We start from the raw sequence: 62,869 nt of genomic DNA on the forward strand, positions 1-62,869 counted from the left end.
CTCTTCATCTTCTTTTCTAATGTAATTTTTATAGCAGTCCTCAATGTCTCTCCAAATGTACTCTGGTTCACTTTTATCTATCTTCAGCTTTGAGTATTTAAGAAAGGTCTCAAAAAAACTCAATTTCTCTTCAATTCTTTGCTTTAAACTTGTGAGGAGAGATTGGTGTTCTGTACTCTCTTCAGAGTGGATTAAACTGTGAGACTTTGTTTCTTGTCTGAGCACTTTGGACCATTCTTGGTTAACTTTGTTTAATTTGTAGAAAATAATGTTTGCTACCTGTATGTAGCCAAAAAGCCCTCTGTAATTAAAAACAGTTGAGATGTTAGTCACACCGTCCTCCTGCGTCCCTGGTTCTACTTCCTTTTCTGCGGTCTCTGCTTCTTCTTCAAAAGCTTTAAATGCTTGCTTTCCGATCTGTAAAATGGCTTTAGAACGTTTTGAAAGATTTGTGTTCTTCAGTTGGTTTTTGTAGACTTGGCCAAGTGTGTCTCTGATAAAAGAATTATTTGGTTCCCTCCGAATAGCAGTTTTCGCCCATGATGCAGCTCGTTCATAATCTGTTAGTTCAATGTAGTAAAACCGTGCAAGAGCTTGTGGAATAAATGGATCGTTTGGAAAGGTCATAGCCGCATGTCTGAACAGTCCCACACACATTGATTTGTTTTCTTTCTCCTTAATGTCTTGGATAAGGTTGGAGAATTTTTGAAGTTTTTCTTCTCTCTCACCTTCTGGCAGATGTGTCTCACGCTTTTTTAGCAGCTGTTTAATTATTTTCACCAAGTAGGGTTGGACTGTTTGAGGGCACAAGTGTGAGAGGAGATTTATGGCTGTATCGCTCAAGGTTACACCAGCATCGGTTAGTAACCATAGACACTTGTCAGCGATCATTGGATGTGCCATTCGTATACATCTGTCTTGAGATTTGGCTCCTCCAGAACATGTTGAATATATGACCAGAAGATCGGCAAAGGCCCCCATTTGTTTTTCTAAAGTGGGATGGCCAGAAATGTGATTCTTCTTATCCAAGAACTCTAGGCACCAAGTCTCAGTAAGGTATGAGCCTGGGGCATATGAGTTCATCAAAGCCAAAAAAGACAGTATTTGAGCGTTGCGAGGTCTCTTTTTTGTCTTTAAAGGTTTGAGATATTCGCAAGCCTCCGTAATGTAAGTTTGGCTGAAATTCCTCTGCATTATGTTAAAGCCATGAAATTCCTTGTGACTGTCGTGTCTCTGAGAAACCTCCATATGCTTGGCATGAAAATTTTCCTGCTCTTCTTTAGAAAGACTTGTACACAACATTAGTCTAGCCTTTTTTCGAAGGCAGTTCAAAATGATGACCACAGGAGCGTTTGCGTTGATGTTGCTTTGTTTTATATTTTGGATCAAAATTTCTCGCAGGGAGTTAAATTGCATGCCATCATTTTCTTCGGTCTGTTTGTTGTCCACAAATAGAAGGACTGTGTTCTGGTTTTTTGAATCTTCCAAATTAAACAGATGTATTACTTGTTGCGCAATTGCTTTCGAATCTGATGTTGAATCGATTACTCGTGCACATCTGAGCTTTTTCCTCAAGTCCCAGAGAACTTGCATTGCCAGTGTAGTACCTCCACTGCCCGGTTGATGAAAGAGATTTATGCTGGAAATGCTATGGTTTATTTCGCTTTTCTTTTGTATAAGCTCTGTTATTTTTGTGTATATGTCCCTCTTAACAAAAGGTGTATGGTTTTTCTCAGCACAGTAGAAATTCAGCCATTGTGGTGGGGCTCCTCTGTAGAACTCTGCTTCCTTCTCCAAGACGAGCTGAGGACCAATATCTTCACCTTCAAACATATTTCCCCAAACAACATCAAGACTTGAGAGTTTATCTCTTACTTCAGTCTTGAGTGGAATCTGAGCACCATATTTGTTTGGGACTGTATACAACTCCATTTGAATGACAGATAACAGATGATACCTTGACAAATTTTCCACACACGTGGAATTTTCCTAATTTTGTCTATGGAAAACAAGAAACAAATAAAAAAATAATCACTCTCAACATATCTTGTAGGTATAATTTCAGACGCTAAATGAAAAGTATTTAAAGTGCACCCAAAGTATATATTTTAACACAATCATTCAGTATATCTTCAATTGGACTAGTGTATAGCAGTTTAGTATGCCAAAGGCACAGTTGCAGTGTATTTTTGTGCTTCTTCGGAATGATATGAAACTTGATGACTTTTATGTCACTTGGAATGTGAACACAGAAAAAACAGGGCATGATTTGAACAGGCTAATTGAGCTTAACAAGAAGTAGTCACACTCATGGCCTTCGTTGACAAATGACCGACCATAGGAAATGAATAGGAAATGGGAAAATGGGAAAATTTTTATGTGTACAATGAAGGGGTGAAACTCAAACATGTATAGTGCAAAATCAACACACCCACTCACACATGTACAGACACACACACACACTACTGGTGAGACTGTAACACAGCACATATGTAAATAAAATCAATAATTCAACTACAATGCGGTAAGAAATGTGGACAGTGAGGAAGGGGTAACACTCTAAAACATCAGGAGTGTAAAACAGATACATACATTCACACACAATCACGGACACACACAAATACAGAGTTATACACACTCAAATTAATTGGTATGGCTTTAACCACATATAGCCAAACTGAGCCAGAAGACTGAAATAAGAGTTTAAAATCAGATCAGACCCACAAAGATAAAGCTCGGATAAAGCATTCCTGTTTTTTTGTTTTGTTTTATTACATTTGTTTAGAATTTTAATGTTTTGTGCAACAAAATGCATTCTGTGTTCAGGTTTGAATGTAGTAATAATAATGCAAAAACCTCCACAACCTAAGTAAACAACTATTTATAAAAAAAACAATAGGGAATTCATAAGCCTCTCCATACACTAACAGCCAAATTTCGACAGTAACATACTGTTTTTCATTAAAACAGTGCATTCTGGGTAATATTCATCATTTTCGAGAAAGAAGCCTGGTGCTATATATCGTAAATTAACAACGTTCAAAGTCGACACTCAGCGGCTGTGTTTCAAATCACACCCTACACCCTCATTCACTATTCCCTACATGAGTTTACTAATATAGTCCACATGACAGAGAAAATGAAAACTAATGAGTGAATTCAGACAATGATGAACAGCTGGTGTTAACGAGCAGAATCACTGAAGAAAAAAGAAACAAGACAGACACAAGAACTACAACTGACTTCAGCCACAGCCTTAGATGAAATCAACTGAAGATTTAAACAATCAACAGACAGCTTTACCAAATTCACCCATTACTATTCAGACTGACTTTATTTATGTCAGATCAGAACTCAGAGATCAAAAGATCTTATTGAGAATGACAGAGATTTAGATGATAATGTTACTGTTTCGTTTGTAGTCACCAATGTTGTGATCAGTGTTTGCTTTAGTTGGGCTCCTGACCCTTGACTTTTGTACTTTAAATTTTGATTAGTTGCTATATTTGTATCTTTATGATACATCTGTTACAGCAATATTAATTTTGATAGTCAAGTGATTATGGCTGTTTCTGTCAGGCATGATCTACTAGACTGACTTAAAGTGTTGCTGTAGTAATCAAATATTAATTTGGTGTTGAAATATGAGAGTGAATTACAAGTTTTTTTTTTTTTTTTTTTTGTTCCTTCAATTTTATAAGATTGAACAGTAATGTGATAACCAGAACATATGGATTTAATGACAGTTTGAGTTTTAAATATTTTGGGAAGCCGTGTCCGCAACACTCAAAGAGAGACCTCAACAATCAGCATATAAATCTCAACAATATTGACAATCAAAAGGTTCATGATGCAATGCATGCTGGGTACCAGCACAGGATAAAACTCATCCATGATTCCCAGCATGCATTGCGGCTTGAATAAATTATACCCCTGAATTGTTAACTTATTTTCTTGAATTCTTATGTCCTTATAATTTTGCTTTTGTCTTAAGTTTTAGTAGCATATTTTGTGATGGTCAGAACTGATCTGTTTATTTATTTTGTAGATTATCACCATTGTTGTGATTCATACGCTCATTATTGATGTTTCTGTCTAAATTGCAGAAAAGTTTTTTTCATGATTGAAATTTTCTTAACAGTCTTTCATAACTTATGGTTATAAAAATAATAGTGTTTGTTCTTGTCAATCTATAAACAACAATGTCAGATTTTTTTCTTCTGTTTACTTTTTTTTTTTTTTGCTATAACAAGTTCCAAAGATGCATTGTTTACAGATAATAAAAAACAACCTTAGTTGTTGAAAAGTCACAGTCAAGAGCCCAACTAAAGTAAACAATGATCTCCATCATGATAGTGAAAAAATAAATAAAAATAAAACACCTAAACCAATTTAACTCTCAATAAGATCTTCTTCAGAAATAAAGTCAGTCTGGTTACTAATGTGAATCTGGTGAAGCTGTTTTAGTAGCTGTTTAATCAGATCTTGAGAGATTTGATGATTTCTTTTATTTCAGTTGATTTCATCTAAGGCTGTGGCTGAAGTCATTTGTAGTTCTTGTGTTTCCCTTTCCTTTAGTGATTCTGTTTGTTAATAGCAGGTGTTCATCACTAATGCTCAGTCATCAATTAATCACAGAATTATCTCATTAACTTACTCAAACACTGTAGTGTGCACACATTACAAGTGTTCATTTAAAAAGGAGGATTTTGTTGTGGGGTTTAAAGGGTTAAAGATTTAAGATGAAGAAAAAACAGCATGAAACATAATTTAACAGTAATAAACTGTAATTAATTTACAGGAAACAAACTGTAGAAAAACAGTTATTTACTGGAACCCCTGCTGCCAGTAAATGACTGTTTTTTCTGAAGTTTGTTGCCATTAAGTCAATGAAAAACTGCAATATACTGTAAAATGTAAATGTCAGATTTACCAAATGAAAAAAAGTAAATTTAACTAAAATATTTGTGAACATCCAACGAATAAAAAGTATGCAAAGTCACATATTTCAAACACTGAACTCAACTGTATTAATGTGTGTTTGCACAAGAGAGATCTGTTAGTTTAATGTAGTTTTGGAGTCAATGATACAGTGGTGATCTCTGTGTTAAGTACTTCAGCACATACATGTGTGCTATAGCTGACAATGAGCTGCAGTGATATGAGTAAAAGTCATGTATTTAGTTACTTTACTACTACACATTAAGTGTTTGCATTTTTATATTAAAGGGGGGGGGGGGGGGTGAAATGCTCGTTTTCACTCAATATCCTGTTAATCTTGAGTACCTATAGAGTAGTAATGCATCCTTCATAACTCCAAAAAGTCTTTAGTTTTATTATATTTATAAGAGAAAGATAGTCTGGAAAAACACGAGTGGCTGGAGGCGTGACGTATGGGCGGAGCTAAAGAATCACGAGTGCCAGTAGGCTTTTGCGTTGAGAGCATGTGGAAACTGTGACATTACCGTGAGGAAAAAAACCATCATCCAAAACAAACCATGGCTTACAGTCAGATTCAGCGTATATTTATGATCCAGAATCAGATCCCAAGGCTGAAACTGAACGAAAGCAAACAGCATCAACGACTACAGCAGGACGTCTCTATGTGGTATGTATTGAAACTCTATATAATTAAAAGTCAGTTTGGCTTTCCATACCATTAACGGTTGCTAGGGTGTGCGTTGGTGTCAATGACTTGATTGTTAAGGAAACAAGGAAAGAATGTCCACCTTAGTACACCTCAAGGATTTTGATAAGTGATATTTAACAACTGCACATATATACATTTGCCAAATTAAATGTGTGGTAGATTAATTAAATTAAAATGAAAGCTTAACATTTTTGAATATTCCTCTTTTAGCGTAAGTAAAAAAATAAATAAAAAAACACTGAGTTATTGGAAATAGCATTAATAATTAATTAACCCTCAAAAATCCACGAAACACGCAAATAATCCTAGGCAGCAAAACATTCCTATGGTGGTTTCATTCATGTCTTGGTAATCACAATTAATACGTTGTTTAGAAAATTAACATTAGGAAGCAATGGTACCCGCTCTGGGTTGATTACAGTTTCATTTGATCATTACCATTGTTACTTCATGTTCTGCCTTACAATCTAAGGCAAATCTAATGAAAACAATGGTAACACTTTATTTTGATATAGCCTACTTTAGACATTCTACTAACAGTATGTAACTTTGCAGTCATTAGAGTATTAGTAGACTGTCTGCTTAATATCTTCTAACACTTTATGTTGATGGGACCACAACATACAACATACTGACAATGAGAAACTTTGCAAGTATATGTCAACTTATTTTTTCCCTTAACCTACCCTAACAGTCTACTCTGAGAGTTAGTAGACACATAGTTGGAAATGAATGAGAATTAGATGACAAGTAGTTACAAAGTTATTTATAGTTAGTAGAATGTCTAAAGTGGACTATTAAAATTAAATAACTTAATTAATATAAAGTGTAACCAAAATGGCATCTACTAGCATCTGTAAAAAAAGAAGAAGAAGAAAAAAAAAATTACAATTAAAATAAAACATATAGATGAATGAAATAAATGAAAGGTTTTTTTCTCTCTTGTGGCAAAACACTAATGTGTGCTCTGATTGTTTTACAGTCATGTAGTAGTATGTAAAATTACATGTTTGGTTACATTTCAAACAAAATTAGTGATATTCTTTGCACTATTTATTAAATATTGAATACATGCCATGTTAAATACACTTTCATAAGGCAACAAAAACAATTCATGAACAGTCTTACCTTTCCATTAAGAATCAAAATGTAGGCAACAGTTAAAGGAAGCACATGTGATTTTATAACCATGGAATGAAAAAAAGTCCGACCCCCATTCCATCATTAACTGGTTAAACCTGAAGTTATTGTTTGTTTAATGGTTGGGTGGGTGACAGTGCAATTAAAAGCATTAAATGAAACTTAAGCTTACAAAGACAAACTGAAACCCTGCAATCCTTTGCATTTCCAGAGAAATAGACACAGAGTAGTGAGAACGGGTGTTCACCAAGAACCAAGAAATAGGGTATATTTTTTGTATATAATGCTATAATGCATTTATATTGACAACTTAGGTTTTTTGTTGTTGTTGTTTATTTTTCCTTGGATAAGGTGTCCAGATACATTTTGGTGCCACTGTTTACATGGGTGAAATCATGTTGGTTAAAAAGAGGAACATGTTAACATTTGCATGTTTTTGACAGTCACTTTGTTAAAATTTGTATTGTTACCCAAACCTTAGGAGTCCAGGAGTCCTCCCAATGCTGTAACACCAAATCAGAATATTTTTTCTTCTTCTTTCCGAAGAACCAATTTTCCAGATTTGATCCAATCTGACAGCTGAAATCCAGTTGGATAATTTTGGAAGAGCAGGGCTCTGGTGATTGAGAATGAAGTGAGGGAGTGACACAGACAGATGAAAATTAAACTTTCTTTATGCCTAAATCTGCTGTGAAGTTAGTAATTATTAAAAAGACAGTGATTCATACACAAGCTTGGGATGCAGTTCTGACTTTTCCTGTAAAAGGAGTGTTTCACAATAAACACCTCTAAACGGTACATATGTCTCCATCCTTCTACATCATAGGAAGTTTATGAGGTTTGCTTTGGGGTACAATAGCTTATCAACACAGAGTTCACAGAGTGTTAACAGTGTGTGGGTGTGTTCACTGCTCTGTGTGTGTGCACTTTGGATGGGTTAAATGCAGAGCACAAATTCTGAGTATGGGTCACCATACTTGGCTGAATGTCACGTCACTGTGATCACAGGGCATCCACATACTCAACCACACCAACAAATTGGTTGATATTATCTCACAACCCAAAGTCACGGCCTAGTGGTGAGAGAGTTTGACTCCAAACCCTAGGGTTTGAATTTCCCTTGAAATTGTAATTGCGATAAGTAATTAGGGTTATCACAATTTACACTGAATGATGTTTAAAACATATAAAAATAAACGAAAACACTCTAACTAAAATAGTAATACTTTTTAGTATTACTAGTAGAAATAGTATTAAGCCTCAAATGTCAACTATACGTAGGATTGTTTTTTTCTTTAAATTATAAAAAAGTAAAAATATGAATGGTATTATTATAGCATACTAAAACTAAAATTAAAATAATGGGTAAAACCCTTAAGATAACACTTATAAATAAAAATAAAAAAACGCATATTAAGCACACAGAATAACATACAGTAAGTGGATTTGGTACGATTAATTTATGCTTTGAGCCATTACATAATTGTGGCATCTGTAATTTGTATCATAATTAGATGTTCCATTAATTGTGCAGCCCTCACTAAAGTACATTCCTGTGGTATATCATGCACTGCTTGTGGTAAACACACACACTTTATGTATAAATTAAATATTAGGAAACTTATAACAAATGTTTGATACTGTCTTAACAAAGAAATTCAGTGGGAAACAACCAGCAGTGAACATTAATATTAACCCTAATATAAGCACTGATATTAAAAAAGGCAATTGGATATTAAATAGTTAATACTAGTGGATTAATGATTTATTGAATGCTGAATTTATAAATCAGTTGGATGCATGGAGCAGGCAATAATATAAAGCAATAATAATAAAGGAAAATATCAATCTCCTTAATGAAACAGTCTATCTCTAACAGTAGCAAACTATGCATTGCATTTATTCTTTAAATAAATCCTAGACATTGACATTGGGGGCAGCTGTGGCCTGGTTAGAGAGTCAGATTTGTAACCCGAAGGTTGCAGGTTCGAGTCTCAGTGCTGGCAGGGGTTGTAGGTGTGGGAAGTGCATGAACAGCGCTCTCTTCCACCCACAAAACTCAGATGAAGTAACCTTGAGCAAGGCACTGAACCCCCAAACGCTCCCTGGTCAATGGAGAAAAATGGCCGCCCACTGCTCCGGGTGTGTGTTCACGGTGTGTGTGTGTGTGTGTGTTTCCTACTCACTGGTGTGTGTGGGTTAAATGCAGAGCACCAATTCGGATTATGGGTCAAATGTCATGACAAATAACCTGTCAGACAAAAACAGGATATGATCTTTAAAACATATGTGAGATCAAGAATAGTTATTGTTATAAATAACTCATGTTTCTCTTGCTTGAGCTGGAAATAACTCTCAAAACAAGCAGAGCTTGTCTACAAGGTCAAAGCACGAGTTCATAAGATCATATATTTATAGTAAGATGCATATGCCCTTGAACGTCAGTTTTATATTTCACAGACACAAGTACATGATTGTTAAAAAAAAAAACAACTGTTAAAATGTAAAATGGAAAACTGTAAAAAGAAATGGAAAAACGCCCTTCAACCACATGCTATAAACACAAACACACTTTTGACACCTTAGAAACAAACTCATGAACCGACATCAAACACAAACATGCAGCAGCAGACACATTCTCATGCAGATGTTTGTCTACCAAACCACATTTCACAGAATAATGCAGTTCACTTCGACTTGTTTTGATGGAACATGTCCTCAATTCATTTTTAGACCTACAAATGAAAATTCTGCCATTTACTCACCCTCATGTCATTCCAAACCCATAGAACTTTCATTCATTTTTGTCCATTTAATGAATAACATTAATACATTTGTTTTTTTGTGATTTTTACCGGTTCGAGAACTCAACCATAGACTCTGAATGAGGGTGTCTCAAGAGTTTCTTAATGCAAGTCGTCACATGAATGTATTTAGGACTGAAGAAAATGACTGAAGTTTGATCATCCTCACATGATGACATGTATATACTCCACATGTCCCTCCTCTTCGTGTTTCTATAAAAACATTAAACTTAAGTAGTGCTAAAATTGAAAGTTAACACATTTTCTTCAAAATACCTATCGTATCTCTTATGCTACCACTATGAACTCTTTTGGGGGTAAATAAGGAGTCATTTGGATATTTCTGCCCCAGTGACAAGCTATTGTAACCAAAAAAGATAATTTTGCTGTAACAACATACTGACCTACCAATTATTATTATTTTTTTTTTTTTTTTTGCCAAAATAAACACTGTTGACTGCTCAATACAAACACAGTGTACATTTAATTTGCTTAAACTTGTAAAATGGTTACATCAATAATTACACTGTTGACCCTACCTCTACTCCTTAAACCATACCACCAAACCTGTCCTGTACAAAAATTACAGGTTAAGTGCAGAGATTAAAGTTTCTTACCAATTTGCGTGTTTTTCTTCTGTAGAACATTGTCTCAACATAAGTTATTTCTTCATCACAAGTCTGATCTGTTAAAAGGACAATGACAGTAGATTAAAACACAAATAGATATTTTTGTAATGTCATTATTAAATTAGAAAATTACTAATAATTTAATTTAATCAATTTATCAATTTGGCATTAGAACAGTTCACACAAACAAACAACAACAACAACATCTTAGCAGAGTATGCAATAATTAGAATATTCATGACTTTTTTATTTTTATTGAAAGTTACAATCCCAGAAATGTTCATTTGAACACCAACAGAGGGCTAAATCTTTAAAACATATAAGATTTCTAGAGCTATCATTTGATTAAAATGCTTAGAGTGTTTTTATAATGCTTTTTTTTTTTTTAAATCAGTAGAAAACACTTGCCTTCTTGATCGGTTCTTTTACATTTCCTGTAGATGCAAAATATCCCAATTACAGCCACAATCAACAGAGATCCACCAGGAGCAGAAATCAGCACTATTAGAGGAGAGTCTTCTTGTAAAGGAGAATGTGAGTCCAGTGCTGTAGGAATAAAGTTAGAAGTGAATGTGTCGGTCTGATTTACAACAAAATACAGAGATCGTATTATAAAAGTGCTGCTGTACCTGAACATGGTTGACAGAGTTTACTGATGTTCAGATGTTGAGTTTGATTGCTGATGGGATTGTTGATCACACAGCTGTAGCTGTTTTTCTCCTGATATTCCACCTCCAGAGGTAGAGAGAGACTGATGCTGAGATCAGACACACTGATGCTGGACAATAAACTGTTTCCTTTGTACCAGGAGAGAGTCACATGATCCACATTCACCACTGAACACACCAGTGAACAATTCTGCTGTGATGATGAACATTGTGAAGAGTTACTGCTTATGACAGGAGCAGGCAGACGAGCTTAAAAATGGAGAATAAAGATAAATCTGAATAAATCATATCTTTCTGGTCACACTCAGTTCGAACAAATTAAAAACTTCAGATGTTACTGATGGTGTTCCCCAAAGCTCAGTCTTGGGGCATCTTTCTATTCATAATCTACAACAACAGTATACTAGTACCATGACAAATATCAGTTAGTCTAGCACAGTACACATAGCTAGGTTTTTTTTTTTTTTTTTTTTTTCACAAGTATAGAATAGAAAATAAAATAAAAGGTAAGTGCTAGTATTAGATGGTCAAGTGCTGGCGAAAAAGATGTGTCTTTTAGATGTTTTTTGAAAATGAGTAAAGACTCAGCTGTTTGAACTGAGATTGGGAGGTCATTCCACCAGCTGGACAAAGTCCAGGAAAAGGTCAGTGAGAGTGATATTGAATCTCTTTGGATGGCACCACAAGGCGCCATTCACTTGCTGAACATAAGCTTCTAGAGGGCACATACGATTGAACTAGTGAGTCTTGGTATATTGATTTAAATATATCAGTATTTACTGCCACATGGTCAAATATTTAGGAAGTATGGAATTTATTTCCAGTGCTATGCCAATGACAACCAGCTCTATATGTCTTCCAGCTTTATACAGTATGTCTTCCTAATATGGTATTTCCTCCTCCTTCTCCGTTAAGCTGTTTAGCTGAAATACAAAATTGGTATTCATCTAATTTCCTTCAACTTAAGAGCGATAAAATGGAAATTCTTCTTGTAGGTACAAAGTCTAATCTGGTAAAATCTGGTCGTTTTTCTGTAACCATTGACAAAGTCAACAGTTTTTCCATCCTCTCAGGTAAAGAATTGGTCTAGACACCAATAGTAATTTAGCTTTCAAAAATCTAGGAATTATAATATTTTTCATTTGGCCAACTTTCATTTACAAAGAATAAATCATATTCATCTATTTTTGACAACCAATAGCACTGCTATTCTTGAGCATGCTTTAGTTCATCACGTATTGATTTCTGCAACTCTATTCTATATCGTCTTCCTTCTAAAGCCTTACAGAAACTGCATCTGGTCTAGAGTTCAGCCGCACAAAATATTTCTGAAACTCCTTTCACAGAACATATTTCTATTCTCCATCACAAGCATTGGCTTCTGGTTAAATAAAAAATTGAATTCAAAATTATACTTCTTACGTATAAAGCCATTAATAATTTAGCTCCATTATATCTATTGGATCTTCTTAAAATGTACACTCCTGTACATACTCTTGGATCCGTATGGGATCCAGGGTTTTTGTTATGATACCCCTCACTTGTTGAATGCCATTCTCCAGGACATCCGTAACAGTGATAATCTTCATACTTTTTAACAACGACTTAATACTAATTTAAGCAGGCTTATCTATAATTGTATGCGTTGATTATTTTTAGCTGATTTAGTTTTATTTATTTTTTTGTATTTTTATCGTATGTCTGGTCTGCTGTTGCTGTTGACTGATGCAATGGGGAGATTTGTAAAGCGCCTATAAATAAAATTCAATCTAATCAATCTTATTTTTGTCCAATGTTTTGAGTGAATGTGTTTTTTATCTTAATATATAAAATTATTTAATATGTAAATTGTTCATAAAACAGGAATCTGTGAATTTTTGGATCGATGATCTCTACTCACCATAGATCGAAACACTGAATGTTTTCGATAGCAGTTTTGCTCCACTAATCTGTAGTTTATAAAGTCCAGCATGTTCAGTTGTGATGTTTGTGATGGTCAGAGATGCAGTCTGTTTGTCCAGTTTCAGTCTGTCTTTGAATGTCTCATTAGGACCATCATCATATGTGGAGAATATTTGCTTTTTCTTTTTTATTTGAGCTATCATAGAGTTGTTGGCTTCAAAATTCCACAGTACGTCATTGTCTTCATGTATTTCAGTAACATCAGTGTTTAGAGTGACACAATCTCCCTCAGTCAAAGACACTGATTGTATTCCATTTGTTTCAGCCCCAAACACACCTGAAGAAATGAACAAGAGTGAATTAAAGTCCTGGATGGTTTCTACAGCCTGAAATCAGTTCTAGAATGAATTGTTTAAATATGAACTGAATAACATCTAGAGCAGCAGCAAAGGGAAATGTGAGACATAAGCATGAATCAATATAGATATAAATTATTTAGAGTAAAAAACAATGGGTGAAGTTATATAATTAATTTAAAAATTACAATAAAATAACACAACAATTAACGATTGAAAGTTTAATTCTGTTCAAAAATGTGAAAACATTCTAATATATATATATTTTTTAAATAAACAAGATACTGTGATCGGTAGATGAAACAGACTAATTGAATCTCAGTTAGGTTCCCAAATCTTCTGTGCAAATAATTTCTATGAAATTCTCAATTATTTATGATTACCACAAGAGTATTTATTAAATTTTTCTTTTTGAGAAATTGCTAGGAAGAATTTGCATTCGTAATGATTTAAATAAAGGCATTTACAGTAACAAAAGACGCTTGGACTTTGAAATCGTTTCACTGGTTGGTTTTGGCTTTCTGAGGAAGAGAAATGTCCAGTCACAATAGAAGGCTTAGAAATTTCTAATTAAATTTACAATGAAAAGAGAACTGTATCAATGATATTGATTATGTGAAATCACACTGTTAAAATGCTTTTAAAACTTACCCATCAGACTAATCCAGCACAAACAGAACAAGCAGAACAAAAGAAACGTGTGAAGCATGTTGTTTAATTGTTCAGTGTAAAGTCTGATCTAATGTCCGCTGCTGTCTGCTGAAAACACTCAACCTGATGATCTGGTGATGAATCCTCCCCCAACAGAGGTTAACGCTCAGTTCAATATAATGTCCTGAATATATATATCTATCTATCTATCTATCTATCTATCTATCTATCTATCTATCTATCTATCTATCTATCTATCTATCTATCTATCTATCTATCTATCTATCTATCTATCTATCTATCTATCTATCTATCTCTGTCTTAATCTTCATCTTCATCTTCATAATGGCAGTCTGGCTGTGGTAAATATATAAAAGCACAAGGATATTACTCCAGTCATGAGAAGAATATTAATCTAGCCAACTCTCGTGTTTTACAAATGGTTGTATTTGCTCAGTTTAGTCAATTGTTGTGCACGGAAATGCAAAGTTCAAAAAGTGCCTGCTTCTAACAATACAGGTCTAACATGAGTGCAGCTTCTGAGTCAAACCGAGAGCAGCTGTGGTCGGTTTTCTTCAGAAATGTGGTTTGATCTGCTGGGTGGACAAACATCTTGTGCAAAATAGAACAGAGCACGACGTTTGTAGGTGAAGAGCTTCTTCCTGCTTTTATGCAACACTCAAACACTTTTACCTACAGAAACACTGTATCATGACAAGAAAGTGTAATAGAAACACAGTCATAATTCTAATGCATATTTAAGACTTTTTCACATTTTTATAATAAAATGGTTTAATACTGTGTATGGAAAGCAGTTGGCAAAAAAAAAAAAAGAAGAAAAAATGTTAGGGGGCCATTTGAAGTCTCCACCCACTTAAAAAAAACAACAAAAAAAAACAACCTCAACAGCATCCTACATTAAATTCTGCTAACTTATCAAAATAAAAATGTGCTTTATTGCTAGGTATGTTAACACATACAAGGAATTTGTTTATAAAATACAAATAAGTAGGTAAGGAATGACAATATACAAATTGACAATTGTATGGAAGGTATATTACAAAAAGCAGTTATGTATGTACAGGTGTATTATGTGCAAAATTTAGTCAAGTCTCTGTGTTAGATAAATTCAAATCTGTGTGTTAGATAAATAAAGTGTATGTGTATATAAATATAAAGTGTAGTGTGTTCGCAGTTATTGTCAGCTGTTCATAAGATGGATTGCCTGAGGGAAGAAACTGTTCCTGTGTCTGGTCGTTCTAGTGCTCAGTGCTCTGTAGCGTCGACCAGATGGCAACAGTTCAAAGAGGGAGTGTGCTGGATGTGAGGGGTCCAGAGTGATTTTGACAGCCCTTTTTCTCACTCTGGATAAGTACAGTTCTTGAATAGAAGAGTGAGTTGAACCGATGATTCGCTCAGCAGTCCGGACTACTCTCTGTAGTCTTCTGAGGTCAGATTTAGAAGCTGAGCTGAACCAGACAGTTACTGAAGTGCAGAGGATGGATTCAATGATGGTGGAGTAGAGTTATCATCACATATACACATGTATATATACACACACACACATGTATATATATATATAATATACATAATACAGAAGACTCACAGTGAGACGTCTCTCAAAATAACTGAGGCTGCCAAAGAGACATCAGCATTTTTTATATGATTTTTTATTTAAACCAGCGTACTACTTTTGTTTTTATCTGCGAATCTGTGATTGTATTTGAACTTGAACCAGAGTGTGAGCTTTTCTGTTTGATTTCTTATTGATTATTGAAAATTTAACTCTGCAATAGTGCTGTAAAATTAATGTGTTAATGCATGCAATTATTATTATTTATAGAGATGTCCACAGTGTATTCTATCTTGTAATTATGCCATGAGTTAACTCATGAAGTTACCAAAAAGGAATTTAAAGCTGCTTTAACTGCCAGTGTATGCATGCAACCTTTTTTAAATTTACTCCAAAACTTTGAAATTCTACAAAAAAACTGTGAGCAGAATTGCTAGTTTTACAATCTTCCCTTTTAGCTTTTTTTTTTTTTTTTAAGGAAGCTTTTACCTAGTTATTTTGTAACTGTCTTATTTTTCTGTTTATTAACTTTTGACAGTTTGTTTGTTTGTCTAGTTTGTTATTTTGTCTTTGACTGTATTTTACTGTTATTAATGCACTGTTTGTATAATTTGAGGTCTTGATTATATTCTTGTGAAATCTCTCTCTCTCTCTCTCTCTCTCTCTCTTTATATATATGTATATATATATATATGTGTGTGTGTGTGTGTGTGTGTGTGTGTGTGATGGATGCTATTTAAACACATCTGATTCACTCATATTTACTGGAATTTAACAGTAGGAGGCAGAATTTTGCCTCATATTTGAAGATGAGACCCAGATCTTGCCCTGTGCTTATACCTTTTCAATTTGTGCATAACTTAGTCTTTTCCAATTAAATTCTTTTCATCAAATTTCCTGGACAATGTAAGGTTAGCAAAAAAATGAAGGATATGATACATGTTTTGGCTATGCCCATCCTTATTATTATATTATGTCCATCCCAACTTATTTATTGGCTATCTATCTTTAATTGATATTCCCTAGTAACAAATCATAGATAGAACCTTTCCCTTTGGTGGCACTTTTTGGACTTTTTCCAAATTTAGAGGTTTTGTAATGTATTGTAAATTTAGTTAGTTTAAATTGTAATTATTTATTTATTTGTTTGTTTGTTTGTTTGTTTTATTCTCTTTTCGTTAGGTTGGGGGATAATAATTGTGAACAAAGTTATGTAACTTTTATTATTGCATTATTTATATTCATTGAATAATAGGCTGTGCAATAAATTCAATAAAATACTCTTAATAGCTGGCCCTGTTTTTATCACCATGAAAGCAGAACTTGACAGTGCTCAAATAATTGTAAAAAGCTGGACATTAGGCTCCACCCACTGGCCTCTGAAGTAAGCAGCGGAATTTACTTTCACTTTCCATGGCAATGGAGTCCACATGGGGACTAAACACTTTGTTTCAGCAGAATCTGCATTCATTTCATTTCAGTAGAAAAGAGGTGAAAATGATCTTTGTTTTTCTCACATTGACTGCATTCCTTGTGTCTGGTAAGACATCTGTCTATTTATTACATTCTCAGTTCGTGTACATCGCACTGCAATATTTGATCTCTTCTAGATCAATTACGAGTTTATATCTCACAATGGTTAATATTTCCTCAGAATTGCAATTCTGACTGACTTCATCACAGAAGAAATCAGAGAAGAAATGCCATTTCAGAACAGAAATGTACAGATTTTGATTAAAGATTAAAAAGATAAACTATTTTTTTTTTCAAATGGACAACTGTTGTTCTCAGTTTGATTGTGTAACCAGGATACCAGATATATATATATTTTTTAAATTTGTAAATTATGTTTAAACTGTGTATATGTGTATATGTGAAGTTGATATAAAAAAAAAAAAAAAATTGTCTATAAAAATGAAAATAAGTGTAGCACTTGCACTCATTTTACTATTTGTACTTTATCTATATGAGGCGTTTGCCATGTTAAACAAATCTTTTCATTCACCGCCTCAGTTTTCCTTCACTGAAGTCCCTCATATAACTCTTGTGTGACTTTGGTGTCTTTTCCTGTCTGTTAAAACCGACTATAGGCCAAGCCAAAAGTGAGCTGTTAAAGGGATGGTTCACTTTCAAATAACATTTTGGTATGTTTTAGCTTACCTCAAGGACATCCAAGATGTAGCTGTCTTTGTTTCCGCAGTAGTTCCCATTTTTTATATCAGTTCAAACCGATCTTGTCTGTGACTCATATAATGGAGGTCTATGGTCACCACCTCAAAGAGCATGCACAGAGGAGTTCAAATTAAACAATTCCCCATCGTAACTACACATTGATGACCTAAGACACGAAACAAGTGGTTTGTGTAAGAAAACAAACAGTATTTATATAGTTTTTACCTCCTGTACACACAACTGATCACTCAGATCAGTTGGACGTGGTTGTGTACAAGAGGTAAAAACTATATAAATACTGTTCGTTTCCTATAGAATATCGACTGTATAATATTGAGTTGTAAAAGATCGTCCACAAGACACATGTACAGTACGTTTGTCTTGCGCTGTTTGTTTGCATCCAGACACATGTGTGACATGTTATGAATCACACACACACACACACACACAAAAGATATCACTTTCCTGTTGTGTTTTTGTTTGCCACGTAATTAACTTATTTATTTATTTATTTTTTTTGCTTCAGGTGTTTTTGGTGTTGGATCAGATGATGTGTCAGTGTCAAAGAAGGAGGAAGATTTAGTCACTATACACACCGATGTTAAAAACCAGCAAGAAGAAATTATATGGTATATTAATGACATTCAGATCTCTAACTGGATCTCTGACCATCATGAACACCACAAACACAGACTCTGGAGAATATAAACTAAAGATCATCCATAAAAGCAGCATCAGTGAAAAGATCTTCAGTGTTGCTGTTCATGGTGAGTCATTTATTAAATGTCTAAAAACATATATTAGTTTTCTCTGTATAGCTTAATTCACATACACTATATAAATAACTTCTTAAAGATTCCAAGAACATGAACAGCTAAATTTGTATTTGTAGATTTAACTTAAGAAGTACCATTTATGAGCTGTGTTAGCAGTTAGGTTTTGCTCCGCTAGTTGTGCTCTGGTAACAAAGACACCAAATAATCTGTGATCCGCTTCTTTAAGATGAGTGTTTAATAACAGACTGAAGCTGGACAATCAGACTGGATCTCTGACCATCACAAACCAGAACCACAGACTCAGAAGAGAATATAAACTACAGATCATCATCAGCAGATTCAGCATCATAAAGAGATTCAGTGTCAACTCAACTGTCACTGGTGGGTATAATTTATTCATTCAGTGCATTTTCCTTTCAGCAATTGTAAAATACAATAAAATGTTTTATATAAACCCGAAAGAGCTTTGACTCAATATTAAAATTATATACTGATTAAATAATGTCCACATGCACATCAGAAGACACAGTTTTCAAATTGAATTCTAGTTTAGGTTTTATTGTGGATTTCTGTCAGTATTTTGTCTTTAAGTGTTTATGTGCTGACAAACTGCCTGGGAGCTCCTCAGTGGTGAAACTCCTCCTCCTTCAATCAGTGGTGAACCAGGTGGAACAAATCTTCCAGGTAATCTGAGCGTGCCAGTACCTGGCTCTATTGTCTTTAGACCACAGTCAAAGGAGCATTTAAGGCACCACAAGACCATGAAACCATCTTTTTCATCAAGGTGACTGTGCAAGACCAAGCCTTCCACAATACTTTGAAGGACAGCCGGTAAGCGCTATATTGGCCATGTTTGGCTAGACTGACTTAAGCAGTGCAGTGCTAATGTTGCTCTGGAAAACACAAACTCTTAACTCTTGTTGACTTTGATAGGACTTTTGCAGTGGTATTGGTAAATTCAAATGTTGTTTGTGGGGTATAAAGGAAAAGTAAGAAAAGCCAAATTCATTGTTTGACAAAGAATGTGTTTGAAATGGTTAAAAGTAACTTAAACTTTGTAGAAATCTTAATAAACCAAGTTCTTAATTCAGCTAAAAATGTAAAGTCTAAGATTATTTGGCTAAAGATACTTTGTTAAAGCTATAGTCGGTAGCTTTTGACGCTCTAGCGGTTAATAAACAGAACTGCTTGCGTGTTGCGGAAGGACATTGTAGCCGGAACTACTTCTCTCTGTTTATGTCTATGAAGAATCACAAAGGTAATGGGTTACTCCGCCGCGGTACCCGTGGTGAACGTTTGTATTATGGCTGTTTTAAAACTTGAATTTGAACTTGATTTTAACACAAGTTTGTAAACAACCAAATGTTGACACTGATGTCCGAATTAGAAAATATAAGTCAAAGACTAATACATATTGGATGGACTATCATTCTAATAGTAGTAGTAGTAGTAGTAGTAGTAGTAATAATAATAATAATAATAATAATAATAATAATAATAATAATAATAATAATAATAATAATAGTAATAATTCTAGTTCTAATAACTATCATTCCAGGTTCAAGTCTGTCTCCAGGTGCTGTAGCAGGAATATGTGCCGGTTTTCTGTTGATCATGGCTGCAGTTATTAGTGCTTATTTGATTTATTCTCCCAAGAGTCAAAATGGTGGGAAAGGTGGGTATTACAAACAGCTGATGAAAATGGCATGAAAGGAATCTTTGAAAGAAGTAAACCTGTGTTAATAAATCATTGGTCATACACTGAAAAAAAAGATTTGTTGGATTTACTCAATCGAATTATGGACATTGGTTCCACACATTCAGTTTGAGTTCAAAGTATCCAATGCATTTATGTGGTTTCATTATAATATGGTTGTGTTAATCCTATGCAATTTCAAAAAGTAATGTGTACATAGTCTTTTCAAGTTATACTAACATGATTCAGTAATGCTAGTTTAACATTATTTTTTTATTTCAGATATCTGCTTCAATCATGTTAATTCTGTGCAATTAAATCAAGTTATCTTAACATAATTTTGATAACTTCATTAAAATTAAATTTTAATACATTTCAATGGTTTGTTGTCGCATGTTTCATTTCACGTAACACAAAACTTTTGTAAATCCTTTATTTAACAATTTGAACAATGTGTAATTTAAATGGCATGTCTAAATAACATTGTGCTTTCAAAAGCATAGCATAAATAACTTCTCTGATTATTAAATTTAATAAAAATACATATCAGTTGTAATTAAACTAGTATAAAAACAAACACAGTTCATTTTGTATGCATAACATGTAGATCAACAATATATTTAAACCTTCATAAGTTTTACAAGATTTCTTTTTTTTTTAAACAATATCATAAACATAAGTAACATTATACTGCATGTAACTGTGCGTTTAAAAACTAATACAACATTGTAACACTATTAAACCTTAAAACTGTACCCAAGAACACCAGTACTTGGAACTAGGGCTGCACGATAGACACATCGCAGGATGTGCGATGTAGGCTGTCGTAGTTGATTCGTTATTCATTAACTGTACGGGCCAGCTGCTCTCCAGCAAATATTAATCAATTGACACGATGGTGTTGATGTTTACATCATTTAAAATGAGAATGTAAGTGTGCTCACCCAATTTTTGTTTGTAAGAAAAAAATAGATTAGATTTCATATCGCAATATATATCGCAGAAAAATAAAATATCGCAATGTCATTTTTTCCCAATATCGTGCAGCCCTACCTGGAACTGTTATTTCAAGAAAAACGCTTTCGTTTCAAAGATAATTATATATAGACATTACAAAACAATGTGAAAATACAGTATCTGACCCTTACCTAAACTATAAACAATGTATCTTATTTATGCTAGTTCAACCATGTTTCATAGATTCAGCTCTCTAATCAATCAACTTCTGAACCAGTCCAAAGAAGGGCCAAATTCAGACAAAAAAAAAAGATAAAGAAACCAGAGCAGGCAAAGGGGAACAGTCTAAACAACAAGATCACGGTTTACCCTCTGCGGTGGTCTTGCATGAAGGCTGCTGAAATTTTCCGAGGTTGATTGTTTGTAGTCTCAGTAGTCATTCAAAAATCAGTCCATCTCACTGGTGGAGTTCAGATTTGAAATTGGGCCTTGATAGAGAGTTCACCTGCATCCAAGTCCATGATGAGTTTTTGCTAAATTTCATATGTAAAACGCAACTTTGTGGGGTACTGCAGGTTAAGAGCATAAATTAGACCAAAAACATTGAAGTTGCCAAAATCCACACTGTCAAGGTCCTGAAACACTGCTACACCCTCTAGCACAATGCCTACATCATGGGCTTCATTGTCTGCAGTGTGCTATATCAGGAAGATGCCCATGGTAGTCTTCTCAATTGCACACTGTAAAAGATCTTCTTCCATGTCCTAAAGACAGAAAAAAAGATGAATATGTATTACAATTAATGCTACATGTCTAGTGGATAAAATTATTATTTTTTACATTTATGTTGCAGTGTGCATATTTGATGAAACCATGTTTTTTAGATGTATTAATATTTTGCTTGTTGAACATAGTACAGATTCCATCACTTAAGCTCTAACTACTCACCGCATACTCCTGAATGAGATCTTTAGAGTCCTCATTAAGATAGATAGACAGTCCTCTGATGGCAAGTTCACAAGCTGTATCAATGTCATCCTTAAAAATAAGCCAAAGCAGAAAAAGAAAGGTTAGTTTAAGACATTACTCAAGTCACAATTATACAAAAGAGCACAATGGGTCTCATTCACTAAAAGTTCCTAAAAATGTATGTGTATGGCAAATATGTTGTAGTCTAGAAAAATATAATAAAGATAATAGCTTGATTTTATTATGTGAAATGTAATGCTAATAACATCAATTACAAAAAATAGAGTGTGAATACATGCAAACAAACAAAAAAAATTATAGTGTGCTAACCTGTTATTTTTACTTATTTATTCCTTACCTTTGCAGCAGACAAATCTCTTTAACGTAACCATCTGCACATGTCCAATCAAATAGTCAGCCAAGGGGTATTCATCAGTTAATTCACCGACTTCTACAAGGCTAACTGCCTTTGTTGGGGACTGACTTAGCTCGTAATTTGTCTGAACAGGCTTTGGAATTCCAAATGTACAGCAAATTTCACTGTAAAGAGAGAACAAGCAGAAATTAGTCATAAATAACAACAACAATTAATTATTTTAAGTAACAATTTACTGTACGCTTACAAATTAAAGACAATGCTATTTATAATATTACCCCCTTTTAAGATGTACCTTTTTGGAAAAAAGACTTTTTAATTTTTTCCAAAATGTATGGTAAATACTAGAAAATTAACCAACATTCACTTTAAAAAACAATTTATAGCATACCATAAAATAACCTTTATTGCAGCAGTCATTTATATTAATTATGATATCCATCTCAAAGTGACAACCATGTTAGTTAGCCAACAAAATTTGTATTAATTTAGATGTGAAATCCTAATATTGTAATCTTAAAACCTGCCTGAGAGATTTTTGTGAGTTATGGGCGAGGGCCGGGCTATCGAGTATTCGTTTACTTGATAAAATAGGTCCCTGCACTAAAAACATACTGTATGTTTAACCAGAGGTGGACGAAGTACACAAATCAAGTCCTTGAGTAAAAGTACAGATACGTATAGTAAAATATTACTCCAGTAAAAGTACTCCTTTTTCAATTTTACTCAAGTGAAAGTACAAAAGTACTCAATTTTTTATGTATTTAAGTAAAAAAGTACTGAAAGATAGATAGATTAATAGATAAAGATATATAGATTAATTTAATTTTATATTAGCACTTTTTTTTTTTAATCCTACTGCTCAAAATACCTGGGATTTTTCCCAAAATAACCACTATATGGAGTCAAGATATATTTTTGTTCATATGGACTACGTTGACAAGAGTGATGTTAACTGTGAAGCTTACACTGTGATGTACCTGAGAGAAAACAGAGATGACCATCTGATCTTCACCGAAAGAACAAAGTATTTTAAAGTTTGTTGTTTTACAGAACATCACAGTTATGTATGACATGATAATAAGGCCTGAAGTTAGGAAGAACATTTTAAGGAAAATATAATTATATTTTCATAATTATTTTTTCCTTCTCAAATCTTGTCTGTGGTGTAAAAACAACCCTGGCCAAACGGGTGCTTCTCTTTTACTCTTTGATAATTACTGTAACGTTAGTTACCATGTTCTGAACATCACATCCTTTCTTTTCTCCCCAGATGTAATATATATATATATATATATATATATATATATATATATATATATATACATATATATATATATATATATATATATATGTGGTTGAATAAAAATATTTGGACATTATTTATAAAAATTACCTCAAGTTAGCACCAGCAAGCTTGTTAGCTAGACAGTTAGCATCAGCTAACAATATTTACTTATTTTCGGTACGGTTATGAATAAACATTCATGTCAGTCTACTCGTCTAGTTAATCCAAACAATATAACGTTACTGCTGATAAACAATATAAAAACAGACGTCACATAGGACATGGTAGCATTTTAATAAAACTGTTAATATTACGGCAGCGTGGAATTTGAATTAATGAGTTATTTTATTAATTTGTGTTAATGTTTATTTTTTTATTTTTTTACCTAAAGCACAGAGACGCTGATTGATGTGTCTGAATCGTCTGCACTCGAGCATTTGAGTGGGCTTAAACAGATCACTCTTTACAGCGGATTTAGTTCCCAAACAACTGACAATTTTGACCTAAATATGATTTTCAGTTACAACAATTTTTCTTAAATTTCGACATTAACAACTTACTTTTAGCAACATCAAGATGCACACGCGCTCACAAGATCTCCCGGTTCTTCTGTAGACTCACACTAAACGGTTCATTTGAATCAGTGAGTGGTCGACTCCAGAACAGCTGCAATCGGATCATTCTAATTCGTAAACGAATCGTTTGGTGCGATTCGCGATCCGATTTAAAAGTTTATTTTTAAAGTTACTCAAAATAAAACTACTCCAGTAAAGTACAGATACTTGAAAAATGTACTTAAGTAAATGTAAAGCTACTCCGTTACTGTCCATCACTTTCGTTGGTAAATCAAAGACATGCACTGACAGAGCATCGAGCGAGCGCTTTTGCCCATTGCAGTGATATGACAACGGCTACGAACCCCTCCCCCACACAAATCCTAAAGTCCATGTTATTATTATTCACCTGATGAGAACTTGATTTCCATCTGTAAATTGTTTAATCGGATTGTCGAAGTTTGATAAACTAATGTTACCAGTAATATTCATGGTTTATTAATCTGAACGTTCTCACCCAAAAAAAAATCTGCAACGACACTCGACGAAATATACCATCGACATGATTTAAAAGCGTGTGGGGTTATCTTAAAACATTTTTGTTGCATTTAATCTGACAATTAATGCATTTGTATAATATATCATACAATAGATACTGAAATTCTTACCTTTTAACGAGCTTTGAAAAAAGACAGTCAGTGCCCTCATGTGTCCTTTCCAAACCAACGGTCCTGGTGTGGTCTGGATTTCAAAGCGCATGCGGAGACGCTCTCGCGCGCGTTGCTCCCGCGCAAACGACGTATTTCACAAACCTGAATTAGATTAATTATAGCCTACACAATGGAATTAAGTTGAGAAGAAAATACAAAGTAATTGTGTGACATGGGCCTATTTTAATTAAATAAATCAAACAGCAGAAAAAATCATTTTACATGAACACCATTTGTTTGAAATCTGAAACAATTTGAACATTTTCTTGCAAAGTGATTATATCATGTTTTGATGATTATGTTGAATTTCATTTAGAATTTAAACAATACAATTATGTTTCCATCTTAAACATAAATGTATTAAGTAGATTGTAAGTGTATCGTTTTAGTAAATTCAGTAAAACTGCTTTTCCTTTTTTTCAGTGTATTGATTATTTATTATCTTCTGTGAAACTTGACTTGCTTACAGGACAATGGTTCATCTGCTCATCAAACTGATGCTTTATGTCATGTAGTTAAATTGGAGGAAGGTAAAGGCTATTCTTGATACTAGTGCTCCAGTAGTATATTAAGTGTATATATCTTTTGAAGAAGATCTGATATTAAAGTGATGTATTACTTTTATAGTGGGAACAATGTATGTTCTAAATATTTTGGGAAAAGCTACTGACTTGCTAAATTGCTTTATGGTTTATCAATGGATAACTTAAAAAGTGGTCACTGTCATAATAACCAGAATATGAATTGTAATATTGATGACTGACAAAGCAAACATCAGTTCAAAAATGATTTACATCTGCTTTTCTGAACGGGAGCATTTGTGCATGGATGCGTGGATCCTTTTTTTTTAATGTACAATCTTTTTTTTTTTTCTTTTTTTTTCTGATTTCAAAATCAGGATATGATCTTAATAAAATAATAATACATAAATGAAACATAGGGATATGCATAGATTGAATTATTTACTTTAAAATGATTTCTAGACCTCATTAATATCCCTTATACATCGCATATTAATGGTAATGCTGAGTAAGCAATTTTTACATTACAAGCATGGTTTATTCTGTGGGAATATGATCTATTCCTCTGTTGGTAAAATGATGTTATATTTTCATTTCTGAGGGTGTTTATAGCTGCTTTCGTTCCATTGCTTTGTACATGGTGTGACGAGTCCCTTGTTACTTCCACGAAGACCGGTCAGTGGGTGTGGTTGGAAGGCTCGTCAACGGAAATGTGTACACCTGTTCCTTCCCTATATAGTTTCAGCTCTGTTTGGTGTGGAGTGTGAACTCCCGGTTGTTTGGTTTTGCTTTGGCTATTTTGAGGTTATGATTAGTTTAACTCGGTTCTGTTGGATGCTTGGATCATTCGTTTGTTTGAAGGAATCGTGTTTTGGTTTGTTGATTTCTTATTTTATGTTCTTTATTTATATTAATAAATATCTTTGTTGCAAAATACCAACCTGACTATGTCCTCCTTCCCATTTGTCACGGCTTTGAGCCGGTCGTGACAATGGCTAAAATTAAATGAAGTAATTAAATTATTAATCAATTAATCTCTCTTGCTGAGGAGAACTTCAGCTACTTGACCAAAAGCATGAATTTCAATTAACAGAAAAAAAAGTCCTGTAGATGCAGATTGTTTTCCATAATTATCCAGAAATGAAGAGACGGACAGCTCCACCCACTGACGACTGCAGACAGTTTACTTCCACTTTATGGAAATTGAGTCGACACAGGGACTAAAAACTTTTGTTTTAACAATTTAATGTAATTGTCTTAAAGTGTTGAAAATGATTTTCTTAATTTTACTCACATTGACTGAATTCTTTGTGTCTGGTAAGACATCCGTTTTTGTTTTTTTTTGGTTTCACTCTGAATTTCCTGTAAATCACTGCTTTTCAATCCTGACCTAGAGGAACCTAGCGCTTGCATATTTTGCTTGTAAGCTCATTAGTAGAAACTGTAAACTCTGAATTGTGTGTCATATAAGGGAGACATACATTAGATAACACATTACGTTTTTAAGGTTTGAGAAACATTGCAGTAAACGACAAAAACAAATTGCACCGTGGCGCAGTTTCCGTTATTTTTAATCGAGCACTAGATCTCTTCTTTAAAAAAATGGCAAAAGAGAAAATAATCGTACAATGAAGCACTGAGGCTTTTCTCTATTTCTCCTGCTTCAAGCTTAAAACAGCTATATAGCCTGAACTCAGTTTATCGATCGGTCAAGACGAGCACTTTTCTTTTCTCACAGTCATATGCCAAAACATTTATTTAATTATTGTAAAATATTGACTAGTCATTATATATATTAAATGAAAATTGTATATGAAGTGTCTTAAATATATTTCAGAGTGCATTTCAAACTGCAAAAGTCACATGATTTCAGTAAACTGGGCTTTGTTATGCATAGCTGTTTCAAAATAAAATGTCAACGATTTGCTGAATCCATGAACGACTGTCTGTTTTTTTTTTTTTTACCTGATTTCAGATCAATTTTTATCTCTTATCAATTTTATTTGTAGACACATTTGCATACTAACTAAAAGTAAAAGATTTAGTTAATAGTTTCTTATTAGTCTGATTAACCAATCTCTCCATAAAACAAACTAAACAAGTGAATGAGTGAATGTATGAATTAGTGATTCATCCTTCTGCTGTTTGTTTGCATGTTACATTATAAACCCAGACATCGTTTTCATGATCTGTAGAACAACAACAACAAAACATTTTCACAGCACTTTCATTTTGTGCGTTATCGTCCCACTCTTCCAGGCATCTGTAATACTTAATTAACTGTTCATTTCTTCTCCAGGTGTTGTTGGTGTGGATACAGACAAAGTGACCATGATGAAGGGAGATTCAGTCACTCTACAGACTGGTGTTAAAATAATCCACCCAGAAGATATTAAATGGTATTTCAGTGACACTCGCATCGCTCAGATCAGTGGAGATTTCAGTTTTATCTGTACAGATGTTGAGTGTAATAAAGACACTGAGAGATTCAGAGACAGACTGAAGCTGGATCATCAGACTGGATCTCTGACCATCATGAACATCACAAACACAGACTCTGGAGATTATCAACTGAAGATCATCAACAGCAGCAGAATCAGTGAAAAGATCTTCAGTGTTTCTGTTGTTGGTGAGTCACTTTATGAAACATTATTTAATGATTCAAGCAGAAGCAGTTTGTATGTTTTTATGTCACATTGACATATTTTTTATTTGTTTCTTACTAAACAGAACAGTTTAATTTGATAACTACATTATTTTCATTGATGAGCTTATAGTTTTTTAAGAAGCTGCTGTTGTGTTCTGGTGGACTTAACAGTTTCCAGTCATCTCTGATCACCTTTTATTATAAGCTGTTTAAATGAGGATGTAATGTAATAGAAGTATGTAAAATGTGTTTATAAGCACAACGCATGCACAATTGTTGCGTTTCACTCTGAATGTCAAGACTGAGAATGTGCAATCACTTTGATGTCCACAGTTCTCTTGTGATGTATTAATAGTTCCCAATAAAAGGTCCCTCAAGCATCTGTGGGTTTGTGTTTCAGATGTTCCTGCTGCCGAACAAGATGAAACGAAGAGAAAGTCAGTGAAGGAGGGAGAATCTGTCACTTTATATCCTGGTGTAATGAACAACACAAATGATTTGATGACTTGGTATTTTAATAACACTCTCATCGCCGAAATCACTGAAGATCAGAGTAAGATCTGTACAGATGTTCAGTGTAATGAAGATACTGAGAGATTCAGAGACAGACTGAAGCTGGATCATCAGACTGGATCTTTGACCATCATGAACACCAGAACCACAGACTCTGGAGAATATAAACTGCAGATCAGCAGCAGCAGCATCATTAAATGGAAAACATTTATTGTTTCTGTCTTTGGTAAATAAAATGTAGTCCTTCAGGGTTTTAAAATACAATTAGAAATGTTTAGAAAATATTTGCATTGTTGCCTGTGTGAAAAAAGAGAGCTTTGACTTTGTATTAAAATATGATTAAGAGCATCTCTACCAGCATGTATACATGTGTAAAATAATTTAAAGTAATGATTAAAGTAAAAAGATTATACATCTTTTACTTTACAGAGTTATCTCTCTGTAGTAATAATGACTGTCTGTCTTTATCATTCCAGATGTTGCTCTGTCTTCAGCTGCTGTAGCAGGAATATGTGTTTGTGTTCTGCTGCTTGTTGCTGCAGCCGCTGGTGTGATCTACTACTGCAGACTTCAAACTATAATAAGGGGTCTGTATCACATACAGATAACAAGATATAAATAACTTGAAAACATGTTTTAAAACATGTAAGAAGATGTATTTCTAATGAAGCAAAATATTGTGTTTAACTGAGTTTGTTATTGTTCAAACAGACAGCAGGAGGCAGTGCAGAGTTCAGGTGAGATACTGTCAGCATATTTGAATATTTGAAATAGAACCATCACAATTCTTTAGAAATAGTTTGTGGTGTTCTAAAAGTTATGCTTCAGACACTGTCATTCAAATATTGTATTTGTACAGAAGATCACACTGTGATGCAGTTTAACAGACTGAAGATTAATTGTATTTGAAAGTGAAAGTGAAAGTGATAGTGATAGTGATAGTGATGTGTGGCGAAGTATGGTGTCCCATACTCAAAATGTGTGCTCTGCATTTGTCCCATCCAAGTGCACACACACATTAGTGAGTAGTGAACACACACAAACACACGTTGTGAACACACACCCGGAGCAGTGGGCATCCATGTTTGCTGTGATTGGGGGTTTAGTTCTTGTTCAAGGGCAAGTACCGAGACTCAAACCCATAACCTTTGGGTTACAAGTCCAACATTGTGTTCATTATTTAGGAAAAGAAACCCTGTGTGCAACTAGCAAACATCTGGAAAAAACACCATGTGTTTGTATAACCGAATCATCATCATTTACACCTGAATCTGTGTTTTATTACAGGGAAATCTTTTTCAAAAGACTCATTCCCCAAATCTGTCTGACAAGCTGGACACTACCAACAAGATGTCAACTGACTGGAATAAGACTGAGGCTGCTAATCAGACACCAATGTAACATCATTCAATATTTTGACAAAAACAAGAATCTCTGTAGCACTTCTTGCTCGAACAAGAATGAGTTAATTACATAATATTATTACGAAAAATTAAATAAATTACCTCTGTCTTGAAAGGGGCAATGAAAAAAAAAAACAGTAAGACATATAGAGAAGAGAAATCATTCAAATTCTACTCAACGTCTCATCAAAAACTGAATTATTATAATTCTTTGTTACTAATTTACATTAAAAAAACTTTAATACATATAAACACCATACTTCAATCAAACTGATGCAATTATGCTGATAAACATAGTAACCGACCACAGGAATATATGTGGCCTTTGCTGATTTTAAACACAACAAACAGGCATGTAAACACTAACACTTCACTCTGACCACAGTGTGCATGTGTTACTGACCTACACATGGATGCAGATTCATAAACAGGAAAGAAAGGCCCTGTCACAAATGGTACACTTTATTTGCACTTAAATGCATTACACTGAATATTATTTTGTGCATTAAAAAAAAAAAAATGCTTTCATGAACACTTCATCCAAATGGAAACGTTCTTGGCATTGCTTTAAATCTGCTGGATCCTAAGTGGATCCTAAGAAAATAACTAAGTTCTGCTAAACATTTACTCTTTGCATTTTTGCACCCACAAACTAGACAAGTCAACATTACTGTTACTAAATGTTTGCTAAGAAGTATTTCCTACAAAAGCATGTTGGTGTTTGACTCTGAACAAGCCTATCTGTACCTGACCAAAGACAACAGTTTTTAGGTATTGTTGATGGTTTCCGCTAACACTTTATCAACACTTTGTTTCATTAATTTATCAATAATAAATAACTACAGGATAACGACTATAAAAATGGCTTACTATTTACTAACAAGAAAACTCAAATTAATAGCATTCAGCTGGTCATGATTATTCACAATTAGAAATCAGTAACTACTGTTTTTTTTTTTTTTTGTCTTGTAGTCTTAATGTGTTTGCTTGAACTATGTACAACTGAATCATGAAGAAATCTGAAAATGTGAAAATAAATGTGAAATTTCATGAAGTGACGATTACTTTATAATGCTCCGTATCATCTGGTGTTTCATCTTGATAAGTTTGTATTCTTGAATATTAAGACTTGCCATTACTGCTTTGTTTTTATTTGGAAAGATCATATGCCTTCAGCTTTGACTTGTGGTTTTTCTTGGTTCTCTATTTTTCACTGGTTCCCCAAAACTGTTAAGCAAAACAACTACTTCCAACATTGAAAATAAAACCAGTATATTATAATGATAAAGAGGCAGTGTGTAAAGAGACACAAAGAGTCTTTGATTTTATTGAATAACCTTGGTATATACTCAGACAAGAAGACAACATATCTAAGAGGACATGCATTTTGTTAAACTGACAAAAACAAGAATCTCTGTAGCACTTCTTGCTCGAACAAGAATGAGTGAATTACATAATATTATTACGAAAAATTAAATAAATTAACTCAGTCTTCAAACACTCAAGTCTCCTGCTGCACACAGATTATTTTTACCCATCCAGCAGATGGAGCCAGTTATCTTAAAACTGATAACCAAAGTAGAAAAGCTTAATATCATTCAAAATGGTAAAACTGATTATTCATTCATCTCTAGATGAATTAATGACTGACTGTATTTAGATGTTCCAGATTCAGCTCTGTCTTCACTATATCAATACAAAGAAACACCAATAACAAGTATCAGTTGTTCTGTTACTTCAGACAGAAAACAGTGTTACAGTGTCATTAATGTATTTCGATCAAACTTTTCAGATATGCCAGTCTAGAGTCAGGATGTGATATAAAGGTTCACTGTAGAGAATTATTCTAGTTTTACCTTCATTTTTGTCACAGCATAAAAGCAGAACATCAAAGATGAGATGAGTCAGTTAAACCAAAAGCCAGTTTCACTATCACGATGACTAGTTTTTTATAGAAAATCCTCACATGAGCATTTGAAACCTGCTGCTTGAGTCAGAGAAACATCCAGTTGGCACCAGACTGACAGTGTTGCTCTTTTATGTTGCTTGATGATTCAGAAAAGTAAATGTTCAAAAGCTATCATTGCACTGTAAATACTGTGAAAGAGTCAAGCTTTTAAGAAAAGCCATTTTTATACTTTCAGATGCCCAGGCTTTTCATATTTCTAATAGTTTTAATAATTAAAAAAGGTTCAGTATATAAGCATTCGTTCATAACAGGGAAGTCATGTACAACTATTCCCTTTTGTTGGATTTGACTTTTATTTTGTGCTCATAGTAAATATGTAATTGTAGCCTGAATGGCAACATCTGGCACATTCACAAACTTGACTGCTTATTTTAATTAATATGCACTTTTCAAATAAAAATAAAGCAAATAAATAAATATAATAGGTAGATTTAGCATCTTTTGTCAATGTTTTGTCATGTCAGGGTTATAATACTGTCACTTGTAACATACACTTTGCCATGATATAAATCAATAAGATGTGGACATAGATCATTAAATTCCATTAAAACTAAAGTTTCAGTGTTTAATATGCTTTTCATATAAATGATATTTGATTATAAATAGGTTACATTTTATGGTATGATAATAATAATAAAAAAGTTATTGTATGAGCAGAATATTTTAAATATGTATTTTCTTCTTTAACTTTGCAGCTGCATATAGCTAAACAACATTTTGAAACAACCAAAAGTACTTCATTTTCGTGCTTCATTCGTGTGATGCAGTGAAAGTTATTATATCTGATTCACTCGTTATAAATAGATACTTTGAATGGCAAATTCCTAGTTTGGACACTAGATGACGCTTTAATACATTATGTGGAATGCACACACTTTATGGGGGCTTTTGTGGCATAATGGTTAGAGTCGAATTACATTGTAACCAAAAGGTTTTGAGTCTCAAATGATTGTCATGGGAGAGTGAATGTAGATCGCTCTCTTTCACCCTCAATACCACGATTGAGGTGAAACCCTTGAGCAAGAACCAAACCCCAACTGCTACAAAAGCGCTGCAGCAAAAATGACTGCTCACTGTGTGTGTGTGTGTGTGTGTGTGTGTGTGTGTGTGTGTGTGTGTGTGTGTGTTTACTACTCACTGCTGAGCACTTGAAAGGATGTGTGATATAACTTCCCCTGCAGCTAAGTTTTGGGGCTTCTACTGGCTACACTTACAAATCTTTCTTCTCTAGAGCATCTGACACTGTACTGAATCGGATTACTTATCGCCCCTTTTCAACACTATCACTCAGGACCAAGATATTTTGTGTTCGACTAACCTGCTGCCACAGTGTTGCCAGATTGGATTGACAATTTCCAGCCCAAAAGCCAAAAAAAAAAAAAACACTTCATCAATCAAGTCTGGTTACAACATTTTAAGATCAAGAGACATATAGCGTGATTGATTTTCATCTGAAATGGTGAAAATAACCCAAATTCACTGGGGAGACTCAAGTTTGGAAAGTCGCCTAATGACCTTTTGGATGTATTTAATTAGTTACTATTATAATTAGTTGATCTTTATAATCTATAATAACATTAAAAATAATTCAAGTTTCTTCTAAACCATATGTTTGTTTGTTTGTTTGTTTTGTTTTTTTTGGGGGGGGGGGGTGTATTAAGACAAGAACTGTGTAATTCTGGCCAAATATATCGCACTCTTGGTACAGCACCAAAGTTCCTTGATTATTACGTCGGAATGAAAGTATAGTTCATTGTCATATTGGCCTAGAAAATCACAACTTTTCAGTTTCTGTTGGTCTTAGTACACGATGTAACTACAGAAGAGTCAGGTTTTCAATAGGAAAAATACCAAAACTCTTTTTGAGCGAGATGCTCACGGTCTAATCAGATTAAATTTTATGATCTAATGATCTATGCTAAGCTAAGCTAAAAGTGCTAACGCCAGATGTGGAGATTGGCTGAATGGATTTGAAAATGGTAAAAATCAACTGTTTAACTCTTGAAAAAATTTGCCTATTTAAAAAATAAATAAATAAAATAAAAATAGCTTTGTTCCTTTATTTTTTTTGTTTTTTGTTTTTTTGTTCATGAAACAGGAAGTAGTTGTAGCTCAGGCATACAATGTCTGATATGCCCCAAACTTTAAGTTTTATAAGACTCCTGACCTGAACACATGCACATAACCATATTCTGTTAAAGTCATAGCGCCACCTGCTGGCAACAGGAAGTGATTTGGTTTTCACTGACTTCGACATGCAATGTCAAATCTGCCCTAAATTTCTTGTTTGATAAGAATGCTGGCATGAAGAAATCTAAAGGCCAATTTCCAGTTATAATCCTAGTACCACTTTATGCTGAGTTCACAGTGCATGTTTTTTGCTTCCGGCTTTGCTACCGTTCCGACGTTCTAGCTTACTGCTCTGCGCTTTGCTTCTTATTTCTGTACTTTTCTCAGATTTTTCTAAGATTTTTACTTCAGCAGATCAGCACAGTGCTCAAACAACAGATTTTTGGCACAAACGCTGAAACTAAAAACACTGGGACTGGAATAATACTACAAAAAGAAGACTTCGTCTCCCACTGCAAACAGCTTACATTCCGGAGACGGGAAAACAACTGCCTACCAAACAGAAGAGAGAGAAAATGCCTCCTGTTGGATTTACTTGTTGCATGAACTGCTGCAAACTTCTACAAAGGATTGTGATTCTTGAAACAAAGTTACTTGCTGGACTTCCAAAACAGACGGAACACTTAGCAGACCGTCGTCATGGACCCTCTCAGCATACAGCCGGTGAGTCCCATGAATCTTCTGAATCTCAACAGTTTATACCAAGTGTAGAGGAACAAGCTGAAACTGATCGCCACACTAATCAATGGCACAAACAGGGAGCGAGACCCAAAGGATCACAAGATATCAGATTGTCACGAGTTTCTCGTATTGCTGCCATTGCTTCCTCTACCCCAGATTCGACTATGACAAGGCTTGTAAATACTGGTATTCTACCACCCCCTATACATCTGGAGAACAGATTTCAAGCATTAATAAATGTGGGTGAGGAATCCCCAAATGTATTTAAATATGGATCTGATCAGCCAGCAGCAAACACCGCTACAAACAGGCGCTCAAGGACGAGCAGACAGCGGCTTTCAGCTCAGAGCGCAGCCGAGCCCAGGACTCTGATAGTGGGTGACTCTGTTATCAGAAACATCCGTAGCAGGACTACAACAACATGCTGCCTTCCTCAAGCAACAGTCTCTGATGTGAACAAGGAACTTCAGAACATTCTGATGAAGCACAAAACTGCAAATCGAATCATCATCCATGTGGGGAAGAATGATATTCGGAAAGAGCAGTCAGAACTCCTTAAGAAGGACTTCATTGAACTCTTTGAAACACTTCGAAGACTCAAAATCCAGTCGTTCATCAGTGGACCACTCCCAGCTAGGGGAACAAATATGTTTTCACGGTTGCTTGGGCTGAACACATGGCTACAAAGATCTTGTAATATAAAAGGAGTACATTTCATTGACAACTTCAATCTTTTCTGGGGGCATAGACAATTGTTTAAACCGGATGGCCTTCACCCAAACAAACTAGGTGCAAGAGTGTTTAAGGACAATATCTTCTTCTCCCTTCGTCATCCTTCAGCAGAGTGTGTCAATCCATTCAGCACACACACACCGGGTCCGAGTCATCATGTGGTTGACATATCCCACAAGGACACTGATAAAAACATGCAGCCAAAACAATCACTGCTGATAGACACTATCCCTGCTGAGCCCTGCCCACAGAGCTCCTCACAGACTGACTGTGATGTATCAAAACAGCTACAAGATTCACCACCCAAGGACAACTTTCTGGAAAACAGCCAGGGAAGCCAGGACAACACATCACAGCCACCGGAAACACCAGAGACACAGCCCATCTCACCAGACACATTATCCCTCTCTCCAGCATCTCCACTTCTGTGCTTCTCACAGAAAATGGAGGAATTGGTGTATGTTGGGACTAAACTCTCCCACTCATTCGCTGCTAGCCCGCAGATATCAACTAAAAAACGGCGGGCCCCCCAACCACCAAAGCCTGTGGGCCCTGTTCCTATGAGAGCTCTCCGACCGCTGCCACAACGCCAGGGCCCAAACCCTCTATCTGCTGAAGGTGAACCAAAAACAACTGATAGCAGCTCTCAGTGATATGTGTCGGGTCTCCGCTATAATAGCAGCAACATTCACAAATGCCTACTGAACAAGCGGGAACCCAGTGTGCCTGTAGCTTTCTCTATTTCAGTTTTATCACGTGATAGAAAGTCTAAGGCCTTCTCAAGCCGAAGGGCAAACTCATCTAATCTGCGGCCTATTATGCATCAAACTAAGATTGATGTAAAGACACATAGCACTGCCATCAAGCTAGCACTTTTAAACATTCGCTCACTAAAAAATAAATCATTTCTAATCAATGACTTTATAACCTCAAACAATCTGGATTTTATGTTTCTAAATTAAACATGGCTTGAAGACAGCTGCAGTGCAACAATCCTAAATGAAGCAGCCCCTCCTAACTTCACTTACATGAGTGTCTGCAGGACTGTTAGAAGAGGTGGGGGTGTAGCTGCTCTATTTAAAGATGTCTATCAATGCAAGCAAATGTCATTTGGTCAGTACTTGTCTTTCGAATATCTAGGGATTGTGCTGAAAGGTGCTCCACGCATTCTGATTATTATTATTTACAGGCCTCCAAAATACTCTCCAGCCTTTGTTGAAGAGGTCACAGAAATGTTATCAATAATTTCCTCAGAGTTTGACTGTTTTGCAATTGCAGGGGATTTTAATATTCACATAGATAATGCAGAAAACAAAACTACAAAAGAAATGATAACGGTTCTAAACACTTTTGACTTGATTCAGCATGTGCATGGACCCACACACAAAGGTGGACACACTCTGGATCTAATCATCAGTAGGGGTCTAAACATTTCATCCTTTGTTATTAAGGGCGTAGCACTATCTGATCACTTCTGTATTTTCTTTGATATATTGATCTCTGCTACCACTGAATCTAGATCTGTCTCTGTCAGAAGGAGATGCATAAACGAGAACACAAGTGTACTATTTATGGAGGCTATATCTTTAACACCAAGAATTTCTGCAGACTCTGTTGATATTCTCCTTGATTCCTTTAACTCAAAAGTTAAGAATGTTATTGATGATATTGCTCCAATAATAGTCAGTAAGAAAACAAACAGACAGAAATCAGTTTGGAGAAGATCAACAGCAGTTCAGACTATGAAAAGACAATGCAGAAAAGCCGAGCGGATGTGGAGGAAGACGAAACTTGAAATTCACTATAGCATCTATAAAGACATCCTTCATTCTTTTAATGTTAAACTAGCCACAGCTAGACAGAACTTCTTCTCAAACCTTATAAACAGTTACTTAAATAACACTCGTACTCTTTTTGCCACTGTTGAGAGACTGACAAACCCCCCAAGCCAGATTCCCACTGATATGCTATCAGACAGCAAATGCAATGAGTTTGCTTCTTTCTTTTCTGAGAAGATCATAAATATCAGGAAGGCGATTAGCACATCCTCAAGTAATGCAGAGGTCAGACAGATTCGGCCAAAATATCAAAAGATACTATGTCTAGATTTGAAAAAATTGATAGCAAAATTCTGGAAGACATAGTGCAGAAACTAAAATCATCAACCTGTTGTCTTGACACACTTCCCACATCTTTTTTCAAAAGTGTGCTTGACTGCTTAAAAGCAGATCTCTTAGAAGTGGTGAATGCCTCACTTCTTTCTGGGACATTTCCAAACTCCCTAAAAACTGCAGTTGTAAAGCCCCTCCTGAAAAAGACCAATCTTGATAACACATTTTTGAGCAATTTTAGACCAATATCTAATCTTCCTTTTATAGGCAAAATTATAGAAAAGGTAGTTTTTAATCAGCTGAACAAATACTTAAACTCAAATGGATATCTGGACAATTTTCAATCTGGTTTCCGACCACATCACAGCACAGAGACAGCACTCATTAAGATAATAAATGATATTTGCTTAAATTGTGACTCTGGTAAAATATCAGTGCTGGTATTGCTAGATCTCAGTGCTGCGTTTGACACTGTCGATCATAACATACTACTAGAGAGACTGGAAAATTGGGTCGGGCTTTCTGGGATGGTACTCAAATGGTTCAGATCATACTTAGAAGGGAGAGGCTATTATGTGAGTCTAGGAGAGCATAAGTCTAAATGGACATCCATGACATGCGGAGTCCCACAAGGGTCAATTCTTGCACCGCTCTTGTTTAGCCTGTATATGCTTCCACTAAGTCAAATAATGAGAAATAACCAGATTGCCTATCACAGCTATGCTGATGATACCCAGATTTACCTAGCCTTATCTCCAAATGACTACAGCCCCATTGACTCCCTCTGCCAATGCATTGAAGAAATTAATAATTGGATGTGCCAGAACTTTCTTCAGTTAAACAAGGAAAAAACTGAAGTCATTGCATTTGGAAACAAAGATGAAGTGTTCAAGGTGAATGCATACCTTGACTCTAGGGGTCAAACAACAAAAAATCAAGTCAGGAATCTTGGTGTGATTCTGGAGACAGACCTTAGTTTCAGTAGTCATGTCAAAGCAGTAACTAAATCAGCATACTATCATTTAAAAAACATCGCAAGAATTAGATGTTTTGTTTCCAGTCAAGACTTGGAGAAACTTGTTCATGCCTTTATCACCAGCAGGGTGGACTATTGTAATGGGCTCCTCACTGGCCTTCCCAAAAAGACCATTAGACAGCTGCAGCTCATCCAGAACGCTGCTGCCAGGATTCTGACTAGAACCAGAAAATCTGAGCATATCACACCAGTCCTCAGGTCCTTACACTGGCTTCCAGTTACATTTAGGATTGATTTTAAAGTACTTTTACTCGTATATAAGTCACTAAATGACTTGTTTTGTTTTTTATATTGTAAAATATAACTTAATTCACACCATATTTCTGATATTATCGATCAATCTTATCAGATTAACTTTGATCGTTCACTCTTCCGTGACTGCAGTACACCTGCAAAGCGTTAGCACTCGTTAGCTTGTCATTAGCGTTTTCTTTTCTCCTCTCCTCTCCTCTCTCACGCTGCAGTTTTCCACAAGTTCATCAAACAACCGCAGTAAGATTATTTCATCAAGCACGGTGAGTAATGGCTTCTCCTACAATTGTTATTTGCACCTCTTGCCACATGTACAGTTTATCCATCTCTGTCGCTGATGAGGGATTCACATGTGATAAATGCAGGGAAATAGTTAGGCTGACAGAGAAGATTTCAGAATTAGAGACACGCATCCAAACTTTAATTGAGGACAGTAAGAATGTTAGGGCTCTAGATATGGCTTTGGATGCGTCTAGCTCAGGGATTCCTGTACATTGTCCGGTTCCAGCAGAGCCCCTGCAGCAGGGCAACTGGGTGACGGTGAGGCAGCGTAGTCGTGGGTCAAAACTCCGCTCTTCTGTTCCGATCAAAACATTAAACAGGTTCTCCCCACTCAGTGATGCACCCACTGAGAAACCTGATGAAAGTGCTCTAGTTATTGGTGATTCTATTGTACGGAACGTGAATATAGAGACACCAGCCACCATAGTCAAATGTTTACCGGGAGCCAGAGCGCCTGACATCTTGGCAAATTTAAAAGTGCTGGCTAATGCTAAGCGTAAATACAGTAAGATTGTTATTCATGCCGGCGCTAATGATGTTCGACTTCGCCAGTCGGAGATCACTAAAAATAACTTTAAAGAGGTGTGTGAACTTGCAAGCATGATGTCAGACACTGTAATATGCTCTGGTCCCCTCCCTGCTTACCGTGGTAACGAGATGCATAGCAGATTGTCATCACTCAATGGCTGGATGTCTAAGTGGTGCCCACAGAATAACATAGGTTTCATAGACAATTGGACGAGCTTTTGGGGCAGACCTGACCTGTTTAAAAGAGATGGTCTTCATCCCTCCTGGGGTGGTGCTGGTCTTCTGTCTAGAAATATGGCACATAGTCTTAGTGTTTATACTTGACTAACTGGGGCCCAGGTCAGGAAGCAGACAGACTGGCTAAACCGACTGTCTGCTAGCTGCCTCCCGTCACAGAGGTCAGTTAATTCTCAGCACATAGAGACTCTTTCACCTAGATATCACACTATAGAGACTGTGTCTGTTCCCCGAACTAGAAAATACAAAAAAACGTCCAAACCAAGTTAAGGTTAACAATTTAATTGAGGTTCAACAAATAAAAAACAAATGCAATATGGATAAACAAATGATAAAGATTGGCTTATTGAATATCAGATCCATTTCTACGAAAACACTTTTTGTAAATAATATGATAACTGATCATAATATAGATGTGCTCTGTTTGACAGAAACTTGGCTAAAACCTGATGATTACATTATTTTAAATGAGTCCACCCCCCAAGATTATTGTTATAAACACGAGCCGCGTCTAAAAGGCAAAGGGGGAGGAGTTGCTTCAATTTATAACAACGTTTACAGGATTTCTCAGAGGGCAGGCTTCAAGTATAACTCGTTTGAAGTAATGGTGCTTCATATAACATTATCCAGAGAAACCAATGTTAATGATAAATCCCCTGTCATGTTTGTACTGGCTACTGTATACAGGCCACCAGGGCACCATACAGACTTTATTAAAGAGTTTGGTGATTTTACATCCGAGTTAGTTCTGGCTGCAGATAAAGTCTTAATAGTTGGTGATTTTAATATCCATGTCGATAATGAAAAAGATGCATTGGGATCAGCATTTAGAGACATTCTGAACTCTATTGGTGTTAGACAACACGTTTCAGGACCTACTCATTGTCGAAATCATACTCTAGAATTAATACTGTCACATGGAATTGATGTTGATAGTGTTGAAATTATTCAGCCAAGTGATGATATCTCAGATCATTATTTAGTTCTGTGTAAACTTCATATAGCCAAAATTGTAAATTCTACTTCTTGTTACAAGTATCGAAGAACCATCACTTCTACCACAAAAGACTGCTTTTTAAGTTATCTTCCTGATGTATCCGAATTCCTTAGCATATCCAAAACCTCAGAACAACTTGATGATGTAACAGAAACTATGGACTCTCTCTTTTCTAGCACTTTAAATACAGTTGCTCCTTTACGCTTAAGGAAGGTTAAGGAAAACAGTTTGACACCATGGTATAATGAGCATACTCGCACCCTAAAGAGAGCAGCCCGAAAAATGGAGCGCAGCTGGAGGAAAACAAAACTAGAGGTATTTCGTATTGCTTGGCGGGAAAGTAGCATATCCTATAGAAAAGCATTAAAAACTGCTAGATCTGATTACTTTTCTTCTCTTTTAGAAGAAAACAAACATAACCCCAGGTATTTATTCAATACAGTGGCTAAATTAACGAAAAATAAAGCCTCAACAAGTGTTGACATTTCCCAACACCACAACAGTAATGACTTTATGAACTACTTTACTTCTAAAATCGATACTATTAGAGATAAAATTGCAACCATTCAGCCGTCAGCTACCGTATCATATCAGACAGTGCACTATAGACCCCCTGAGGAACAGTTCCACTCATTCTCTACTATTGGAGAGGAAGAATTGTATAAACTTGTTAAATCATCTAAACCAACAACATGTATGTTAAACCCTATACCATCTAAGCTCCTAAAAGAGGTGCTTCCAGAAGTCATAGGTCCTCTTCTGACTATTATTAATTCCTCATTGTCATTAGGATATGTCCCCAAAACCTTCAAACTGGCTGTTATTAAGCCTCTCATAAAAAAGCCACAACTTGACCCCAGAGAACTTGTTAATTATAGACCAATCTCGAATCTCCCTTTTCTGTCCAAGATACTAGAAAAGGTGGTATCCTCACAATTATATTCCTTCTTAGAGAATAATGGTATATGTGAGGATTTCCAGTCAGGATTTAGACCGTATCATATAGGGCTGGGCGATATATCGAGCGATATGATCATGCGCATCTAATCAGTAAAGCTGCTTCCATGATCACCGCTAAAATCTCCATCACCTGCTTATAATTGGAGTGGCATTTAATAGACAGAGCCGTAGATCGCTGACAAGCCACGCCATATCGCGTTCATTATCGCAGATGAATCGCCTTCGATATGAACGCGATATGGCATGGCTTGTCAGCGATCTACGGCTCTGTCTATCAGAGGTGGGACTTTCAAGTCACAAGCAAGTCTTCAAGTCATATTCAAGTCCTCAAAGGTTTAAAGCTAAAGAGATAATTAAGTGACTAATTAAATGATGATTGTGCATTAGTGATGAACATCTGCTGTTAACAATCAACATCACTGAAGTAAAGAGAAACACAAGAACTACAACTGAATTTAGCCACAGCCTTCAACTGAAAAAAAAAAAAGTAAAAGAAAAAAAAAAAAAACACTATGCCACCATAATTGTGGTCAAGGTTTGCTTTAAGTAGTGTCTTGACCCTTTTACTAATTCAAACCAATTTGATTCAAAACAATTGCAATATTGTTTTCGCAACAAACATGTATGCATTGCTGAGTCAAACCTTGCAGTAACAGATGATCTTATGTTTTTTCTGCTTATAACTCATGATGACTGAACATCATGAAATTGTGTTTATCTTTGGATAGTAGACTGACACTCAGCTATTACTGAACTGAAGTAAAAAAAAAAAATCACAATGCTTCAATGTTGAAAGACACGAAATGAGACAATCAGTTCAGGTTTTTAGACAAACACACTTATCACACGATCCTCAACAGTGGTGACAATTTTTCATACTGCAGTGCATGACGGGAGTTTTTACTAAGGTTTTACCCAGCATGCAACATTTTGTTGATTGTCACCACTGTTGAGAGTCATATGCTGGTTCTTGATATCTGTGTGTGTCTTCAAATTTTGTATGCATTTAGTAGATTTAAAATTCACTTACTTTTATTTTTTTCCCCATAGTGTAGTTTTACTGGGTTGATTATGCTTAATTTAAATAGAGCTAATGTTAATTTGATTGTAATCTGACCACCTATCGCATACAGATTAATTTCTTCTCTCTGCTTTACAGCACCTCATGCAATGCTACATAAAGAGATCTAACATGACAGTCAAGGGTCAAGAGCCCCACTAAAGCAAACACTGATCTCCATTATGGTTGCATCACTTTTAACCAATAAAACATCAACATCTGATCCTCTGTAATTCTCAAGAACAGCAGGTGTTCATCATTAATGCACAATCATCATTTAATTAGTCACTTAATTATCTCATTAACTTTAACCCTTTGAGGAATTGGGATATGACTTGAAGACTTGCTTGTGACTTGAAAGTCCCAACTCTGGTAAAAGCTGAATGTCAGTCAACAAGCCAAAGAAGACTATCTCATGATGTCCAAATCAACATGAGTTATAAGCAGAAAAAGCATAAGATCATCTGTCACTACAAGGTTTGATTCAGCAATGCATACATGTTTGTTGCAAAAACAATATTGAAATTGTTTTGAACCAAATTGCTTTGAATTAGTAAAAGGGTCAAGAGACTACCTAAAGCAAACCCTGACCACAATTATGGTGACATAGTGTTTTTTGTTTTTTTCAGTTGAAGGCTGTGGCTAAATTCAGTTGTAGTTCTTGTGTTTCTCTTTACTTGAGTGATGTTGATTGTTAACAGCAGAAGTTCATCACTAAGGTACAATCATCATTTAATTAGTCACTTAATTATCTCATTAACTTTAACCCTTTGAGGACTTGGATATGACTTGAAGACTTGCTTGTGACTTGAAAGTCCCACCTCTGCTGTCTATTAAATGCCACTCCAATTATGTGATGGAGATTTTAGCGGTGATCACGGAAGCAGCTTTACTGATTAGATGCGCATGATCATATCGTTAGATATATCGCCCAGCCCTAGTATCATAGTACTGAGACTGCTCTCCTTAGAGTTACAAATGATCTGCTCTTATCATCTGATCGTGGGTGTATCTCTCTATTAGTTTTATTGGATCTTAGTGCTGCGTTTGACAGAATTGACCACAACATTCTTTTGCATAGACTTGAACACTTTGTTGGCATCAGTGGAAGTGCATTAGCATGGTTTAAATCGTACTTATATGACCGCCATCAGTTCGTAGCAGTGAATGAAGATGTATCATATCGATCACAAGTGCAGTATGGAGTACCTCAAGGCTCAGTACTAGGGCCGCTACTCTTCACGCTTTATATGTTACCCTTGGGAGATATCATCAGGAAACATGGTGTTAGTTTTCACTGTTATGCTGATGATACGCAGCTCTATATTTCCTCGCAGCCTGGTGAAACACACCAATTTGAAAAACTAATGGAATGCATAGTCGATATAAAAAATTGGATGACGAGTAATTTCTTACTGCTAAATTCAGAAAAAACAGAGGTGTTAATCATAGGGCCTAAAAACTCTGCTTATAATAAACTAGAACACTGTCTAAGACTTGATGGTTGCTCTGTCAATTCTTCGTCATCAGTTAGGAACCTAGGTGTGCTACTTGATCGCAATCTTTCCTTAGAAAGCCACGTTTCTAGCATTTGTAAAACTGCATTTTTCCATCTCAAAAATATATCTAAATTACGGCCTATGCTCTCAATGTCAAATGCAGAAATGTTAATCCATGCATTTATGACTTCAAGGTTAGACTATTGTAATGCTTTATTGGGTGGTTGTTCTGCACGCTTGGTAAACAAACTACAGCTAGTCCAAAATGCAGCAGCAAGAGTTCTTACTAGAACCAGGAAGTATGACCATATTAGCCCGGTCCTGTCCACACTTCACTGGCTCCCTATCAAACATCGTATAGATTTTAAAATATTGCTTATTACTTATAAAGCCCTGAATGGTTTAGCACCTCAGTATTTGAATGAGCTCCTTTTACATTATACTCCTCTACGTCCGCTACGTTCTCAAAACTCAGGCAATTTGATAATACCTAGAATATCAAAATCAACTGCGGGCGGCAGATCCTTTTCCTATTTGGCGCCTAAACTCTGGAATAACCTACCTAACATTGTTCGGGAGGCAGACACACTCTTGCAGTTTAAATCTAGATTAAAGACCCATCTCTTTAACCTGGCATACACATAACATACTAATATGCTTTTAATATCCAAATCCGTTAAAGGATTTTTAGGCTGCATTAATTAGGTAAACTGGAAACTGACTCTCTTGTTCCGAGGTCACCGTGGCCACGAGATCCAGTCTGTGTCCAGATCAGAGGGTCACTGCAGTCACCCGGATCCAGTACGTATCCAGACCAGATGGTGGATCAGCACCTAGAAAGGACCTCTACTGCCCTGAAAGACAGCGGAGACCAGGACAACTAGAGCCCCAGATACACATCCCCTGTAAAGACCTTGTCTCAGAGGAGCACCAGGACAAGACTACAGGAAACGGATGATTCTTCTGCACAATCTGACTTTGCTGCAGCCTGGAATTGAACTACTGGTTTTCGTCTGGTCAGAGGAGAACTGACCCCCCAACTGAGCCTGGTTTCTCCCAAGGTTTTTTTCTCCATTCTGTCACCGATGGAGTTTCGGTTCCTTGCCGCTGTCGCCTCTGGCTTGCTTAGTTGGGGTCACTTCATCTACAGCGATATCATTGACTTGATTGCAAATAAAAACAGACACTATTTCAACTGAACAGAGATGACATAACTGAATTCAATGATGAACTGCCTTTAACTATCATTTTGCATTATTGAGACACTGTTTTCCAAATGAATGTTGTTCAGTGCTTTGACGCAATGTATTTTGTTTAAAGCACTATATAAATAAAGGTGATTGATTGATTGATTGACTAAATGACCTAGGACCGAAATATATTGCAGATATGCTCACTGAATATAAACCTAACAGAGCACTCAGATCATTAGGATCAAGTCAGTTAGAAATACCAAGGGTTCACACAAAACAAGGGGAGTCTGCCTTTAGTTACTATGCCGCCCGCAGTTGGAATCAGCTTCCAGAAGAGATCAGATGTGCTAAAACACTAGTCACATTTAAATCTAGACTCAAAACGCATCTTTTTAGCTGTGCATTTGTTGAATGAGCACTGTGCAATGTCCGAACTGATTGCACTATATTTTCACTGTTTTATGTTTTATTATTGTTTTATTATTAACTGTTCTAAAATGTTTTAATCATTTTAAAAGTTTTAAAATTACTTGTTTTATTTTTGTTATTATTTTTCTTCATGATTATTTTACTTTCTCTTATGTAAAGCACTTTGAGTTACCATTGTGTACGAAATGTGCTATATAAATAAACTTGCCTTGCCTTGCCTTGCCTAAAGTCATCAGATCACCATTGCTTTGACACTGCACGATTATATGGGGTAGCATTTGGGTGCTTCTGTGTTCACATTGCACATTGCCTTATCGTTTACCAGATTTGGGCCTCAAGTAAGCCTTAGCATTGCGACATGTAAGTCAACCAAATAAACCAAAACTGGCTCTAATGTGGGCCATAGTTGATTTTTAATTCTACCCCTGTTCTTCCCCACATTCCTCACCTGGCCCACATGCTGCATAGAATGGTAGCATTTTTGCAGTGGTCTTCAAGCAAGCCATTATACAACCACATTTTAGCTTACAATGAACCAAATAAACCATAAATATACATTATCTGGGCCAGATTAAGCCTTGAGAGAGTGTTTACATTTTTTGTCTTAACACTGTTTTCTGTGTGTTATATAATCTTGCTCTTCTGTAACGCACTTTAGTCAGCCTGGCTGTTGTAAATGTTCTATACTAATACAATTACCTTGAACTTAGGTGAGTTATGCATAAACAATATTGAGTAGACACACTTTTTCTTGTCAGAGTACTACAGAGTTTTGGAAATGTAAGCTGTTCTTGCAGCTCGCCTTTCTCAATGAATTTAGATGATCACTGTGATTTTTTTTTTACATGTTAAGGACATTAATTATGAGTCGTTTCCAAGGTAGAGAGCTGAAACCATTCGGTTGCACGCAAGTTCAAGATCATTAGCGATTCAAAGATTTCACATCTGAAAGAGAGGTGTACGTGTGTTTTCTGTCCGTACGTTCATTCTTTGAATCACACGTACACATATCAGAGAGATGATTGTAAGATCAAATTTAGGATGGTTTCTGTGCAACACTTTATAAATGAGGCCTGATGGGGTTTTTTTTTTTTCACTGTGTGGTGATACATCAATGCAGACTATGTCACCGTGTCTCAATCTGCTCATGAATTAGGATGTGTTTTGCTTGACTTTTAAGTGTAATAAGTGCACTGTCAGAATGAACTAGTGGAGGTATTAAAGTCTTGTAATGCAATGCTCTCATTTCACAGTGCACACTGAGAAAATGTGTACACCATGTACAGTACATGAATTTGGGGCACTAGCTATGATACATTGTCGGCAGTAATGACAGTGACTTTACTCATGGAGACAGAGTTTGCTACCCAGATGTTCACACAAAGAAAGAAGGCGTAACTTTTATTCTCGTTATAGTATTGTTATTACCGCCGCCATCTCATATAGACGTGAACGAGAAACTACTTTGTTTGGCCTCCAAAAGAGGACGATATCCTCTTCGTCATGCCTCGAGCTGATCCGTGCTGGTCGCTGAGGAAATACATCAACTTTGCACTGTGGATCGCCGGATCGGCTTTCACCGTGGATGAAGTGGAGTCCAGCCCAGGGTCGTCACATATTGTTGCTGCAAGACCAACGGACGCTCCTTCATAGAATCCACCGGTGGCGCCGTTCTCAAGTTCTGATGTCAATAATAGGCCCCATTTCAGATATTTGCTAAATCTCAACTGTAGTAATTCAGTCATCTGTAAGAATCTGCTTAACCTTTAGCTGTCTTTATTGTCTTATAGTTATGACATGGAAGACAGTAATAAGCAGATTGTAACCCAGGCAGCAAGCAGTGTCTGCCCAGAGCCACATCTGCCCCACATGAATTTCACTCGGGCCAGATGTGGGCCAACACTACAGTATGTTACTATCTGGGAACATACTGGACACCACTGAGTATTTTTATTAAAAAAAAATTTCACAGTGGGCATACATTTTTCATGGCCCCAAACTGAGAGTTTGCCATCTGCTCTAATTTTGTGGATACAGTATTAAGTTATTTGCTAATAAAATTTAAGTATTACATTTTAAATGACAGCTGAAAACTTCATCAGACTTCATCCTAAAATCAAAAATAAAACCAAATAAAACTTTGCTTTCTCTTTTTTCTTTAATCTTTCCCTGTCTAGCTTGAATGATGCTTGAAACTTGTCACTTGTGGGCACATCCTGTGTCTGTTCGCCTCTTTAAAATGAATCTCTTGAAGTCTTCCCCAATTGTAAGTCACTTTGGATTGAAGCACCTGCAAAATGAATACATTTAAATGTATTAAATATGAGTTGAATATGATCATTGTGTTTCTATTATTTCTCTTATAGCTACTTCTTTGTCAATAACAATTTCTCGTCATGGTTCTGTGTTTCTATAGATCAAGTGTCTGAACAGGAAGAGGCCCTTCCCCTACAAACTTGCTTTAAATAACATTTCTCTGTCTGTCCACACAACAGATGAAACCACATTTCTAAGACAACCGACCACAGCAGCTTTCAGTTTCATGCAGAAGCTTAACTTTCTGTAAGATTAGCAATGTGAGATGCAGACCCTTTGTAACGTTTTACTTTGCTTCTTCTTTACACAACAATTGAATAAACTGAATTTATTCAACCATTTTTACAATACCAGAGTTAGGCTTCACTTAAACTGCTTAAACTATCCTTTCGACCTGCTCTCTACTAAATGTAATAATAATTGTTCACGTTTGTTCACTGACTGCCTGCTGCACATTAAACACAAAACTTCAATCAGCAAGCATAGTCAGACTAAATGACTGCAACACATCATCTTGCAACAGTCATGAGTGGTCTTGACATTTTTGTGTTCTTGTTTGCTGAATCAGTTCTTCCTCCTGTGTCTGAACTGGATTAACAATAATACAGGTGACTTATAAACAGTAGAACTAGAGTAGAATGCTGTATCAAAAGAATTATTTGTAGATAATATTTAAATTCATGACATGTTTTTTTCTGCATTTCCTGCAGTTGCAGCACATCCTGAATACAGCAACCATCAACAGAGATCCAGCAATAGCAGCAGAGATCTGTACTGTCATGGAGAATGAGTCTGGAGGATGAGGAGAGTGTGAGAGAGTCTGTGGGAGCGTGCTGTAATGGTTAAAACAGAGTCTACATAGAACAAAAGTGATCAGGTCAGTAAAAAATCACTCTTATCAGTGCTGCTGTTCCTGATGTCTAGTTGTTGAGTCTGGTTGCTGATGTGATTGCTCACAGCTGTAGGTCAATGTATTGAGTGAATGTTTAGTGTGATGATTAACAGTGATTGTGTCTGTCATCTGAGCAAGCGCAAGTGTTTAGCTCTTGAGGGAGTTGGATGCGCTCTGCTGCGCTCATTGAGATGCATTTGCGAGACTCTAAGGGCATGTGAGTATTTCACTATTTACCAGAGTTTGTAGCAACAGTTGCATGCATGTGTTCGCCTCTTGCTGGAATAGCGATGCATACGTGGCAGCAGTTTTTGCTTGCGCTTGATTCCTGTGGGTTGAGTGTGTTTAGCTCCCGCGGGAGCTGAAGGCATGTTGTATGTTGTGTCGTTGTGTATAGGATCTGACGGGAAATTTCTCTTTATGCTGCACTAAGAAAAAAAAAAAACATTATCATCCACATCCACAGATTCCAGCATACTAGTTATGCCAACATCGAGGTAATGTGTGAGAATGGTTATGAGAAGATGCCACCTGTTAAGGAAAAGCTGCCATGCTATCTATCCATGGGGGAAGCATCTTCTCTTAAGATGTAAGTCTATTAAGACTTCCTCCTTGCAAAGCAAGCACTAGCAAAACGTTTAGAGGGTTTGTGCATCCATATAATAGTTATTTGATACCCAATAACACACTTAATTTCAGAGTTGGTTGTTTGGGCTAAGAGCATGCACGCAATGTCCTTGAGGGGGCAATTTGCATGCAATTCTGAGCATTTTTTAAAAAAAAATCTCCGCTCCCGGTTGTCTCTCTTTTCGAGGAAAGAGGGGCAGACATCTGTTTCCTGCGAGCTGTTGGAGGTTATGGACTTGCCGTGGAAGCTCGCTAAGAAGGTGACGCCACAAGGTTGTCTGGATGAGCGTTATCTTTCTGGTCATAGTCCTCCGTCTCAGATGAGCCTTCCATTTCTTCTTGACCTCCATACAGAGATCAAGTAGAAATTGAAGAGGCCGTTTTTCTTACGCATCCAATGATTCCAGCATATGGTTATGCAATATCGAGGTGATGCGCAAAAAACAGTTTCATGATCAGGTAGCTGAGTTGGTCTGCCCTGAAAGATATCGGAAAGAAAGTAGGGCTTTCTACTTGATGCTCCGGTCTCGCCTTCTGAATTTGTTGGTACCTCCATTGAGACGATGTTCATGATGTTCAGGGAGTTGAAAAAGCACACAGCTGCCTTCAATCCTTCATGAACAACCAGGTCTGAGCCCGAACAACATAGGGATCCTGGTCAGTCTCGGTCTGAGGATCAGAGACTGGCACAGAAGGCTAGTGTAGCAGCTCGCGCTCCTCCCCCACCTGAGGGGATGGTGTAGGAGGAATCATGGGTCAAAGAAAGATAGGCAAAGGAACATGACCCAGACAAGGTGTCATCACTTTCTTCTGGATAAGAGTGATACTTGAGTATCTACTCGCTCCCTTTTGGTGTTTTACATCTGCCCCATTCATAATTCCCTGATAACAAACAGCTCTCTACCTGACTGAGATTAGGTGGGAACTTCCAGCATTACAGTCTCCTCTTGAGCTGGGCTCCAGCGCAATAATCAGAGTGGGGGAGTATGATCCATTCTATATATACTTATATTTGTATTAAATTGCTGGTGGTTGTGTGAGTGAGTTTTCTTTGCAGTGCTCAATTACTGTGTTTACTAAACACTCATTGGCACTATGTCCAGCCGATATGATAGTCCTAATTCCAGCTTCATGCTTCTGGTATTAGGCAGCCAGATCATAGGTTTCTGCGGGAGCCTTCTTGATCATCAGGCCCGGCACGGCACTGCAAGGAATTTCCTGGATGTCTGGCCAGATCACCCTGAGGGGCTTCCTGGTCGCTTGGATATACCTTCTTGCTGACGTATCGAGCAGGAAGTGGAGTTGGCAATTGCAGGAATCTTCTTGTATATGCTGTCTCAGGTGATGCTCCCCTCGCCAGAGGTTTGTAATTTTTGCTTGCCTCTGCCGTGTGGTTCGGCACCTCTGTGGTGCCTAAGAAGCTTTAAGTACACACGCTAAGCTCTGTTGTTGAGAGTTTGGGTTGTGCTCATTCAGCTAGGTAGCTTACTGCTGGTTGTTCCATGCTGCAGATTGAGTCCCCTCTCTCATAAGAGTTGGGGTGTGCTCCCTCATGATGTTGCAGCTTGGAACATGCGGTAGGTTGAGCCCCCCCCCCTCATTTGAGAGCTGGGTGATTGCCCCTCCCCTCAACTAGCCACCCCACCCCCCCATTTGAGAGCTGGGTGATTGCCCCTCCCCTCAACTAGATAATTACTGCTAGCCGCTCCAGTATTATTACCCACAAGAACAATATTTAAAATCTATGTAATGGTAAGTGTGCACGTGAAGTCTCTGCACACTTTCTGAAATCCACACTGGGGTAAGTTTGCACATTGGTACTTTGCGTTCTTTCTAGAAATCCTATATGGTGAGGGATTCGCGCGGTTTCTTTGTGACTTTTCTGGAGTTGGTAAAGGCCATGTTCATCATGGGTGCTGCTCCACCTATGTATCTTTGGCTACCAATCTAAACAAGATGTTGCTATTAGGGATCTGTTGAGAGAGTTCCGCAAGGCTTATCCCTTTAAAGGAATCTTACTTGATTCCAAGCCTTGAGCTCTACCCCAGTTCGAGGCCTTAACATGTAAGTTGGGTATGTAGCCTAGGCCTTTGGCCATAAGGGATAATGTCCCAGACGTCCCAGGGTCAACTCAATAGTAGAGTTGGTACTTAGTGTTCGCCTATACTCCCCTCAGCAAGGCGATGTGGGTATACTGTTCCCCATAGTGCCCCCTAGAGGACTTAGTTCGAAGTTTCCTTAAAAAAGGGAACGTCTCAGGTTATGAATGTAGCCATGGTTCCCTGAGAAGGGAATGAGATACTGCGTCCTCTAGCTTCCTGCCATGCTTCGGATGCAAGCTTCAGACAAAGAAGTGAATGACGTGTTCTCCCAGTGCCTATTTATTTATAGTTGCACTGTTAGTGATGTCAGGGGCTGTTGCCGGTCAACTTGGTGTTTTTTCAATGTATGCTTCAGACACGGGTCATGACGAGGCGTTCCCCATAGCGACCCTTAGAGGAAACAGTGTCTCGTTCCCTACTCAGGGAACCATCGTTACATTCGAAACCTGGGACATTTTTACTTACCATAGACAGAAACATTGAATGTTTTTGATGACAGTTCAGCTCACTGATCTGTAGTTTATAATGTCCAGCATGTTCAGTTGTGATGTTTGATTGTCCAGCTTCAGTCTGTCTCTGAATCCCTCATCAAAAAGATCATCATATAAAGTCATTCTCTAATCAGCATAACTTACCAATCAGACACCATCAGCACAAACAGAAGAAAACAAACATGCAAAACATTTTATTGTAGCACTCAATTATAAAATTCAAAACATTCAATTATAGTGAATGGGGAAAAGTACAAAGTTAAAACTAGGCATAATTTCACAGAACCAGTTTAACTTATATTTATCTTCGGACACAAACTGAGGGGCTCACAGGAAGAAGGTCCACGGTTCGAGCCCCTGCAGGGACAGGAGGCTTTTCTGTGTGAAGTTTGCATGTTCTCCCTGTGTCTGCATGGGTTACGCCAGTTACTCCGGTTTCCTCTCACAGCCCAAAGACATGCAGGTTAGGTTAATTGAAGACTCTAAATTGTCCCTGGATGTGTATGTAAAGACAAGACTTGTGTGTGGATCAACTTGTGTATGGATTTACGGTTCATGATTCTTACTATGTTTATAGCTATAGATGCTTGAATGGCGTTAAGAAGAAAATAAACAAACAAACTGACTCCAAACTGATTTCAACTGAAACCTGCTACAGTTTAATTTCAATAGAAATGTGGATTGATCTGTTGGGTGGACAAATATCTTGTATGTGAGTGTAGCACGTGTGTTTAGTGTGTGGGTGTAGAGTTTCTTCCTGTCCTGCTACTATAGTATGAAAAGCTTTGAACTTTATTCTACAGAAACATGAAGAGAAACCGCCTTTGACAGAGAGACAGAACAGCAATAGAAACACAGTCATGTTTTACAATGCCATTCACAAGTTTATCCTGAAAAAGTTTTTCTTTTATTGTATTACTTACATACACATAAGCATTGAGGTCTTTTTCAGTTTAGAGCCTCTTACTCATATGGATTTCAAGACACGTTGGATGGATTCTCCAGTAGTGAATGAGTGAGTGAGCGAGAAAACTTTATTAATCCCAAAAGGGAAACTGGTTTGAAATCTATATGACCGAACAATTTTAACCGGCTGGCCATTAATTGCGACTGGGAGGACCTTCTCCTTTTTCTTTCTAAATTCAATCAAAAGTTATCTAGTCTTCCCTATATTTAGTTTTAGAAAGTTAGACTAAACATCCCTTCTATAAGCAAGGTCATTACCCTGATTAAGTAGACCTACTAAGGCAGTGTCGTCAGAGAATTTTTGTACCAGACAGGATGACTGACTATGCCTATAGTCTGCAATGTAAAGTGTAAATAAAAAGGGAGATAGAACTGTGCCTTGAGGTGCTCCAGTATTAATTAAAATATGTCAGACTGTTTGTTACCAAACCTAACAAACTGTGGTCGTAATAACATATAATCTAAAATCCAGGCAATAGTTGTATTATGCAATTTAAATTAATTTATAAATTAATTTCAATTAATTTTATTAATTTGTTAGCTAAAATATGTGGCTGTATAGTAAAAAATTAAAAGCACTCTGAAAAAAAAAAACATGATTCTAACAGAACTAGCGGTAGTTTCGGGATGACTAAATAATAGTGCATCATCTACCCCCACATCCTTCCTATATGCAAATTGAAAGGGATTCTGAAAAACAGACACCTGCCTAGTCAGATGATCAAGTACAGCCCTCTCAAAACATTTCATAATGTGTGATGTCAGAGCTATAGGCCTCAGGTTAGCAAGACTATTTGACACCTTGGCTTTTTTAGGAATAGGAATAAGGCAAGATGATTTCCACATAACTGATATTTAGCAGAGGACAGAGACAAAGAAAACAGTGAATGAAGGACAGAGGATAGCTGATCAGCACACACTTTTAGGGTACGCGGATGTACACCATCGGGGCCTTCTGCCTTATTTGGTTTAATATACCTTAACTGCTGACGAACCTATTCAGTATTAAGATTAATAATTGAACTTCAGTCCTCAGAACTGTTCTGCCTAAGATTAGAGAGGACATTCACATGTACAGAAGAGAAATAGCATTCATCAAACCTGGCAAAAAAGTTTTGGCATCGTTAGCCTGTATACCCAATTTACATAAACTGGGATTACTAGTCCCATATCCAGTAATACACTTCATACCATTCCATAGACCTCATGTGTTGCTAATGGACATTTTACCTTCAACACTTTCCTTATATTTTTGTTAGCCTTGTCTGATAATGACTTTCAACTCTCTTTGAGCAACTTAAATCTTTTCTTTATCACCACTATAAAAGTCTGCTTTCTTCTTATTAATAGCATCTTTAACTTCTCTGGTGACCCATGGTTTATTATTGGGAAAGGTTTTTACAGCCTCGACACAATAATTAATATAACAAGTCACTTTTTTTAGAGATACTGTCCTAATCACTGTCTCCATCAAAAAACACAGACCAGTCGGTGCATTCAAAACACCCCTTTAGTGTTTCACAAGCATCATCTGACCAGACGCGCACAGTCTTTGATGTAATTGGCTGTTTACGTATCACCGTTGAATATTTGGAAGTCAAGTTTATCAGATTATGGTCTGATTTACCCAGCGGAGGAAGCAATTTAGCCACATAGTCATCCTTAACATTTGTATAAAACAAGTCAATAATATTGTCACCCCTCGTATGACACCATTTGTTTAAAAATAACCAGTGCATCTGGAGAGGAGCGCTGTAAGTCATGCGTCATTCTCAAAATTGTCTCAATGGTACACTTCCCATTTCCCGATGGTGGGATATACACCACTATGACAATAACATGGGAGAACTCCCTGGGTAGGTAGTAAGGTCTACAACTCCCTGCAATGAGCTCAATATTTGGGTCACAGACTCTTTATTTTACCGTAACATGTTGAGTATGACACCAGCGGTTGTTCACATACAGACAGACACCTCCACCATGCTTCTTAAACATACTTGCTTGATCTCTGTCCATCCTGTGAAGTGCAAAGCCTTCCATCTCCACATGAGACTCAGGTATCCTATCTGACAGCCACGTCTCAGAAAAACTGAGTAAACTGGTCTGTGAAACGTGCAATCGAACATCAAACAAGCTGTTAATTTATCCGCCTTGTTGATGAGAGAGTGGACATTCCCCATAGTAACCGAGGGTAAGACAGGTCTGTATCCTCGCCGGCGGTTTCTGACCCGAACACCTCCTCTGCTGCCTCTCTTATTAACTTTTGCCCTGGGCTTGATTTCTGATAGATTGACATCAGGATCCAATAGTCTTGATGCTGAAAACTGCAACTGAAGAAGCTCATGCCAGCTGTATGCTATGACAAGACAGGCCCAGCTCTTTCATCACGTGGAATGTTTGTGCGGCTTTCCAAACAATCAATATCCACAGCCACAGAAGGCAAACAAGTGTACGATTATTAAGTGCAACCATAATCATGTTGTCAGGGATCGACCACGCTAATAATCCAGAGTTAAGATACTTCCAAAAAACTTAAAACCACATAAAATACAGACGATCACACGCACAGTGGTGGCAGAGTCGCCAGCGAGATGGGCGGCGCCTCCAAATCACTCAAAAAGCCCCTTCATTTGACTTCTACCGGGAATGTAAATGCCCTCCACCCAGCTTGCATGCATACAGCTAATAAGTCTGCATTCCATTGCCTTTTCAGCCTCTATTCCTTCTTTCCAAGGAACTGTAAGTTCTGACAAGATGACACACACATAGCTGAAGTGGACCAGAGCATGATGTCTACCCAAAGCAATGTTGTGGTGATCTCCTAAGGGTACATCATCTTGGGGTCCAAGATAAACACTCATGTTCTACTCAGCTCAGGATTAAAGAAGGGACCGTGGCCCTATGTGCCTATGAGCTACTGTGGCTAACAGATTTCAAGGGAAACTTTAAGGTCTTTCTTCCGAACAGTACCATTCTGGAGAGGCCTAGTGGGAGGCCCAGACATTTGCATGTATAGTTTTTTGCTCTGCAGTCCATCTTCTCAACTGCTGTCAAATTGACATAACACAGCATCAAGAACCACATCAGAGGTGGTATAGGTTGAATTCATAATGCCAAAACCTGAAATTTCCTGGGAGAATGTTTGCAAATTTTTGCTCAGCCCATCCATCAAATGAGACATCACAGAAAGGAAGGAACGGAAAGGATGTGACGTGTGGCCAAGTATGGTGACCCATACTCAGAATTTGTGCTCTGCATTTAACCCATCCAAATGCACACACACAGCATTGAGCTATGGTGTGTACACTTAGATGGGTATGTACAGCAGTTATTCAAGGTCATCCATGTGACTCATGTTTGTTTGCTGAGTGAATGTGTAAATCAGTTAAGTTCTTCTGCTGTTTGTTTGTATGTATTACATTTAAAGACTGCAGCTGTATCATCAGACTGGATCTATCACCATCAACATACTTGGATAAATAGTCATTCTTAAAGTGAAAAGCCCAAATCTTAATCCTTTCCTTGAAACCATGAAAAAATAGCATTGGAGGATTCACACACACTGTAAGACCATCAAAATAGTCTGTTTCCTATATATATGTAACGGAGGCCAGCGAGTAGTGCTGTGCAGGTAAACCTCACTCCCCGATCTCAAAAGACACACTAGCGACAGACGCTAGTGGCTGTAGCCATTTAGCCTCCTTGTTAGTGTGTCCGACTCCCATGCCGGAGCCATGCTCGGAGCGAGTGTGAAGAGCGGTGGAGATTACCTGGGAGAGAGGGGTTACATTGGTGCCGTGACCCGGATGGGAGTGAGGTTTAGGGGGTGAGTGTAACGGAGGCCAGTTAGTAGTGCTGTGCAGGTAAACCTCACTCCCCAATCTTAAAAGATGCACTAGCAACAGACGTTAGTAGCTGTAGCCATTAAGCCTCCTTGTTAGTGCGTCCGTCTCACATGCTGGAGACCTGGGTTTGAGCCCCGCTTGAAGCGAGTGTGAGGAGTGGTGGAGAGGACCCAGGAGAGAGGGGTTTTATATATATATATATATATATATATATATATATATATATATATATATATATATATATATATGACTTGACTTGCATTTGCTTGCCTTGCTGGAAATAGCAATGCTGAACTACAGGACCTTTGCCCACGCATATATATAGAGTATGCATGTATAAGATCATGATGCATAAGTATATGTTATTTTTAGAAATATGAACCTTTTTGTCAAACAGTAGCATTGATGAGTTTAGAGTTATGTAGTAAAGTGGTTTCTCTTTAAAAGCAGTTGACGGTTTTATGTGAGCCTTTAACCACACAGGACTGACAGACGGTTTTCACACCTCAGATACACTCATGAACAGACATCAAACACAAACGTCCAGCAGTAGGCACATTGTCATGCACAAGCTGTTTATCAGCAGATCAAACCGCATTTCTGTACAGATGTAATTAATTGACACCACTGCAGTGTTTCCATTCCTTTTGATGAGTAGTTTGCAACCACTTTTTGCACTTTTTTTTACTTTAAGAGTAAAAAATGAAAATGCTCCATTGGGCTGGAAAGATTACATAATGGTCATTGTATTGCAAGGTAGTCTTTTGAAGTTTTAGGAGACTATTTCATTAATCTGTCGTTAATTATTATTCTTTAAACCTCTTTAGGAAGATCCTGCTATATGTGCTCTTGTGATTTCCTGATGCAACGTGGTGATTTTCAGTTTTTCGGTCTGAGTCTGAGGTCGATGCAGGAGATTTATAGAGAAAATGATCACACAATCTTGGTTGTATACAAAGAAAAACACTGGTGTTTGATCATCATCTCATAGTGATTGGTGTATAATCCGCATGATCATCCTCTTTAACTTTCTGTAAAATATGCTTAACACAAAATATAATATTATCAATAATAAATCTGATGTTATTTATATACATTTGAAAAACCATGGTGATCTGACCAATGGGAACTTGTTCTATGATATGGTGAGTGGGGATGATATCTAGGGACCAATTAGCCACTTTTTAGCAGCTAGAGCATGTTTAGATTGGATTGATGCGCAGATTGACATAGCTATCATTTACCATACACTGTAGAGTAGATCTGCACAATGCTGAAATATTACACGCTCACAATTTGTAAGTTATGCAATAAGATTATATATGTACTGTATGAATACAAGGGGAATCGTTTGGAGCATGAACAAAAACGTTTATACTGTAGATATTTCCATTATTTTCATGACATTACAAATTTTATTTCTTAATTTCTTAACATTCTGTTCTTAATTGGTGAAATATTCTTTATTTATCTTTCTTTAAGGTACTGTAAGGAAAATTTTACAAAAGCTGTCACTGGGGTGGCAGACTTTCTAAATGTATCTTATTGACCAGGGGTGCATATTAGTACCATAAATGTACATACAAGTGCCTAAAGTGTACATGTTACTACTATAAGCACCCATAGGCAGCTTTTGTAATTTTTTGTACCTTCTCTGAGAGTGTAGTTTCCTGACAGTTTTAAATGGATAAAAGTAAAAGAATATTGCATGAATTGTAGATTTCTACATTTCATTGTACAACCCAAATTTCAGAAAAAATTATAAATTCAAGAAACTAGCTCATTCACTTTCATTTACCTGACCGTTTTTCCAATTTTTTCACTGACTAACTTATTTTGTATTTTAGTAATATAAACTAATTTTGAAAGAGACGCAAAATAAAAGTGCAAAGGCTATAGAATATCCTCATCCACGGGACACATTTGGACCGCGGCCGGACTTTGGTCACCTCTGCCAGTTTTCATCTGACCAGACGAAACCAGTAGTTCAATTCCTGGCTGCAAAGTTGTGCAGAAGAATCATCTGTTTCCTGTGGTCTTGTCCCAGTGGTCGTCTGAGACAAGGTCTTTACAGGGGATCTGTATCTGGGGCTCATCTACTGTAGTTGTCCTGGTCTCCACTGGCATTTAGGGCTGTAGAGGTTGTCTCTAGGTGCTGATCCACCATTTGGGCTGGATACATACTGGATCTGGTGGCTACGGTGACTTCGGAATAAGAAAGAAACAGACTAATATTAGCGTAGATGCCATTCTTCCAACTATGTAGCAAGTACATTGGGTGTTATGGGGAGTATTCCCGGTTTTGTTTGTCCTAATTAATGCAGCTTTTAATGGAGCTGAATATGTGTTAGTGTGTAATGTGTAAGCCAGGTTAATGAGATGGGTCCTTAATCTAGATTTAAACTGCAAGAGTGTGTCTGCCTCCCGAACAATGTAAGGCAGGTTATTCCAGAGTTTGGGCACTAAATAGGAAAATGATCTGCTGCCCGCAGTTAATTTTGATATTCCAGGAGTTTTGAGAACACAGGAGACCTGAAGGAATATAATGCAGTAAGAGCTTGTTCAAATACTGAGGTGCTGATCTCTTCAGGGCTATATAAGTAATAAGCAAGATTTGGGATTTTGGACAGATGAGTGAGTCAAAATACCTGTAGACAGTTGCAGAAGTCTCATTAAGAGTTACAGAAATCACTTTATTGTAGTTATTGCCTCAAACAAGTCAGTACTGTAGACTTATATTGCCATCAAGATGACATGTTTGCCTGGGAAGTCCAAGGTTATTCAAACAAGACAGGGCCAGGCCTCATTCTGCATGTGCAACATGGACACTCTACACCTGCAGTCCAGATCTGTCTCTTACTAAAAATGTATGGAAAATCATGAAAGTGAGAATCAGACAATGACGTTTCTTGTTTCAGGCGAGGTTGAGCAAAAATTATACTTGGAAATCTGCATTAATCTTTACTTCCTGAACAATTAAAAAAGTCTAGTTAAATGTTAAGTTCATGTTACACGGGTAAACATGCCTCTGTCCCAAATTTTGTGTTTATGTTTCAGCCATCAAAATAAATAAATAAATTTATTCACAAAGTATAATTAAGTTGGTCAGTGGAAACACAAAATATTTTCTTTGTATTTTTTGTCAGTTAAATGAAGGTGACGTAGAAATAGAAAATCAGATTATTAATTTCATTTGCATAAAAAAAAAAACTTTTCTGGAAATTGGGTTGTGAAGCCCTCTAGTGATTTTAAAATCATGTGTACATTTAGTGAATGGAAAAAAAAAACAAGTATATAGATAACACGTCTGCCACTTCACAAAACCATTGTTACTGAGGTTCAGCTTCTGAAAGTGGCTGCGGATGGTTTTCTACAGAATTGTGGTTTGATCTGTTGGGTGGACAAATAGTCTGTAGGTGGAGTGTGTATTCAGTGCATGTGTGTGTAGTTTGTAGACAGCTTTTTAAAACTCTTTAATCTACTGGTGGAAAAAAATAACAATTAAACAAGATGAGCAACTGTTTGAAACCAGTAGAATCATACGGTATACTGTATCATATTTAACTGTTCAATTTTAGAATGTGTTTTTTTTTTTTACCTATGAAAACAACCTCAGTCTGTCAGAGAGTTGAAGCATGGTTCTATTTTCAAAAAGCAGTACTTGAAATTTGGAGGGAATAAAACAGTCTGTGACACGGGCACTTAGAAAAACCACAGAAGTAAAACCAAACCATACATAAGACATATTTGGATGGGATTAGTTTTACAAGAGTAGATATAGTAATTAAATTTTATCACAGGACATACTGTATGTAATTAATGGCACAGTATAAGCAATTTCAGTGAAACTACCAGAACACAACTTACACACCGCTGTGTAAACTCACTGTTGTCATGTCAATGCCAGATCGCTTCCTGTGCATAATACATTGCTTCCTGATGTCACATGAAATGTATGAAATATTGCTCATCAACAAGATAATTAGGCTATAATAACATATGAATTTTAGAATGTGTTTTTTTTTTTACCTATGAAAACAACCTCAGTCTGTCAGAGAGTTGAAGCATGGTTCTATTTTCAAAAAGCAGTACTTGAAATTTGGAGGGAATAAAACAGTCTGTGACACGGGCACTTAGAAAAACCACAGAAGTAAAACCAAACCATACATAAGACATATTTGGATGGGATTAGTTTTACAAGAGTAGATATAGTAATTAAATTTTATCACAGGACATACTGTATGTAATTAATGGCACAGTATAAGCAATTTCAGTGAAACTACCAGAACACAACTTACACACCGCTGTGTAAACTCACTGTTGTCATGTCAATGCCAGATCGCTTCCTGTGCATAATACATTGCTTCCTGATGTCACATGAAATGTATGAAATATTGCTCATCAACAAGATAATTAGGCTATAATAACATATGAACATTGTATGGATATATATATAATAAATTATTAAGAGATATGTAACACAAACACACAGCCTTTTGATTTTTGTTCAAAGTATTCAGCTAGAATTAGCTTATCATTTTCTGATAAAGTTTCCTGTTTTTATAGATATATATAAAATCCATAATTTCTCTGATCAAACCTCTCACTTACTGTAATTGCTTTTGCCCTTCTTATAAACATTTACAAAATCTTAGGTGGACTTACTTTTCAAAATAAGTTTTATATGAATTGCTTCTGGCAACAGGAATAGTGACAGGCATAGCTAGTATGTTTGCTTAGTAGAGCATCAAGCATGGCATTTCATGAAATTAATTTAATGTTTTGCTCCATATTAACTATATAACTTCAGTCATGTTTGAAATAACTTCTCGGTTACGTATGTGATCCCTCTACCCTGATGAAGGGGACCGGAGGGGTCATGTTGATGACTTGGGTCATGTTGAGGAATTGTCAATATTTAGTAGTAAACTAAATGAGCCAATGCAAATTAGCATGCAATAATTGCATCCAGCTGCCACTCATTCCAGCGTGAGCATAAATAGGCAGAAGTCAAGTCAAGTCTGCTTTATTGTCAATTCTTCCACATGTGCAGTACATAATACAGAGAATGTAAATTGCGTAACTCTCAGATAACACAGATAACACTAACAGTAGAGCCTAAAAATCTTGATCAAATAAAAAATATAAGATACAACTATACAACAAGGGAATGTAAAAAAAGACATATAATAACATTTTAAATACATTTAAATAAAGCAGCACAGGGCACATGGCAGATAGAGTGCAAACCAGTGAAGGGAACAAACAGTGCAGATAAAAAATATTTTTTATATAACTGATGAGGTAGTAGAATGACGTCAGTTCCATGCTGAATGAGGTAGTGAGGAGATCAATGCTGCACAAAGTGACTGGTGCATGTCATTGTATGTAAGTTGGAGCGGGGATGGAAGGACCTGGGGATGTGGGATCTTTGGGGGGGGGGGGCTGTTCATAGTTCAGTGGTGCCTGGGGCAGAAGAGGGATGGGGGGCAAATTCGGGAGCGAGTTCAGCTTCCTGGCAGCCTGATGGATGAAGCTGTCCTTCAGTCTGCTGGTCCTGGCCTGGAGACTCCGCAGCC

General features: G+C 36.5%; 1 protein-coding gene and 1 long non-coding RNA gene across 2 annotated transcripts; one reads left to right on the forward strand and one right to left on the reverse strand.

The window, feature by feature from the left end:
• Window positions 1-20,078: 20,078 nt before the first annotated feature.
• Window positions 20,079-25,285, reverse strand: LOC113039549 (uncharacterized). Its single transcript, XR_003275042.1, has 4 exons — window positions 24,830-25,285; window positions 22,302-22,483; window positions 21,923-22,012; window positions 20,079-21,738 (listed from the first exon to the last, which is right to left on the reverse strand). It is a non-coding gene; the product is annotated as an uncharacterized LOC113039549 (long non-coding RNA).
• Window positions 25,286-26,548: 1,263 nt separating this feature from the next.
• LOC113039548 (uncharacterized) lies at window positions 26,549-31,005 on the forward strand. Its single transcript, XM_026197450.1, has 6 exons — window positions 26,549-26,709; window positions 27,692-28,021; window positions 28,440-28,778; window positions 29,029-29,139; window positions 29,264-29,289; window positions 29,840-31,005. The coding sequence occupies exons 1-6, from the start codon at window positions 26,664-26,666 to the stop codon at window positions 29,951-29,953; spliced, it is 966 nt and encodes a 321-aa protein (XP_026053235.1). The 5' UTR covers window positions 26,549-26,663; the 3' UTR covers window positions 29,954-31,005.
• The last annotated feature ends 31,864 nt before the right edge of the window (window positions 31,006-62,869 follow it).

The sequence above is a fragment of the Carassius auratus genome, chromosome 22, assembly GCF_003368295.1.
Source record: "Carassius auratus strain Wakin chromosome 22, ASM336829v1, whole genome shotgun sequence".
NCBI classification, from domain to species: domain Eukaryota; kingdom Metazoa; phylum Chordata; class Actinopteri; order Cypriniformes; family Cyprinidae; genus Carassius; species Carassius auratus.

Coding starts and splice junctions, on each gene's coding strand:
- LOC113039548 (XM_026197450.1), top strand. CDS start 26,664: ATGATTTTCTTAATTTTACTCACATTGACTGAATTCTTTGTGTCTG. Junction 28,022..28,439: donor CTTCAGTGTTTCTGTTGTTG/GTGAGTCACTTT, acceptor TTTGTGTTTCAG/ATGTTCCTGCTGCCGAACAA. Junction 29,290..29,839: donor GGAGGCAGTGCAGAGTTCAG/GTGAGATACTGT, acceptor GTTTTATTACAG/GGAAATCTTTTTCAAAAGAC.